Genomic DNA, 51,784 nt, shown 5'->3' with positions numbered 1-51,784 from the left:
CCAATTTCTGTTCTCATTCTGAAACAAAGTTCTTAACCCAAGGTAGTATTTATGGGTTAGCGGAGTCTGTAACCTGAAGCATCTGTAACCTGAAGCGTCTGTAACCCGAGGTACCACTGTACTTTTATAAACAGCATCATTCACTCAATGAGTGCAGTTCTTTCCTCTCCTAAGGCCAGTGCTTTTTTCTTTAAAAAATGCTTAGGGGTACTCTCATTTTCCTACTCATATTGAAATACTGCTCCTCAATGAAACCAAACTTAGATTCACAAAATGTTTAGGGGTATGCGTACCCCTGCGCCCCCCCCCAGAAAAAAGCACTGCCTAAGGCTGCAGTGTTTTTGGCATGCTGTATGGAGAGTATAGGTTCCCAGCTATAGCCATCTCAACGTAACCATAGGCTACATTACCCAAATGCCCTCAGTTTTAATACAACCACAGAATTGTAGAATTGGAAAAAACCCTAAGGGTCATCTAGTTCAACCTCCTGCAATGCAGGAATCTCAGTTGAAGCATCCATAACAGTCATCAAAGCTCTGCTTAAAAACCTCCAAGGAAGGAGGTATGTTTGGGGCAGGTAAAGAATTACAGACATTAATAAATCTTACAAACTGGATACCTTGGCCTATGATACACTGAAGGATGTGGTACAGGCACAGACTGGTTCGCCGGAATGATGGAGAGATATTTAGATATGATACTCTTGTATTACCCATATCCTTTTCCCAAGCTCCCATGAGAGGCATGTACAAATTAATGCCTGGTACTGTCAGTGACGAGGGACGCGGGTGGGGCTTTGGGTTAAACCACAGAGCCTAGGGCTTGCTGATCAGAAGGTCAGCGGTTCAAATCCCTGCAACGGGCTGAGCTCCCGTTGCTCGGTCCCTGCTCCTGCCAACCTAGCAGTTCAAAAGCACGTCAAAGTGCAAGTAGATAAATAGGTACCACTCTGGCGGGAAGGTAAACGGCATTTCCGTGCACTGTTCGCCAGAAACGGCTTAGTCATGCTGGCCACATGACCCAGAAGCTGTACGCCAGCTCCCTCGGCCAATAAAGCGAGATGAGCACTGCAGATGAGCGCTGCAACCCCAGAGTCGGTCATGACTGGACCTAATGGTCAGGGGTCCCTTTACCTTTTACTGTCAGTGACAGTGATTGAAGGATTTCCACAGATTTCCACATTAAACTGCAAACATAACAGCAAAATTTACAGATTATTTTACTAGGATTAAAACTTTATTGTTATCCAGTTCTGAGAAATTGTACATCTGAATTCTGAAATTAATTGTTAACTTTTTTGTATTACAGTTAAATTAGGTTTGTCTTTACATGTTTACAAAGTGTTCAGTGGAACAAACTACCACTTTGATTTTGAAACAATCAAAGCAGTAAGAGTTTTTTTTATGTAGATAAATTCCTTTATCATGGAATTTTAAGAGGCAGCATTTTTTAAATTACAGCTTTAAGAACTTGTATCAAATATGTTTGTTTGTTTGTTTGATTGATTGATTCATTGTTTACCATTTTAATTGTAATACTGTTAAAGATTTTGTTTAGAGTGAGCTGCCCAGGATCATGGATAGACAGCCTAGTTTATCAAGAAGATGGTGATTTTACATGGCATGAAATTGGTACAGAACAGATAAATACTTGCAGCTTGCTAGGAAGAAAGCAAATTGGTTCAATTTCACAATATCCTAAATAATAGATGGTGCACAGATTTTCAAGAGCTCCATAAGGAAAATAATAAGCCAGTCTAAAAAGCCTCTAATAAAAGGTTTATCGTTCCATTTAGCAACAGATGAAAAGATGTTTAAAGAAATAAAGAATTTCAATAATCTGCTTTATGGAAGGAAGCAAGAAGCAATAGAGAGCAGAATAAGGGCAGTTTAGAAATAGCTACTGCAAGGTAGACCAGAACTCCTTTAGGCAAACTTGAGTATACAGCTAGCAACTGAGGTCAAAGCACAGTGACCCACAAACTCTAGACACTACATATTTCCTTCTAGGAAAGAGCTACTTACAGCTCCAGGACATAAGAGTTATTAGGCAGCTAATTCGCTTGCTTGGTATGATGCATCTAAGTACAGCCATGCTACCTTCTACCACAGGCATAGGCAAACTCGGCCCTCCAGATGTTTTGGGACTACAACTCCCATCACCCCTAGCTAACAGGACCAGTGGTCAGGGATGATGGGAATTGTAGTCTCAAAACATCTGGAGAGCCGAGTTTGCCTACGCTTGTTCTACCACTACCAAACCACAATGAGAGTGTATGTACTTGAATCTCAATTAAAGCTCAATTAATTGATGACAATTACCAAACTGGATGAGGGCCCATCAACTGAAGCTACATCCAGAAAAAGACAGAAATGTTGGTGGGTGGCTCATCTGTCTGGATTAGTGGTGTTTACTCTGTATTGGACTGGGTTGCAGTCCCCTTGATGGAATAGACATACCACTTCAGGGTGCTCCTTAATCCATCTTTGTTTCCTACCAGTTTATGTTAGTGTGGTAGCTGCCACCCTGCCTGGACAGAGATGTAGCCTGAGTTGTCCTTATTAGCTATGCAAATATGTTATATGTTGGACTTCTTCTGAAGATGGTTCATAAACTACCGGTAACAATACCAAGGTGCAGTTTCCAATTGGTTGCAGGAGCTTCCTGCATTCAGGTGGAAGCTGTGTCAGACATTCAGTTTCTGAAAAATGATTGAAAACCGGAGGATTTACTTCCCGGTTTTCGATGTTCAGGAGCCGAAACATTCCAAAACAGAGGCGTTTGGGAACCAAGGTTTGACTGTATGTTGTTTTTACATTTCAGCTGTATTTATATATTCTTTTGTTCCGGAGGCTGTGAGCTTGCTTGAACTGTGGAATAGATATTTCTGCAATAAACAAGGTTGTTTGCATGGTTGAGCATTTGTGATTAATTTCATATTGGATGTGCTCAGATGCATATCCAAGCACCAAAGCCCAGATTTCCCATCTACATCAGGTTGTCATCCACATTTCATAGAAACAGTTTTCCCATCTTGGGCTTGGTCCTTCATGCTAGCTGAGCCCACTGCATGTTGTTGGAGGGTTGCTTCCTTCTTTCTTGAAAAGGGTAAAGTTTAGTGCCTTCCTATTTTACACTGGCAGTAACAGCCAAAGAAAGAGCATTGAGGTTCTCTGGAATCACTGGCAAAAACCAAAGTGTTACCTTGGAACAGTACTTTTGTAAAAAGAATGTAGTCAGCAAATACTTGTTTGCGTTCAAAAGGAACCTCATCAAATCATGAAATGACCCACTGAGACACATACTAATGAGAAACTAAGCATGTTCAGAGACAGGGTCGGCCCACACATGAGGCAAAGTGAGACAACCACCTCAGGCGGCAGAATCCAATGGGACAACAGATCCCAATGTTGACCTTTCTTCCCTCCCCTGCTCCTGGTGTAGATCTTCCCTCACTCCTCCTTCCCTGGATTTGCAGAAAACTTGTATCAAAATAAAATGGATTCTGTATGACTTCTTTTTGCAATTATACAGGTTGCCATTAAAGAGATTTGCATTTTGAGGATTCACACTGATTTCTTTGATCAAAATGTCCTACATCCAAAGCGGCTCTTTCCCTGAACTGCATGATACCCAACAGAAATGGTTCTGTTTCCAAAATATGTGTTTCCAGAGGAATGTGGTTATTAGGTTCATTATTTGGAGTAAAATTCTGGTGTTTCACTAAGTATAGGAAAACACAGAGTACATTTCCTTTTTGAAGACACAAAGATCTGTTTGTTTAGTAAATGGAAGAAAGGTTACCTCCATGATCAAATGTTTGCTAAATGGAACCATTTCCCATTTACCTGTGTATAGTTTATGCAGAGGCCTTTAAGGGCAAACATCCTGCAAACAAAGGTGTTAGCTGGTTCTTCAATAAATAAGCAGAGGACCTCCTGGAAAAGGACACTTTTTCCTGTAGTGACTGGGGCAAACTATTATTGTTATTTATTATTTATTATTATTTTATTATCATCATGCATGCATGCATGCTGTAACCCTGGCAACCTCCCCTTCCCAATTATTCTGTCTCTGTCCATTGCTCAGAGCAGGGCAAGGGGGGGGCAGTATTTGCATTGCCAATTGCTCTTAATGGCCTGGTCCTCTACTGCTCCCTTTGTTTCTTAATCAATGGCACCTTTATCAGCCAATTTCCTGAACAGGTATAATAATAATAAACCAGCATAGATTGCATTTTTACACTGCTAATTTTAATGTCAGTAAGCTCACCTTAGTCGTCTAAACACTGCTTGAACCTCGACACCTAGGAATCGAAGAGGAGGCAGGGAACCCTGAAACCTGGGCACCCACAAATCCATTACAATACTAAGCCAGCCACTGCTGCTGTATGAAGTCATATTCTCAGTGAAAAAGGATTTTAGACAGAATAGCAAAAATCAAGTCAAATTGCTTTCATATGAAACTACTCTCAGTAGCTCCATGCAGTCCATTTCCATACCTGCAAGTGAGTGCAAATGATCTTCTTGGAGAAACCAACGAATTACATTCAGGCCTCAAGTGTCCATTTTCTTTTTACTTTGGGATTCTCACCAACCCTTGCTTTTCTGACAAATGATATTGCATTCCTTGTGGCTAGGCAGAAAATCTGGAAGGAAACCAGGACTATGGTTCCATCTGCGCTATACGTTTAAAGCAGTATAGTACCACTTCTAACTGTCATGGCTTTTCATTCAGAATCCTGGGAACTGTAGTTTTTTTGTTTTGTTTTTAGAGTGCTGGGTGTTGTTGGGAAATCCCTATTCCCCGCACAGAGCTACGGTTCTCAAAAAGAGGGAGTGATCATTATAGAATCATAGAGTTGGAAGAGACCACAAGGGCCATCGAGTCCAACCCTCTGCCAAGCAGGAAACTATTATATCACTATAGGAATTGTAGCTCTGTAAAGGGAATAGTGTCTCCTATATGACATGGTGGGGAACTTAATTGGCAGGTAAACCCAGCTTCCAGGTGGTGCTTGTAGTGCCTTGGCTGGAAGCTTTTCTAAAGGATGGATCAGCTGAGTCTTGGATGATGGACTCAAGGGCATCCTGATCAAATTTGCAGATGACACCAAACTGGGAGGGGTGGCTAACACCCCAGAGGACAGGATCACACTTCAAAACGACCTTGACAGATTAGAGAACTGGGCCAAATCAAACAAGATGAATTTTAACAGGGAGAAATGTAAGGTATTTCACTTGGGCAAAAAAAATGAGAGGCACAAATACAAGATAGGTGACACCTGGCTTGAGAGCAGTACATGTGAAAAGGATCTAGGAGTCTTGGTTGACCACAAACTTGACATGAGCCAACAGTGTGACGCGGCAGCTAAAAAAGCCAATGCAATTCTGGGCTGCATCAATAGGAGTATAGCATCTAGATCAAGGGAAGTAATAGTGCCACTGTATTCTGCTCTGGTCAGACCTCACCTGGAGTACTGTGTCCACTTCTGGGCACCACAGTTCAAGAAGGACACTGACAACCTGGAACATGTCCAGAGGAGGGGAACCAAAATCGTCAAAGGCCTGGAAATGATGCCTTATGAGGAATGGCTAAGGGAGCTGGGCATGTTTAGCCTGGAGAAGAGAAGGTTAAGGGGTGATATGATAGCCACATTCAAATATATAAAAGGATGTCACATAGAGGAGGGAGAAAGGTTGTTTTCTGCTGCTCCAGAGAAGCGGACATGGAGCAATGGATCCAAACTACAAGAAAGAAGATTCCACCTAAACATTAGGAAGAACGTCCTGACAGTAAGAGCTGTTCGACAGTGGAATTTGCTGCCAAGGAGTGTGGTGGAGTCTCCTTCTTTGGAGGTCTTTAAGCAGAGGCTTGACAACCATGTGTCAGGAGTGCTCTAATGGTGTTTCCTGCTTGGCAGGGGGTTGAACTCGATGGCCCTTGTGGTCTCTTCCAACTCTATGATTCCCTACCATGGCAGCTGCTCAAGGATGCCAAAAGTGAACCCACTCCACAGCACTAATGCACCCATACAGCAGTTCTTATTAGTGCATGGAAAACTGTTCTGTCTAAAATACACTGTTTAATATAAAGGCAGCAACACTTGTACCACCTTGTTCCACGTTAAGAGGTTTCATTGACCAATGGTTTAAATATCTTTGCTAGCTAATAGGTCTACTCTGAGACATCAGTACTGAAGTCCTCATCCAGAGCCACGGGAAAAACATAAGGGACCCAGTCCTCATCAAAAAGTCTGCAACCCTATACCAAGGATTTATCATCATCAATTCAATTCTTTACATACTCACCTGTCACCTTAGTGTCCCAGAGTGGGTTAATTTAAAACTCAATATTGTTAAAGCCACAGGAATAGGGTAGGTCTGGGGGGGGGGTATCTGGTGACAAAGGCCTGAGTAAAGGTGGAAAAACCTGTGGTTCTCCATGTGTTGTTGCTTCCAGCTCTGGTCAGCCCCAGCCAGCGTGACCAATGGGCAGGGACGATGGGTCCTGTAGTGCAGAAACATTTGGTGGATGTGGATCCCCGATGCAGATCTTATTGAGCTGGAAGGACCAAGGCAGCTTTTGTGTTCAGTTCAATCCCAACTCTCATGGAGAGAAATGTTCCCATTCCAAAATGCTCCCCTACCCACAACAATGCTATCAGCCCTCTGAGAAAACAATATTAAGTACAGTCATACCTTGGTTGACAAACGGCTTAGTTGCCGAATGTTTTGGCTCCCGAACAATCGAAAACCGGAAGTGAGCGCTCCAGTTTCTGAACGATTTTCGGAAGCCAAACATCTGGCGAGGCTTACACAGCTTCTGATTGGCTGCAGGAAGCTCCTGCAGCCAATCAGAAGCCACGCCTTGGTTTTTGAACAGTTCTGGGAGTTGTTTCCGGAACACATTCTGTTTGTGAACCAAGGTACAACTGTATACTGTTCCTGTATTTCTCTACAACCAGCTATACATTTTTCCATTTTGTACCAGGAAAAATCCTAGGAATTGTAGTCCAGCAGCATATAGAGAAGTTGGATCTTACACACACACACACACACACACACACACACACACACTCACACAGTTTGAGCCACCCAAATGAGCCCTACAGCTGAGTTAACATTAAAAAATATAATTTTAATATTTTTATTACTTACATCCCGTCCATCTGAGATGCTTCCAGCACTCTCTCTCTCACTCTCTCCACACACATACACATATAATTTCCATTCTACCTACCCTTCCTCTGAAAGAAGGATCAGTCTGCACACATCCCATGGAAAGGCTTTATTGTGACTCAACAGCTGCCATAGATTTCAGGGATTTGTGTGTGTTTAATCCTTTCCTTCTTCGCTTTTCTGTTCAAAGCCAATGCCCTCGGAGGAAACAAAGCAGGCTGCCTTGTTTTGTTTTGCTATACAGCAGGCATGTCCAACTTTCAAGAGACTGAGATCTACTCCCACTATAAAATAACTGGCAGTGATCTACCAAAGTTGGTTTTTTTTTTAGGAAGCCAAAGTTGTTGAGATTTTCTTTTCTTTCCCCCCCAAAATTTTGGGGTGTGGGGGTGTGGTGTTCCACGATCTACCATGATCTACCACATACCCCCCACAATCTACCAGTAGATCATGATCTACCTGTTGGACATCCCTGCTATACAGTATCTCTCTCGAAGAAGAAAAGCAACTGGCTTGGATCCTAATATAACTCACCTCAAGGAAGTTCATGGAGGGGAAGCTTCCCCTCAGCTCCCCGAAGTGCCTCTCTTGGGCCTCCCAGAAGTCTCTGGGGTGGGTTGAGGGGCCTCCTAAACAACTGGGATAGGACACCAGGGCGGGGGTCATTGTTATTTTATTACTATTAATATCTATTTATTTGTCACGCTTTATATCAAAGTGCCTCAAAGCGTAATGAGAAGGGGGCGGGGAAGACCTTCCAAAAAGCACGTGAAACTAAATATGAAAACCAGGAAGGGCAGCAGGAGGAAAGGAGAACTTTCCTTCCACGAGCTTCCTGAGGTGAATTTACCTCAGGAGCCAAGCCAATGTTGTCATTTTTTAACCATTATTATCTGCCTATGAAAGAAACCGGGACGCGGGCGGCGCTGTGGGTTAAACCACAGAGCCTAGGACTTGCCAATAAGAAGGTCGGCGGTTCGAATCCCTGCAATGGGGTGAGCTCCTGTTGCTCAGTCCTTGCTCCTGCCAACCTAGCAGTTCGAAAGCACGTCAAAGTGCAAGTAGATAAATAGGTACCGCTCCAGTGGGAAGGTAAACGGCGTTTCCGTGCGCTGCTCTGGTTTGCCAGAAGCGGCTTAGTCATGCTGGCCACATGACCCGGAAGCTGTATGCCGGCTCCCTTGGCCAATAAAGTGAGATGAGTGCCGCAACCCCAGAGTTGGCCATGACTGGACCTAATGGTCAGGGGTCCCTTTACTTGTACTATGAAAGAAACCAGAACTATGGTGGTCCTTCTGAGCTGCCGTTTCCACCCCGTCCTAGAGATGGGAGAGCCATGCTTTACAGCAAACATCTCGATAGCATCCAGTAAAGTTTTGTCAAAATTGTATAAGGCATACAAAGGATGAAGAAGTTAAGTCGGATATGATTAAATGGGCTGAAGATCTTGGTCATAATATTGAATCTGATATGTGGAAAGATTATGGACAAAAATAATTAAATTTACTGCATATATGGCACTTAAGGAAAATTTAATGAAGATGATGTATATATGGTATTTGACGCCGACTAAACTTGCTAAAATGTATAGAACTCAAGATAAGGCATGTTGGAAATGTAAAAACAAAGCCTACTGGGATATGATATACAATGAATTGAAAAGGATTTTCAAAAATACATTTATTTAAAAAACTGGAGGCTTTCTTATTGGGTATTATAGGAGAGGAAATTCTAAAGGCAAATATAAACATATTTATGTATGCCACTACAGCTGCAAGGACACTTTTAGCCCAGAAATGGAAGCAGCAGGAACTTCCAACTTTGGAAGAATGGCAGACAAATAATTGAATATGGCAAAGCTGACAGGGAGAATCAGAAACCAGTGTGAAGAACTGTTTTGAGAAGGACTGGAGTAAATTTATACAATACATGAAAGAACATTGTAAACATTTGAAAATGTTTGTAGGTGTGACTTAAATATTTTGCAATGTTCATTTTGGAAACTGGTTTACAAATACTAAAGTAAATTTTACAAAATATAGAAAGACGGTAAACAGGGTGATATAGAAATGCTAAGATGGTTGTGATTACTTAAGAAAGCCAGGGAGGGCAGGGAGTCGATGCTTGGTAGGAGCAAAGTTGGGGACTTCCCTGGCTTTTTTCTGGCCCATATAGGACCAGTTTGGATAGTTGGCCTTGGTGAAGATTTGATGTTTTCATCCCCAAAAAGTTTTTGATTTGAGCTTCTACTGAAATGAGGCTGCATTTTAATGTTTTACTTAATCTTGTTTTTAAGTTGTATTTTAATCAATTGTTTTTACCTGGTGTCAGCTGCCCTGAGCCCAGTCTTGGCTGGGGAGGGTGGGGTATAAATAAAAATTATTATTATTATTAGTAGCAGTATTATTATTATGTGAGGATATGATTCGATATGAATGCGACAAAGGATAAAAATGAAAATTTAATTTTATATCTATCTATCATCCATCTATCATCTATCTATCTATCTATCATCTATCTATCTATCATCTATCTATCATCTATCTATCTATCATCTATCTATCATCTATCTATCATCTTTCTTTCTTTCTTTCTTTCTTTCTTTCTTTCTTTCTTTCTTTCTTTCTTTCTTTCTTTCTTTCTTTCTTTCTTTCTTTCTTTCTTTCTTTCTTTCTTTCTTTCTTTCTTTCTTTCTTTCTTTCTTTCTTTCTTTCTTTCTTTCTTTCTGATAGATCTCTCTCTCTATATATAAAACAGCACCCCACCATGCAAGGAAACGGGAGAACTTCGTCAGTCGGCTCTCCTCGTTTTGCTTGCCAATCATGCAAGGGGGTGGGAAGGGGGCAGATCCGCTCTTTGTGTAATACAGTACTAAGAGGTTTCTGCTTTGCACCCAGCGTCTCCTCCCCAACTTTCTGGGAGGAGCGAACTTGCAGCTGGCAGCCAGAAAAGATGCCCACCAGCGAGTTAAAAGACACGAAGAGCCCCGTCGCACCGTCTTGCTCGCTTCTCTGTGTTTCCCCTTCTTGAGGGCGGAATCCACTGGAGTTTCACAGGCTGGAAAGACAATCGGGGGAAATTGTGTAGAGAGCCGCCCTTGCTCTGCACGGCATGGGAAGGGGAGGAAAGGAGCGGATCGTGAAGGACGACAGCCAGGACAATAGCCGGATGGAAAACAACAGCCAGAGATAAAACACGGCCAAGCCCGGGGCAGCACGGACGAAGCAAGGAAGGGCCGCCCCTGCGCCCTCTGCTGGCTCGATTTCTCCCCTTGCCTCTCGTCCAGTTTAATCCATTTCCAGACGCATCTTTCAAAGCGGTCGTCAGGCGTCTAAAATTAGGACACCGGGGATTTGGGGCCCGCTTTAAGGCCCCTTCTTCCCAAGGTGGCCTGTGGGCAGTTGCTCAGTGATGAGGGAAGCGACCTCTCTTGCTTGCTCAAGGGCACGTCGATGTTGTCAGGGCTGATGGCCAAGAAGCTCTTGCCTGAGCATCTGCAGAAATTAATCCCTTCTGCACACACACCCAACTATTTGCTTACACTTCAACCACAGACCATGACAGTTATGGGAAGTTATTGCACATTTTTTCGGTGGTTTCCTGGAAGGATCTCAATGGTTAACCCCTGAGAATTTAAGAAAGACCTGCTGCATCCAGCCAAAGGCTCATCTAGTCCAGCATCTTGTTCTCGCAGTGGCCAGCCAAATGTCTATGGGAAGCCCACAAACAGGACACGACTCCTCAGAAACAGGGTACCAGATTTGATGGAATGTTGGTTTGATGATGCCAATTGGTGCTTCCTTAAAGGTCTGCACTTAATGTGTAAAGATGCCCAAAGTGATCAGCAGTAAAGTTCTGGTCCATCTGCTCAAGCCTAGAAAAGACCTGCCGAAATGCTTGATGTGTACAGTGATTACTTAAAAAAGAAGTACGAAGAGCCAGATTCCTTTTTATGCATCTTTATAATTTAATTTTTCACACATACATATAAAGGCATACACATTTTTTCTCCCCTTTCCTTTCGAAATTCAGGCAAAAGTACAACAGCATCATCTACTTCTGTGTGAGGTACAATCTGCAACCAATTGTTGCAGTATTGCGTGCTCCAGCCATATAGCTTTGCCTTCTGTCCGGATAATTCTTTCACTCCCCTCCCTACCCCAATACAGGCACTTGGCATTTTCTGACTAAGGAGCATAGTGCTTTTTAAAAAAAGAAATCAAATGGGGGGGGTTCCTCTTAGGGTATTTCCCCCCCCCCCATGATTTTTTCTTTATCGGCAAACCTTTAATATCTCCTTCTCTTCTCCTTTCGTAGCCCCTCTTTGGCTATATAGGCACCATAATATATCAAAAGTTTGTTTTTGGAAGGAGCTATTTGCTACCCCTAAAACATTGGACCACTTAATACGAGTTTCTTACACGCATTCTGATTGATATTCAACAACAGCCATAATGTAAGGTCAATGATTTTGCTGGGTCTGTTCCAAGTGTGACTTGGTTAAATAGCACCCTCTGATTGGTAAATGCATCTTTTCTTCACGTCCCCATTTCCCTCAGCAACACATGTTAGCAGCACTATATGTTATGATTGCTGAGTGAATGCTCTGGTGTTTTCTACAGCAAATATACAAGTTGTGGAAGCAAGGCATGCATTTAAGTTCCAGGCACTGATTTGTGGGTGCTGCATCTAAATTTCCAGATACAGGTTCATGAGTCCCAACGTTGGATTGGAGATTGTAGAAGCAATACATAAAATTTTTGCATTTGCACTGGGAACACCGAACAACAGCAGGGAAAACCCCAGGCACTTGGGAGGTATGGCATCAGCTCCTTAGTTACTAGGGAGGGGATGGAAACCCTCCAGATGTTGTGGATTCACAACTCCCAACAGCACCAGTCAGCATGACCAATGGTCAGGGATGATGGGAGTTGCAGTCCAGTATTCTTGGCTCAAAACAAAACAGAGGTTTAGCAGTATATTAGCCCTACATACAAAGAACAGATACGAATCCCTGCCTTAATTAATAGCCACAAGTTACAGATACTGCCCCTTTCCTCACACAAAATGCAGTTTACTCTCTGAGCACTGGCACAAGGAAGGATCTCGCACCAAAAGTATATATATTTATATATATCAAAAACGAAAAAAATAAAATCAGTATATATTTCAAGAATTGAGCAGCCTCTAATAAATGGGACTATTCCAACATAGGTGTGAAAGCTGCAATCACAATACAAAAATAAGTAGTTTTAATGTGTGTGTGTGTGTGTGTGTGTGTGTGTGGTGGGGGAATCCTTCAAAGCAGGCTTGACAATGATAGCGAGGCAAGACTAGAAGTGACATGAGGATGAGGGCTTTGTCAGAAGTATTTATAATCCAGAAATCTGCTCTGCTACCAGACCCCAGCTCGCTGCTGCCGATTTTGTCCAGTGTGTTCGAAAAACATGAAATCCTACAAAGGAGGGGGGGGAGGGGACAGAGACCAAACAAAACAGACAGCAGTTAGGCAACTGCAAACCAATATTCAGACACTTTTCTACTTATTCCATTTTACAGAAGTTTTTTGAAAATCAATGCCATTTTAATGAGGAAAGTCATTAGAAGGAATGGTTACTAATCAAGATAGACCTTTATTAGCTCCAAGATCAAAGAGATCCCAAATACTAGCCACTGGGGAATATAAGTGAGAGACAATGCTATTGCACTCATGTGCTGCTTATGGGCTTCACATAGGTGAGAACATAAATCTGGACAAGTTAGACCTTTGGTCTGATCCAGTTGGGCTCTTTTATGTTCATCCTGATTTGTTCACAGGGAGAAAAAAAATTTTTTGGGAGGGGGGAGCAGGTTTGTTGTGCAATAACTCCAAATCCACTTTAATTGTACAACCCAAATCTGCCAGTATGTGACTGAATCCCACCTGAAAAACACAACAACCTGGAAGGGACCTGAGTAGATTGAACAATCTGGTAGATTCCATCACCTTAAATATTTAATTTGATTTAGCATGGCTTTCCTTCCTCCATCTACCTCCTGGATGCATGCCACTCAGTGCTGCAGCAATGAAAGCAATGACTTGCGCCAAAGCCAAAATTGCCAATAATCATTCCAAGAAGTGCCAGCAAATCTCTGCAGCTCTTTAATTAACATAAGGCACTTGGGAAGTTTACATGACTGTCCTTATCAGCCAAAAGGAACCAGAAAGTCCTACAGGGCTCAAAGTGCCCTGTAAGGAGCATACATATAAAGTCCATTAAATTAGACCCCAAAATTCCCAATGGCACAACATTTGAGACTATCAGACTCACTATGAGGAAGCAAGCCCCAATCATGACTGCTTTCATTTTAACATCGAGGTCTTGTGGGAACTGGATTCCAAAGTTGTCTGCATCTGTAAAGGCCTCCCTCACAAAGCCTGTCCACTGCTTGGAAATTCTTCCGACGTTGTTTTTCTCATCTTTTGACTTTACCTAGTTGTTGTTTTTAAAAAAGAGATCATTATAATTGGAAATTCAAGACATTTTAAATCTTCACATTTGCAAAGTATTTAAAAGGCACGAGGCTAATGCCAGCATTTTATATAACTTGTTGAAGGGAGACAGAGTGTGCAGCCTCCCAGTGTTTTTGTTTTTTTGGTCTCCTGGCCCAATGGTGGAGGCCAGACCCCACTTCTCTACAGCCTCAGGGTAAAAAATACAGAAAACAAGTTAACACTACAGGTCAACTTGCTTCTCCATGAACTGGCAACACCAGATTACAGATTACTAGATTTCTCCCAATGCTAAACAACAAGTAGACAGGATGGCTTGTGCCATGATGCAGGCCCCTGGCCAACGTGATAAAATTTCACAGGACACGGTCCTATTGCTAACTTGCCTCAAAGTTAATATCTTCACAGCAGCTGCATACTATGCAGGGTCCGACGACTCTCAGTATTTCTTCTTGGGCTTCATTTTGGATAGCAAATTTAGGTAGACAGGGATCCCAGAGCTGTTTAATATAACCAACTGGTGTGCCTGGTGGGGCATGAACTTCCAGCTAAAAAAAACAAAGGAACAAACAGAGCTGAGTCAGAAGGAGGTGCTTCAGTTTTTTTAAGCCAAGTCGCAAAATCTATGAAAAAGACATGTTCAAGCAAAGCAACTGCACTGGCTACCAATTAATGTCTGGGCTCTGTTCAAAGAGCCGGCTTTAACGTACAAAGGCTTATGTTGCACAGAAACCCCAGTACCTCAAGGAACCCCTCTCCCCATAAAAACCACCCCAAACCCTGCAGCCTTCATTAGAGGCCCTTCTCTCTGGTGAGAGCCAGTGTGGTGCAGTGGTTAAGAGCGGTAGTCTCGTAATCTGGGAAACCGGGTTCGCGTCTCCGCTCCTCCACATGCAGCTGCTGGGTGACCTTGGGCTAGTCACACTTCTCTGAAATCTCTCAGCCCCACTCACCTCACTGAGTGTTTGTTGTGGGGGAGGAAGGGAAAGGGGAATGTTAGCCGCTTTGCGACTCCTGAAGGGGAGTGAAAGGCGGGATATCAAATCCAAACTCCTCCTCCTCTTCTTCTTCTTCTTCTTCTTCTTCTTCTTCTTCTTCTTCTTCATCCAAGGGTGGCTATAAGAGCATGGCCTTTTTCAGTAGTGTCTCCTCCCTCCCACCCCCAAACCCTGCCATATGTGGAATCCTCTCCCCAGGACAATATGTCTGGCTCCATAGTTTCCTGGTGCCAGGCAAAGACATTTTTTATTAACCCAAGTTTTTAGTGGTTAAGTTAGCCTCAAAGATACATGACTTTTTAAATTTTCTGGGTTTTGAGTTATTTCATCTGTTTATTTTATATTTGTTGTGTTACTTCCACACATATTTTTTTTGTACAAAGCAACTAACAAATGCAAGTAATAATAAGGGTGAGAACTTAAGAAAGCACTTCCTTCTCACAGTGCATCACTAACTACCAACTCTGAAGACATTAAAAGAGGACTGGACAAATTCATGGAGGAGAAGGGCTATCAGTGGCTACTAGTGGCAACGGCTGTCAGACGCCCTTTGCCTCTGAATTCCAGTTGCTGGGGATTTCAAATGTTGCCCTCAGGTCTTGGATTTGGGGCTTTCCATGGTCACCTGGCTGGCCACTGTGCGAGCAGGATGGGCTACTGGCCTGAACCAGCAGGGATCTTCTTCTCACCTGAGGAAACTAGAGCTGGACAGGAAGCCAGTGTAAGAATTTAAGGAGGGGCATCTCACATGGTCAGAGAAATGAGAAAGCACCCCAAGTAAATATCCACATCTTGGTGGTTTTAAAATGAGACAAGCCAAAGGACTCAAGGAGCAAGAAGCCATTTACCTCTTGCAAACAGCAAGGACAGCAACAACTGGAGCACCTGAGAGGTCGCCTGAGCTCAATGACTTCCTGACCCACGTTGTCAAGGATTTTCATTGTAAATGGCCGGGATGTTCCACAGCAGTTCAGCGTACAGCAGTCATTTTCCTCGGCTGCAAAGTACACCCTTTGCCCCATTGCATTTTTTATTTCATATTTGTTGGCCGTTTCAAAGCCTGTGAGTACTGAAAGAGAAGGGAGAGAAGTCCAGTTCTTTTGATCCGAATGCATTCCCCACTGAGCTACGGCCCCCTTCCCAATTCCAGCCCCATGTTGTGGGGCAGGAAAAACCTGAAGAACTTCATGACGTCACAACATTAGGCAAGTTCTACCAGGATTACAAAGATACCAGTTCTACTGGATGCAAAGCAGCCCTGTGTGATGACAGCTGCATGTCACCACTCTGGCCCTCAAGAAGATCCTGTGATTTTCCCACCCCTGAAGACACAAAAACTCAGTTTTCAAGACTAATTCAGATTCAGTGAATGCGGTACTGGGAAGAGGGAGCAGAGGTGCACCCACTGGCCCTGATATGGTCAGCCAGACCTGTGTAAACAGCTTCTCTAAGTGCAGCAGGATGCCACCCAGAGCCACAGAGGTTTCCTGGGCACTCCCCACTGCTCAATCTCCTATGTGGTAACTTCCTCGTTCTTGTAATGCATGAGGAGATCTTAAAACAATGAAATTTTTGTCCATTTGAACAAATCAAGTGTGAAACGTGTATTGGTGTGGACTTAAGTCTTTAACAGAAAGGGGCTGACATTAAAGCAATAATTATTCCCACCCCCACCCCCCCAAAACCACACTGTTGGCTATTTTTGTGTAGCATAAGCCAGGGATGGGGAACTTAGGGCTCTGCAGATGTTGCTGGACTGCAAGTCCCATAACTTACTGACGTTTCCGAGCACAATTCAAAGTGTTGGTGCTGACCTTTAAAGCCCTAAACAGCCTCGGTCCAGTATACCTGAAGGAGCGTCTCCACCCCCATCATTCAGCCCGGACACTGAGGTCCAGCGCCGAGGGCCTTCTGGTGGTTCCCTCACTATAAGAAGTGAGGTTACAGGGAACCAGGCAGAGGGCCTTCTTGGTAGTGGCGCCTGCCCTGTGGAATGCCCTCTCAGCAGATGTCAAGGCAATAAACAACTATTTTACTTTTAAATCACAACTGAAGGCAGTCCTGTTTAGGGAAGTTTTTAATGTCTGATGCTGTATTGTTTTTAATATTCGGTTGGAAACCACCCAGAGTGGCTGGGGAAACCGAGACGGATGGGCGGGGTATAAATGAATTATTATTATTACTGGTCATGCTGGGTTTGGTGGGAATTGGAATTCAACAACATCTTGCAGGAAGGGCACAGGTTAGCCAACCCTGCAGTAAACTGTTCCCTGTCAGAACTATACCTTGATACATATAACCACCAATGCAATCAGGGATTCTTTAGCTGTGATTCCTGCATTAGATTAGATGACCCTTGGGATCCCTTTTAACTCTACAATTCTATGACTCCTAATTGGCTATAAATTGCATTCTGTTTTATATACATGTATGTTTGGTTAATTACAAATTGAATTTCATAAGTCACATATTTTTAAAAACAGCTGTTTCTCCAGCAACACCGTAAAATAAAGTCCAACCATCCAATCCTCACCCTGTAGTAAACACACTGAGCATCAACTTCAATTGAGGCATAATTATCTGAAATATCTTTCAATGCATGAACAATATTAAGTAGCATAAGATACGTACCTTCCAGGAGCTCAATCTGCTGATGAACTAATATCTGATCAATCTATGACAGGGATTAAAAAAACCCAACATGTTAAAACTGGCAAATAATAATAAAATTACACAAGTAATTATCTTGCAACCTGTTTACATTATTCACAAAACCCGAGGGACTGCTCTTTTAGATATTCCTTGCATTTCGAAGCACATAAATTTAGAAGCCTCTTTAATGAAGAAAAGCAAAAACCAATCAATATAATTTGCTTCCTGGTAAATGTGTCAAAATTTGTATCTGGAAAGTAACTATAGTTGCTTATAGATATAGAGCAAATATAATGCTGCTAAGAAATTTCACAAATCAGCAAATGGAATTCATAAGCCCCTTCATGTAGTCAGGTATGGTGAAAAGTCTCTAAATCAGGGCTGGTGGTCCTTCTATTTTGGGGAACTTAATTTCTGAACAACTGATTTTTGTGGGTTTTTGCTGTTGTTTGTTTGGAAAGGGCTTCCTTCACCCGTGGAGGGGCTTTTCTGAATCTGTGGGAGCTGCTCGAGCATGCTCCATGCGTGTGCAATGGAGAAAAATGCATATGGGCAAGGAGGGAGGGACAGAGGGAGAGATATACCTGGGAAGAGAAGAAGGGGGTACATGTGCAAGCGAGAGTGTGGGGAGTTTTGCACGTGTGTGTGTGGTCTGTGTGAGAGAGAAATGTGGTGTGTACGTGAGGGGGAGAGATGTACACATGGCTGCACACATGTGAAGCACGTGTGCCTTTTGAGTCTCAAGTTTCATTTTTGCAAACTGCTGATTCTTCGGGTGACGAGCGATGGCAGTGGCAAATACCACCCCCAGTTAGGAAAAAATGCCCCTTTGTACCTCTTTGAATATATATTTCAACATTTAGGAGCAATTGCAATGGTTATTAAATGGATCCCGAATGCTTTCGCATCTCCCTATATGCGATTGGATACATGGGGGAGAAAAAACCGTGTAGCGTCACTGAAGCGTCATATGCTTTCCTGAAGAAGCTGAACATAAAGAGACGTACCTGGCTTAAATATTCCAATCCAGGAGGGCAATTGGGAATTGAAGGTGGCGCTGGCATCCACATAGCACCAGGAGGTCCATTGGGCTGGCCTGGAACTGGGGGAGCTCCATAAGCTTGCTGAACAGGCTGGAATCCGTAGGGTGGCTGTCCAGGAGCACCTTGGAAGGGGAATGCAAAGTGACAAATTTTAGCTTTCGTATTATAAAAAAACTTTTTAAAAAACAAACCCCTACACTAACAGATTTGGTGCAATAATTTAAATAGGTAAAGGTAAAGGTAAAGGTAAAGGGACCCCTGACCATTAGGTCCAGTCATGGCCGACTCTGGGGTTGCGGCGCTCATCTCTCTTTATTGGCCAAGGGAGCCGACATACAGCTTCTGGGTCATGTGGCCAGCATGACTAAGCTGCTTCTGGCGAACCAGAGCAGCGCACAGAAACGCTGTTTACCTTCCCACCAAAGCGGTACCTATTTATCTACTTGCACTTTGACATGCTTTCGAACTGCTAGGTTGGCAGGAGCTGGGACCAACCAATGGGAACTCACCCCGTCACAGGGATTCGAACCGCCGACCTTCTGTGGTTAAACCCACAGCGCCACCCGCGTCCCAATAATGTAATGTACATTAATTTACATTAAATTCCAACTATGACTTTTTTTAATGAAAACATAGGGTGTGAATATAACAAACAAGTCAAAGAAAATACTCTCCCTCTGCAGCAGTACACAGAAATCAGAAAACGTGTGCATGCGATTGCACCATTGGCAATGCAATGCATTTTTTTTTTCCTGGCAAGAGCCACGTGTCGGGGCATACTGGACTCTCACAGTTCTGTGAGTAGGTGTCTACTCAGAAGCAAGACTCAGAAGCAGTCTGGGAGCAGGTGGTCCTGCAATGCTCTGGTCCCGCCATCTGTGGCTGAAGGCACATTTGTGATATCTTATATTTTTACAACAGCTCTTTTGCGCAGAACCGCATTCACACAAGCCAGCTGTGCTTTATTATTTAAAAATTGAAATACAATTGGCCCTTGCTGGTACTGGAGGTGGGACAGAAAACAAAAGAGAGGAAAGGAAGCAGCAGCCTTTCATGAAAGTTATTCCAAATTAGGGGTCAGCAATTTTTTTCAGCAGGGGGCCGGTCCACTGTCCCTCAGAACTTGTGGGGACTATTTTTTTTGGGGGGGGGGGAGAGAACGAATTCCTATGCCCCACAAATAACCCAGAGATGCATTTTAAATAAAAGGACACATTCTGCTCATGTAAAAACATGTTGATTCCCAGACAGTCCACGGGCCGGATTGAGAAGGCGAATGGGCCGGATCTGGCCCCCAGGCCTTAGTTTGCCTGCCCATGCCCCAAATCCTTGCTGGGCTTGGAGTGATACAGCTTTTTAAGAAACAACCAAGCCCTGCACTTTTCTGCAAATCTGGTCTATAAAAAGAAACTTGTATTTCATACACACACAGAGGGAGGAAGGGAGGGAGGGAGGGTAAACAGATGCCTTCTTGCATGCCCCAAATGGATCTCAGGTTTCAGGAACATATGCTGGGCGGGAAGGTGTTAATGGAAGGGAGGGGACAGCAACACAGGCTGCAAATACATCCCTACTAGTGTGGATGGGAAACACCAAGGCATATTTATTATTACAATATTAATGTACCACTATTACATCAACATGGTTTACAACATTTAGAAGATAAGCCCCATAAAATAAAAGTGCAAAACAGGGTGGATAAAAATAAATGATTTTTTTAAAAAAAAAAAATCGGATTTCTTTTATTTAAATCAGATTTTTTTTAATTTAAATCAGATTGTTTTGATTTAAATTGCATTTTTTTAAAAAACAACACACACATTCTTTTGGAGGAAAAATCTTTCTAAAGATAGTTTTCTATTTAGGTTACATTACAGTCCAAAGGCTATTCATCAGGAAATAAGGATTTGTTTTAAGTTTTTCATGTGTGCTAAAACTCAGTCTGTTGTTGTTTTTTAAAGATTTAACCACATCAGTTAACAAACATGGATACATATGCTATAATGTTATTGCTTTAGTTAAATAAATTGTTTAAATTGTTATTAAGGAAATGACTATTTTTCTTCTTCCAATAAAGTACAGCAGAAAAGTTGCCCAAATATAAACTTATTAAACCTCACAATAATTTAATAATTATCTGTCTATGTATTTCTAATAGTATAACCAAATCAGTAATTTTTGATATAACTGTAAAAACTGCTTTGAAAATTTATTATTCCAAAAATGAAATCTTCATCTGGTTGTAAATATTATGATTATACCAGCAAGAACGAGTCTTTCTGTAAAAAAGAAAAAAAAAGATTTAAATCAAGTCTTACTGACTAGAGATTTAAATCGATTTGATTTAAATCAAATCCACCCTGGCACAAAACCTTTCTTAAAGTTTATAATGAAAATCAATCTAAAAGCAAAAAGTGCCTCGACTATGGACTTTGTGCAAGCAAAACATGCAATTGATGGCTGAACTATGGCCCTTACAACCCTGCCTAATCAGCAGTCTTTGCCCCATCCCATGCCCAACACACCGCACCCCACCAGCCTCATCCTTCGGTTTGCAAAAGGTGACCTTTCTGCAACTGCAATCAGGGAAGCAATTGTGTACTGCCTTCCCAGCATGGCTTCTCAAGTTCAAATGATCTAACGGATGCGTAAGCTGGATGCACAAATGTTCCAAGGGATAAACACATCCCTTTCATTGTTTTAATTTAAAGGCCTGCATCAGAAGGGACCATCATTCACATTAACGTCATCTTGCATTACGTACTGTGCCAGCGGAATTAATGGGATTCGGAAGAGCTATGTTAGAGGCAAAAGAGTACCTCTCCCACTGCTATTATTGCTGTTCTTACTTAAATAGCACTGCTACACAGGGCCTGAACTTTGCAACTTAGCCATGTGTCAGGGAACTGCCATCTAAAGCGCCGGGGGCGCAAAGGCTCACTGAGGTTGAGAGAGGAGTAGCAGCGGAAGAGGGAACCAGTAGAGGGCGAGCAAGAACTCCAAGGGAAAGTGAGTCGGAGGGATGGCTCAGAGACGCTTCCAGCGAAAACAGTGGGGAGGTCTCAGGACCTCCTATAGGGACACCCACACCTCGCCGGAAACTGTCACGCCGAGAGGCCAGACGACGTGTTTCCGTTAAAGAGCTTTTATGTTGGAAACGATTCCGAAAGCAGCCACTTTCGGATTCTACTAGTGATTGACGCAGCCATGCTGGAGGGGCTCCGTCACAGGCAGAGGTTTGAAAACCTGATCAAACTCTGAGGGACTTGCATTTTACGCACAAGCAGCTCATCGTCCCATCACAGCAATCCGAAAGTCACCGAAAGCCAGCTTGTGCAGGGAGAAGCATCATGAGCAACCCAGCCGGAACCGGAGGAGCAGGAGCAGCTGGAGGGGGTCCAAGCCTGGAAGAAAGGTACAGGGCGTTGGAGATCCAGTTGGCGCTGCAAACGGCGAGGCTTGAGGAGAGGAGGGCTCAGGATGCAGAAAAGGGAAAGGAGAAAACCACCCCGCTCGCCAGAAAGGTGCCAGGATTGGTGCAGAAATTCGGGGGGGATCCCAGGAACTATCATGCCTTTAGAACAGAGATGCAATACGCTCTAAACTTGCAGTTTGATGACTTCCCCGACGAGGAATCGCGAGTGGCTTTTGTGATTGGCCATCTCGAATCCGGGGCGAAGGATTGGGTTAGACCCCTGATGGCAGCGAATAATGAGATCCTAAAGGACACGAGGAAGTTTTTTCGTGCCATGGACCTGATGTTTTCCAGCGATATTGAGCAGGGGGTGGTGCGAAGGCAGTTAATGGCTTGCCAGCAAGGAAGCAGATCTGTCCGTGAGTACTGGACTGAGTTTACTATGCTGATTCATAAATTGGGGTGGGACCTATCGGCGGAGCCCATCCAAATGCTTTTCGAAGAGGGGCTTTCTTCAACCGTCAAAGATGAGCTTTCCCGGGGGCCCAGGGCGGAGTCTATGGATCAGTTAACCAAATCTGCGCTGTGCATAGGAGCGCGCCAGGAGGCGAGGGCTTTGGAAAAGCGGGAAGGGAAAGGAGACCGTTGGAGGGAGTTCCGCATTCCAGACATTCCAGAGCCACCTTTCCCGCCGGCAGAGCCGATGGAAGTTGGAACAGCGCGGGCGCGCGCAGTTTCAAATCCCAGTGAAGGGCGGAAGAAGGAGGGAAGGAGCGCCAAGAGATGTTATCTCTGCCAACAGCCAGGGCACTTTGCCAGAGTCTGCCCACAAAGAAAGGAATGGCAAGGGATGGCAGGAGCTGTTGGGGGAAAGGAAGAGGAAGGCAAGGAGCAAGTAAAAGCCAGCGCCTGGCTGCCACCGTCGGGGCACAGCAGCCAGGCCAAAGAGCAGTGAAAGTGCCCATGCCGGAACCTCCCAGACCCGCTTTAGTGATAGAGGTGTTACTAGAACTGCCAAACGGACACCCACTAAAGATCAAGGCGCTTTTGGATTCAGGCAGCTCCTGTAATTTCATGAGTAAGGAGTTTGCAGCTGAGCACCAGATACAGACCATCCCTTTAAGTAACCCCTTGCAGGTGACTACGATTGACGGCAGAGAGCTGTTGGGGGGAGAAGTTAGCCAACAGACTGTCCCGATGATAATGAGGGTGGCAAGGCACACCGAACAGATAGCGTTTAATGTGGCCATCCTGGGAGGAGCGCCCATCATTTTGGGGATGAGCTGGCTGGCGCTACACGATCCGCTAGTGGGCTGGCATCAGAGGGTGGTCTCCTTTGGGTCAGCGCATTGCCTAGAACACTGCAAGGAGGGGAAGGTTTCGGGAGGAGACAGAGTCACCCTAGCCGGGATGGAAGTAATGGACAAAGGGAAGGTGCCCCCGCAATACGCAGATCTGAGCAACGTATTCAGCGAAAGGGAAGCAGACAAACTGCCACCGCATAGACCCTTTGACTGTCAAATCAACCTACTCCCTGGGGCCCAACTCCCAGTAGGCAAGCTGTACGCCATGTCAGACAGGGAGATGCAGGAGCTGAGGGAGTTCATTGACAAAAACCTGAAGCGAGGTTTCATCAGAGAGTCCCGAGCGGTGGGGGGCAGCCCAGTGTTTTTTGTGGACAAAAAGAACACAGACAAACCGAGACTGGTGTGTGACTTTAGGGCCCTCAATGCAGTGTCGGAGCCCCTGGCTTTCCCTATGCCCCGAATTGATGACATTTTGACCAGAGTAAGGAAGGGAAAGATTTTTACAAAGCTGGACCTGCGGGGGGCGTACAATCTGATACGCATAAGGAAGGGAGATGAATGGAAGACCACCATGTTTACCCCTTTGGGAGCCTTTGAATACCTCGTTATGCCCTTCGGTCTACAAGGGGGCTCCGCGTGTTTTCAAGCTTTTATAAACCACGTTCTGGGACCTTTGCTCTACAAGAATTGTGTGGCCTTTTTAGACGACGTGTTGGTGTATTCGGAAGATGAGGAACAGCATGTGAGGGACGTTCGAGAAGTGTTGGGCAGGCTGCAAGCCAACCAGCTGTGGGTGAAACTGGAGAAGTGCCAGTTTCACACCAAGGAGGTGGAATTCCTGGGGTACCGCTTGTCAGACAAGGGATTGGCCATGGATCCAGGCAAGGTCCAAGCGGTACTGGAATGGAAGACACCGAAGACCAAGAAGGACGTGCAAAGATTCTTGGGGTTTGGGAACTTTTATCGGAAGTTCATCAAGAACTTTGCCCACTTGACGGCGCCCATCACCGACTGCCTCAGCAGCAAGAAGAAATTTGTTTGGACGGTAGAGGCGGATCGAGCCTTTGAAGAACTGAAAAGGGCTTTCGCCTCGGAAGAACAACTTCTGCATGTGGATTTACGAAAACCCATGAGAGTGGAAACCGATGCATCCGACCGGGCGGTAGGGGCGGTCCTTCTTCAACCGGGGAGGAGTGCGTCGGAGTGGAGACCGTGTGCCTTCTTCTCGCGGAAGCTGAATAAATCCGAGAGGAATTACACGGTGTATGACAGGGAACTACTTGCCATTCACGAAGCATTCCGGAGGTGGAGACATTTATTAATTGGGGCACAACACAAGGTGCAAGTGTGCACCGACCACAAGAATTTAGAGTATTGGAGAACAGCTCGAGTGCTCAACCAACGACAAGTGAGATGGGCACAGGAATTCTCCAAATTCAACTTTGAAATTTGTTATGTGCCAGGCCCAGAAAACGTCAGGGCGGACGCGCTCTCACGCAAACCAGAGTATTGGGAAGGGGAGGGGGTGATCGAAGAGAGACATGTCATCCCTGAGGACCGCTGGGTGTGTGGGGCGGCGCTGGTGGGGCAACGAGAACTGGTAGAGGAAACGGAAAATGATGAATATGCCCAGGATAAGCTCAGAGGTCTCAGGGGGGAGGGCGAGAGCCCCGGAGGTTTTGAGGAAAGAAATGGGGCATTGTATTACAAAGGGGCACTGTATATACCCGAAGGTGAATTGAGGGGGAGAGTACTCAAGCAGTTGCATGATAGCCCCACGGCGGGACATTTTGGACAACACAAGACCATGTGGTTGGTTACCAGGGAATTTTGGTGGCCTAAGGTGAGGGAAGATGTAAGGGAGTATGTAAGAGGGTGTGACCAATGTCAGCGAGCCAAAGGGGAAAGAAGGGCGCCGGCAGGGTTATTAGAACCATTACCCACACCAGAACGGCCTTGGGAAGCGATATCAATAGATTTTATGACGGATCTGCCAAAGTCCAAGGGGAAAACAGCCATCATGGTAGTAGTAGACCTGTTAACTAAGATGTGCCACTTTGTAGCATGCTCACATGCAGTCACAGCGGAAGAAACAGCGAAGTTGTTTGTAGAACACATCTTTAGGTTGCACGGGGCTCCCTTGAGGGTGATCTCAGATCGCGGCAAACAATTTACTTCCAGGTTCTGGAGGAAGCTCATGAGCTTGCTGCACGTGGAAGTCAATTTTTCAACTGCCCGGCACCCTGAAACCAACGGGCAGGCGGAAAGAGCAAATGGCATTCTTCAACAATATCTGAGGTGTTATGTCAATGACAGAGAGAACGATTGGGTCGAAAAGTTGGCGTTGGCAGAATTTGCCTACAATAATGCGGAGAATGTGTCCACAGGGATGAGTCCCTTTTTGGCTAATTACGGGTGTCACCCCAGGGCATTTCCAGGGGAAGGAGGGGAGAGATGGAGCGTCCCAGCGGCTGAACATTTTGTAGAAGAGATGGAAGCGATCCATCATCAGCTCCAGCTCAACTTAGAAAGGGCTAAGGCACAATATAAGAAGCAGGCAGACAAGAACAGAAGGGAAGGTGAAACCATAAGGGTGGGGGATCAAGTGTGGTTGTCAACCCAAGGGTTGCCGTTCAAAGGGGGTTGTAAGAAATTGAGGCCCAGAAGATTGGGACCCTTTGAGGTCATTCAGCAGGTTAACCCAGTAGCTTTCAAACTCCGATTACCCAACCACATGAAATTGCACCCAGTGTTCCACAGGTCGTTACTGTCACCATACAGGGGGGGACGTGAAGGGGAGTACGTCAGGGGACCAGCCTTGGAAGAGAGGGAACGCCGCAACCATGTAGCGGAAATCCTCGATTCCAGGTGGAAGGGAAATCAGGTGGAGTATTTGGTGGCGTGGGAAGGGGAACCGGAGTCAGAAAACACCTGGGTGAATGCAGAGGAAGTCAATGACGAGGTTTTAACAGAAACGTTCCACCAAAGGTTCCCGAGGAAACCTCAGCCGATAGCAAGGTTTAGGAGGGAGTATTTCGGCACCACCGATGAGGAAGAGGAAATGGAAGGGTTCGCGGAGTCGGAGTTGGAAGAGGGAGTGGACTCCGATGACGAAGATTACCGAGAGAGTAGGAACAGCAACAAGTGGAGGGAAGTGTTCGCGACGTCGGAAGACGAAGGAGGTTCTTTCAGGGGTTTTACCTCCTCACCGCCAGTAGGGGAGGAGACGGGAGGGGGTGAAGGGGGCCCTGGAGGGGAGGTGGATGTCAGGGAACTGCCATCTAAAGCGCCGGGGGCGCAAAGGCTCACTGAGGTTGAGAGAGGAGTAGCAGCGGAAGAGGGAACCAGTAGAGGGCGAGCAAGAACTCCAAGGGAAAGTGAGTCGGAGGGATGGCTCAGAGACGCTTCCAGCGAAAACAGTGGGGAGGTCTCAGGACCTCCTATAGGGACACCCACACCTCGCCGGAAACTGTCACGCCGAGAGGCCAGACGACGTGTTTCCGTTAAAGAGCTTTTATGTTGGAAACGATTCCGAAAGCAGCCACTTTCGGATTCTACTAGTGATTGACGCAGCCATGCTGGAGGGGCTCCGTCACAGGCAGAGGTTTGAAAACCTGATCAAACTCTGAGGGACTTGCATTTTACGCACAAGCAGCTCATCGTCCCATCACACCATGTGAACCCACCTGAAATATTCTGATGGAGGGTAGTATGTAAATCAAATCACACAAACAAACAAATAAGAAATATGTTCAGACAGCATTGAATGGATTAAAGCAGCTTTAGATTTATTAAATTAGGTTAGCAAACATAAAGTCCATGTAGTTGAGGCGAAGAAGAAGAGGAGGAGGAGGAAACTAGTCTGAAGATGAATTAAAAAATAGCCAGCCATGGTGTATGGACAGACTGAAAGACTTCAGGTGATAACATTACAACTCTATATGCCCAAGAACTGATTTTCTTATATGCTTCTGATTTTCCACTCTCTCTGTACAGTATTGGCAGAATATCTGAGAAGCCATGAGGTTCTACCATTCATTTGCATTCTCCTTTGTGGGCATTTTCGTTAGCAAGAAATGGACAAAGGCTACAGCACTGAAAGAGATGTCCTTTAATTCAATCATAGTTTCAAAATTAAAAACAAAAGTCTCTTCTCTGACAATATAGAACATCTAGAACAATCAGCAACACCCCACCCCACTTGCTTTGATGAGACTGATGTTAAAGAACTACAGAACCATACAGATTGTGTCCTATATTAATAAGTGCAATTTGTATTTTCAGCTTCAACCACCAAAATGTCTTGTGGTTACCCCAGAGAGGTAAATTCAATGGGAATAGTTATCAAGTGTGTCTACAGATTTTAGGATTAGCTTGAACACAAGGAAGCTAATGATCTACTACTAGAGCCTGCACAGAGCATTTGCAGGGCACATGCAAACTGGAAAAATAGATGAACAATCTCTTTCCTTTTTTTAAAAAAGCACCTGCTATTGCTTTGTATGCATGGCAAACATAAACCAACATACCCCTCACCAGTTTCCATTCAAAAGCGTAATGAGCCCATAATTTAGATTCATTTCAATATAGGAACATTTTGCTTCTGAGAAGAGGCTTCTTACAAATACAGGACTTGGGGCAGAATATATTTTCTGCTGGTGGAGAAATGCTTTCTGTTTCATTTTATGCATACATAGTAACACTGTAGGGAGACCTAGAACAGGAATCCTGAACTGAGACCAAAACATGAAGCTGAACAGAATATGGACCTTTCCTTAAATGGTCTACATTTCTATGGTCAAGTTTTGCTTCTCAGTTACATCTGCAGATGAGGCAGTGGTTGTGCTGGATCGTTGTTCTGCCTCAGTAATGACTTGCCGAGAGGTAAAGGTAAAAAGGTAAAGGACCCCTGGGTGGTTAAGTCCAGTCAAAGGCGACTATGGGGCTGTGGCGCTCATCTCGCTTTCAGGCCGAGAGATCCAGCGTTTGTCCACAGACAGCTTTCCACATCATGCTAGCATGACTAAACTGCTTCTGGAGCAACGAGACAATGGGACGGAAGCCAGAACGCATGGAAACACTGTTTACCTTCCCGCCACAGTGGTACCTATTTATCTACTTGCACTTTGATGTGCTTTTGAACTGCTAGGTTGGCAGGAGCTGGGACAGAGCAACGGGAGCTCACCCCATCATGGGGATTTGAACCGCCAACCTTCTGATTGGCGAGGCTCATGAGGCACTGTTACGTGGGTGGTTCCCTTAATCAATGGATGGAAGGTGGCCTGCTCTTGATAGGGTTATACTCCCTCTGAAAGAGCAGGTCCATAGCTTGCAGGTACTTCTGGATCCATTGCTGTCCACAGCGTTTCCGTGCCCTGCTCTGGTTCACCAGAAGCGGCTTAGTCATGCTGGCCACATGACCTGGAAGCTGTATGCCGGCTCCCTTGGCCAATAAAGTGAGATGAGTGCCGCAACGCCAGAATGAGTCACGACTGGACCTAATGGTCAGGGGTCCCTTTACCTTTATGGCCTTTTAAACTGGAGGATATTGTTTTGCCTGTTATGTCATGTACTTTTGATTGTGAACTGCCTTGTGGTCCTCATATGAAGGCTTGTATAAAAATTTATTCATTAGAATAAATATATAGATTTTTAAAAAAATGTATAGAATTTACATACAGTCCATCAGCGCATGTGATGTTGGGAAGTGTCACAACAATGTAAAATACAAGTTTACGTGCATAATAACTGCTTACCTGGAAAACCAGCAGGATATTGGCCAGGCCCTGGGGCATACTGACCAGGCCCAGGGGGGTACTGAGGGTATCCATAAGGTGGCTGTGCTCCAGGGTACCCAGGAGCAGAACCAGGGTAACCAGGAGCTGGTGGGACAGGTGCAGATTTATCTGTTGGAAGAATGGAAAGACATTTCAAAGCCTCACTTCTTTAACACTCGCAAATATATATATCATTTATATTTATGCAGAGAGCAGAAAACATAAAGGCAAAACATGGCATTGTACTGCTTGAGTTTCCCTCCTTATTTAGGGATCAATCCTGTCTGCAAGATCTTCCAGGATTTAGGGGGGTTAGGATTCAGATGAACTCTGGCTGAGATGGGAGGTTCTTGGCACCCTCAGTCTAAGATGGCTTAACTGCTTTATCTGCAGTTCAGCCAGATATGCCAATGTATCTCCCCCATCCTGGATCTTAAACCCATGTAAGTCCTGAAGAAAGGGTGTTCTGGGAGTGTGGTGGAAAGCAGGGGTGGGGGAGAGATTTAGGCCAGATCCCAAGTCCATTCAGCTTGACCACATGACCTGGAAACCTGGCAAAAGCTTTTTCAAAGGCTTGTTTCCCCCTTGCCAGGCTTAGACCAACTCAACCAGCAGTTGCCCTGCTCCTGAATGAAGTTTGGATCTGGTGAACTTTATGCCAGCTTAATTTATGCCAGGCTTGCTCTATGCCAGTTTCTAGTGTATGGGATTTGTCCCTTAATTCAGCTTTAGGTAAAGGTAAAGGGACCCCTGACCATTAGGTCCAGTCGTGACCGACTCTGGGGTTGCGGCGCTCATCTCGCTTTATTGGCCGATGGAGCCGGCATACAGCTTCCGGGTCATGTAGCCAGCATCACTAAGCCACTTCTGGCGAACCAAACAGTGCACGGAAATGCCGTTTACCTTCCTGCCAGAGTGGTACCTATTTATCTACTTGCACTTTGACGTGCTTTCGAACTGCTAGGTTGGCAGGAGCAGGGACCGAGCAACGGGAGCTCACCCTGTCATGGGATTCGAACCGCCGACCTTCTGATCGGCAAGTCCTAGGCTCTGTGGTTTAACCCACAGCGCCACCCGCGTCCCACTAATTCAGCTTTACTTTTAGGTAAATTCTATTTAAAAGACAAAACAAAATGGGCAACCACCAGATCATTTTACAGAAGGGTGGTACATGGATTGCAATAGCAGCCAACGTATCGGGGCGCAGCCACCCTCCTGATGTTGCTACATTGTGCTGGGTGGTAAAAACGGCATCAATGCATCAAGCCAATGTACCCGCCAGGTAAGTGGCAATATTCCTACACCAACATTTCCATAAACCCAATGAATACAACCTTACTCTCTTGATAAGAATTCTCAAGTGGAGAGTTTACCAGATTCCCTATTCTGAGATTTATCTCTTGAAAAGTATAGCACTTGCAGAATGTGACCAGAATATCTACTTGTATAAAATATGTGCAAACAGATTGGGCTGGGGAAGGCCCCTGTCTGAAATCATGGAGATCGGTCAGCAGTCAATGCTTTAGGTAGACCAATGGTCTAAATTGGTATAAGGCAGCTTCCTAGGTCTGAATCATATAAACTGTATAAAAGTAACACCCTTTGAAGTGCTATTTTCACTTACTAGGGATGGTGGTTTTTTCTCCTGCCAGAGGTTATGTGCTTTGGACACAGGGGCGGGGAACCTGTAGCTCCCATAATCCCTGAGCATTGGCCTCCAGAGTCTAAAAGCAGCTGGAGGGTCACAGGTCCCACACCCTCCAACAGCTGAAGTGCATGGAGAAGAAAACTAAATAGGCAAAACTTCTACCACCACAGCGATGCAGTGAGGGGAACAGTCCACCTTTTGAATTTCTGCCTGTCTTTCAGTTTCTACAGCCATGGAACTCTGGCAGGAAATATCTTTAAGAGCTTGGAATTCTGCATACACCTTATTGTTCAACAAGAACTATTATAATTTCAACACAATCCTAAAATGTATTTGGAATTTACATTTTCTTTTGTGAGTCTATAGGGCTATCCTGAATGTTTGCTTAATGGGCTGCTACTCTCGTTCCCAACTTTCCACGTATATTTCATGTTGCAAGATTCACTTTGTACATGATTTGGGGAAGGCAACCCAGTTTAGGAAAAATACTAAAGCAAAACAACAATATCTGAATAAAGCAAATATTTGAACAATAAAGCAAAAAGAAAATAAATGAATATTCAATTGATTTTTGCGGCATTTTTCTAGAACATTTGATGAAAACCTTGGTAATGTTCATTCCAAATTATTTAAACTCCCAATGGAATAGTTAACCCATGTTTGAAGAGCTGAGCATACAATGTCTGAGTGGACTTTGTTTTCTGCTTCCTGCAGCCACCAGGACACACCCACAATCTGCAACCCTTTGCAGCAAATGTTGAGGGCTCGTGGAGATGAAAGTGAAGTCTAGTTGTACTTCTACCTCACAAGAACATACCAGCCACAAAATTCCTGTTTCTGTAGGTACCCTATTTTACTACCTCTGGTGTCCAACAAAGAGCAGCCAAAATAGGTACACAGTAGGCAAATAGGCAAACAACGCTTTATTGATGGTCCGTGTCAAAAATGAACATTCGCAGAATTAAAGCAGAAAGATATTACTCACCCTGGGGTTCCATGAATCTTTGTATACTCGTTTCTGAGAAAACAAAATAGGATGGTTGCTGTTGTTTTCAAATAAAAAGCAACATTGCCATATCCTCCTCCCTCCCTCCTAATTTTGTATTATTCACTTTGGCATTACCAAAGTTACAAATCCCAGCTCCTCCCCATTCATGATTGGAGCCTGGCTCCTTAGCAAATATATTATTATAAATGTACTGAGTTTGCCCCAATGTGTCCACTTGTAAGAACAGTCACAGTAACCACTTCGTTTTTTGCCTGAACTAAAAGTCTCAAAATGATTTCACCAGTCCTGGTAGGAAGATGGTCTGACCTCACTGATTAAGAATATCAGAATAGGCCTGCTGGATCAGACCAGTGGCCCGTCTAGTCCAGTATCCTGTTCTCACAGTGGCCCATAAGATGTCTGAGGAAGCTCAATGCAGGGCCTGAGGGCAATCTGGTTTCTCTTTTCTGCATTACAAAATGCTTTTTGAGCAGCAAAGACAGGACTACCTATCATCATGTTCAAAATGTAGCTGTGCCATAGATTTATATGAAGGCAATACCATATTGTAATGGTTATAGGGGTTGCTCGTGCGTAAGTTGCCGCCACTCCGGGCTAGGTTACCTGGTTAAACCCTTTCTGTCTGGACAGCCCTTCACTTCGTGGCTGTTTCAGTCACTGGCAGAATCCGTCAGTGGGCATTTCTTGAACTTCTTCCAGCAAAGAAGTTCTTTGACACCAAGTCTCCGCCTACTCTCCCTGCGCGGAAGTCTTCTGCGCAGGGTGGGTGTGGGCAGCGGAGAACCCGTACTCTCCCCGCTGGTCTCCGGCGAGGAGTCCTGGAGCCCCCTCGCCGATTCCCCCATCTGCCCCCCTTCACCCCTGGTGTTACGCTGATTTCCTTCCCCAGCAGATGGGCTGCCTCTCTCCCTGCTGGGCCCCTCTCCAGCATCGCTCTGGAGCCTTGCCTCCGCCTCTGGCTGCGATGGCAGTTCCCTGACACATATTTATTACATTCAAAAAGCATTACACTTTTTGAAAACGAAATGGTTCTTTCCTAACACTTCCTAGCATGGAATTTGCCTTTTACATCATTACCGCACATCAAGTCGACATGTCCATTCAGCTATTTATCATGGTCTTTTCTCTGGGTACTCACAACCTAGCAAACACAGGCTTCCCCTTAGGACTTTTGTCTTGGAGGTGGGGAGGATGGAGGCACCAGGGATTGCCCCCCCTCCCCAGAACTGGAGGAGGAAAGAAAAGTGGTACTTCTTCCTCTACACACTCTTTGAACATATGAAGGGGCTCCTGTCAAAAACCTTTCTGGAAACAGTTAAATAATGGGTTGGATCCAAAGTTTCTGTGGGTAGAGCTCTACTCATTGGGAACTGCCACCAGAGAACAGGGAAGATATTCCAGTCCTTTTCTTGAATGGCAGGAGTTCTTCTGCAAATGGAAGGGCAAGTTGGGATCCAATCAAATATTTACTAAGCCTTTGGACCACAATACCACTCCTCTCCTCGTAGGAACAGACCCAGACCCTGAAATCATAATCCGAGGCCCTTCTTCAGGTACCTACCCCACAAGAGATATAGGGGGTGTCAACACAAAAACAGACCTTTTCTGTGGAGGCTTTCGGTTTGAGGAGTACTCTCATTACGCACGCACGCGCACACACACACACAGATATATACCGGTATATATATATATGCCAGGCGAAAATGTTTCTCTTCAACCAGGTGTTTGGCTGATTAACATTCTATGGCCTTTTAAATGTTTCTGTTGGATGAGATTTATTAAGTTGTTTTGCTTTTGCATTATTATGTATTTTGTGTTTTCATTTTGTGTTTTTATGTTGTGAACTGCCCTGCGATTTTTAGATGAAGGGCTGCATGCAAACTGATTAAAAAAGACAAAATAAAGAAATAAACCAAGCACATGAATAGGATTGCTTACACTCTCAATACCTCCAAAAGGTGGGCAAGGCAGAAACCACATGGATACTTTCTTGTTCTTAGTAAGTCTGTCTTTAATAATGCTTTACACCAATCTATCCAGAACAGATACTGGGCTATCTGGGTTCTAATATTGTACAAGCCCCTTTAAAAAAACCTGTATCATGTTGGCTTTTTTCCAGTCTCCATTAAGGAAGCTGATTTTAGTGATAAGTTATATATTTTGTATTTGATATTTGAGGTATTTAAAGACCTACAGATGAGCTACCTACCTCAGTAGCTTATTCAACTTAAATATGTTGATCAGCCCTAGAACTTCATATACTGTCCACTATTTGACTTCAACATTTAAAAAACAAACAAACACAAATCCACTTTAACCCTCCAAGAAATCACCACAGGAATCTTTATAATTTCTTTATTTTAAAGCACAGGCACTTTAAAATAAGCTCAGCCACTTCATCATTATGGACCCCACCAGCTTCAATATCCCAACTCCCCCAGGTTTTTCCAATACATGGCATAAAAAATGTCGAAAGTGCAAATGCATGAATTCAAATGAAAACCAAATACTTCTGTAGAAGAAAGAGCAGATTCAGATGTCAAAGTGGAAAGATGAAAATCATTGACAACAAAAATGCTCCTCCCTCTGGAGGATAGAAACAGAGAGAACTTGGACACCAGGAAGTGATATACAATATTAGTTCTATTGAATATTTGTTCTGATTCTTTTACCGTGCAACTCAATGCATGCCTACACAGAAGCGAGTCCCATCTTGTTCAATGGGTTTTACGCATTGTATTGGGTGATATAGGTTTACAACCAAACACATATCTACCAGGTCATTTTTCTCTTAATCAAAAGCTGCAGTGCAACAGCTGCCCACGAGCACACAAAAACTTTTATTTACTTTGGGAGGCCCTTTTGTAGTCCAGAGATTAATTAATCTTCCTGCTTTTGTGTTTGTTCAAGGCCAAGTTCTATATTGGCAAACTTTCCATCAAGATCTACTGTGGTTTCATGAAAACCAACTTTCAAGTGAATTTCATGGTATGGAAGGTTTTCCTCTTAGCCCACGAAGAAATTTCCTGTTTTAAAGCCTGCCTGGAACTCCCAAATCCACAATTGGGTCATACCTTTAATGTCACAAAATAGTTCTGGAGAACACAAATTTTGTTACATTTTGATTGGCCCTAATAAATGTTTAAGGATGCGGGTAGCGCTGTGCGTTAAACCACAGAGCCTCGGACTTGCCGATCAGAAGGTCGTGGTTCGAATCCCCGCGACGGGGTGAGCTCCCATTGCTCGGTCCCTGCTCCTGCCAACCTAGCAGTTCGAAAGCATGTCAAAGTGCAAGTAGATAAATAGGTACCACTCCTGCGGGAAGGTAAAAGGCATTTCCATGCACTGCTCTGGCTCGCCAGAAGCGGCTTAGTCATGCTGGCCACATGACCCGGAAGGTCAATAAAGTGAGATGAGCATTGCAACCCCAGAGTCGGCCACGACTGGACCTAATTGTCAGGGGTCCCTTTACCTTTTAATAAATGTTTGGACCAACTTTGAAGTGTTTTCTTATGGACAAACATGTCTACCTTTGCTTTTTAAGTGTGAGATTATGTTCAGCAGCAATTCTGAAAGAAGTAGAATTGCAGTCTTCATACTCCTTACTGAACATGTAGTTTCACCGAATGGTCTGCCATGAAATTATTGTGTTTAGTATATTCAAGTGCAGCTGATTCACACAATAATTACAAACTGAATTTACTTTATACAATGTTTAAATCTTTTGTTGCAAATGGAGATACATGCTGCTGAACTGGGAGGAAGGATAGATGTTGTTTGGCAGGTGTATGACCGAGGTACCTAGAGAGCCTTTGCAATACAGGGATAAACTGCACCCCCTCCCAGAAAAAGCCCACACAACACAAAAATGGTGGCTGGTACCATTAGGACTGTAGGGCAGAAGGCAAGGAGACAAGCAATCGATGGAGGCAGGGTCAGTGACAGGCAAACCTTACTGGTTGCAAGTAAGATGGTAGGCAGGTGAAGGCTTGCTTGAAGGCAGACTGAGGTGGGTGGGGCAGTGCCCCCATTTGCCCTAATGGACCAGCTTCCACTGCCCAACACACCTGCCAGCTTTTCCTCCCCCATAGCCAGAACGGCAGGCAGGCATGCTTGTATGCTGTGGCTGGAAGATGCACATCCAAGCACCAGTGCTCCATCCCATCACTCAACCTGGTGCTGCTGCAGGGCTGTGTTGATGGTCACTGATGGAAGGTGCTAGCAGCACCCAAGACAATGTGTGGTCTCCAAGGCAGAGAGCCTGGCATGGGGAGGAGGTATTTGAGAATGCTGAGGACTAAATAGTTTCAGCAAAGTATTCCGCAACGAGGTGTCACCTGCTCACAGAAACAGACTGAAAAGAAAAAGCCACAAATTTGTAGACCCCCCCCCCAAACCACAACAGCTTCCTCGCTCAACAAAATGCCAAAACAAATCCTAACGGGATCCACCTTAAAAAAAATAAGCTCCATGGATTCCAGTGGGAAAGGGTTAAGAATGTGCTTGGCATTCCTGCTGGTTTCCCATGGGCTTGAAATGTGCTTGCATTTACTTGGGTCCTGCCCAGACACTGTGGGAAGCAGCTGGCAGGATTGCAGTTACCCAATGTCCATCGGGAGATCTAAATGATGCAATATTAATTAGTACTGAATCGACTTGTAAACCCAGGACTCAATCAGTTCTTGTTTGTTACCATATTCTTCATTTCTTTGTTACTATGATGAACTCATTTTTTTTTTAATTTGTTGGCTGCCTTGTGCGCTCTGATTTTTAGCACAATCCCAAGTAAATTTATTATAATCATCTTTTAAAACGTTGGAAAACACACAAGTAAGTCTGCTATCCTGAGCCTGCTCTTACTGAGTAAGTACCACTGAAGTTAATGGGACTTTGCAACCTGATACCCAAAAGAGTTTTTTTTCCTGGCAGGGCTGGGCAGAGGCACCAAAGGGGGTTTGGAGTACAGACTTTGTTTTGAGCTTTCTTGAAAAAAGAAGTTCCCACTTGCACATGGATGCCTAAAACTGACTTTCAACGTTTCTCCAGGCTACAAAACACTGGGCAATTATTGATCATGCAATCTAAGATTATATATCAGTGAAGGGGGGGAGCGGGATCTACCTAATTTGTTCTGTTTTGCTCTAGAAAACCAAAACAGAGCAAAAGTGTGTTTCACACTAACATGATCTAGATTACACGAAGTTTAGAAATTGCGTCACCTTTTTCTTTGTACAATGTAGGAAATACTTTCTGCTAGTTTTCCTTCCTTTTACTTAAATGACAGAAAGCATTTCCTACATTGTACAATGAACCAAGGAACACTGATGCAAGATATAGGTCAAAAGGTGAAAGGGAGTATTTTTTCCCGTTCTTTTTTGAACTCTTCAGCCTTCCCCACGCTTTGCTGGCATCAATTACGTCAGTGCTACTAAGGCAACTCTCATCTAGACTGCATTTAGGGAGGGAGGGAGGGAGATTTCAAGCACAGCAACAAGGCTGACCACATCAGCCTGATTCTATGAACACAAGCTATCATGATGCTGATTTTGCTGTAGGGCTGTTGCAACTACAAAATCTGCAATATTCACCAACTAGAAAAACCCTACAACTGTGGTAATAGTAATAGTAATTTATTATTTGTACCCCGCCCTTCTGGCTGGGTTTCCCCAGCCACTCTTGGAGGCTTCCAACAAAGATTAAAAATACATTAAAATGTCACACATTAAAAACTTCCCTGAACAGGGCTGCCTTCAGAGGTCTTCTAAATATCAGGTAGTTGTTTATCTCTTTGACATTTGCTGGGAGGGCGTTCCACAGGGCGGGCACCACTACTGAGAAGGCCCTCTGCCTGGTTCCCTGTAGCTTAGCTTCTCGCATTGAGGGAACCACCAGAAGGTCCTCGGCACTGGACCTCAGTGTCTGGGCAGAAATCAGCAAGTAGGTGACTTAAATCCTAAGGTTAGTTAACTTTGCAAGTCCATAGCAGACAAGTTTCCTACTTTCCCAACTTCCCTGTGCCCTCGTGAACAGCTCAAAGGATAGGAGAACCCTCATGCACAAGACAGGGCTAATAAGCAGAGAATGTGCACTGATGAAGTGGTATGGAAAAATTATGAATACTGTCCAATTTGGAAGGCATCTCACAACCTCTTGTGACTTGTCAAGATTTCCCCCCCCGACTTCTTCATGTTCAGCGCAATGTCTGAAAGATATTTGTTCCTATCTGCATACAGGTGTCAAAGCTTCTCCAAAAAGCCCCCATGCAGGTTAGGAGTGGGATTGATGTGCACCACATGTGTCGCCACCACCCACCATTGGGGTGAACAGGTCAAGGGCAGAGCAGGATCGTACTCACTGCCCACCCCCTCCTTATCTTGGCAATTTCAAAAGAAGTTCTGAAAGCGGTTTCAATGAATTTGAAGGTGTAGAGCAGGGATCAGGAACCTGTAGCACTCCAGCTGTTGGTGGACTGCAACTCCCATTGGCCCCAACCAGCATGACCAGTGGTGAGGGGATAACACAAAGGTGGTGGTTAGACTTCAGACTTGGGTTCAAATCCACACAGCCACGAAGCTCCCTGGGTTACCTTGGGCCAATGACTGCTTCTTAGCCTAACCTACCTTGCAAGGTTGTTTTCTTTCTTTCTTTTAGCCAGAACTCAGTTTCAGCACCTCTCAGGTGGGCGCCATTGCCATTTTAAGAGAGCAAAGGAGGCGTTCATAATGAGCACTGACACCTCTTTTTCTAGAAAAATAGCACTGGTTGTTGTGATGATAAAATGGAGGGTGAACCATTTACATTTTGAACCATGAGATCTTTGGAAGAAAGGCGAAGGGATACATCAATACAGCTGCAGTTCAGAGGGTCACAGGTCACAGGTGGAGACTTGCAAAGGAAGCCAAAATGAAAGATGACAGCGGGAGGGGGAGTGTTACGTAAAATCATAGCATTGTAGTGTTGGAAGGTTACTTCCAACGGGAGTCATCTAGTCCAACATGAGGCTCGAACCCTCGACCCTGAAATTAAGATCCTCATAGCGGTGCTATCAGGGCAAAACGCTCCGCGCACGGTCAGAAACAGCGCTACCTAGCCGCACAGGAACAAACATCTTTACCGAGGGAAGGGAAGAAATACACATCCCTGTCGAACGAAGCAGGAAGAAAGAAGGACGACAGAAAGGACCATTAAGACCAGAGCTCCAAAACGACCTCCGCCAAGAACACGGAGAGCAACCCCGTCGGAAACGAAAGCGAAACCACAGTGGGAGCTACGCAGCTCTCGTCTCCCCGCAGTTTCCCCCTAGAACAATTCCCCGGGTTTAGCCGCAGCCGCACACCTGTGGGGCTGCCCGCCCACGAGTGAACAGCACCCGAGGATGGGTGGACGTCGCGTCTTTTCTTAAGCGGCAGTAATTCTCTCTGCCTCCTCCGCGCTCCTGTCTTTATTGAGCCCGCGTCTCTAACGCAGGAAACGCCTGACTTACCTGGATTAGCAGCCTCGCGTGCCGGACGCGTCCCTTCGCAGCTGATCGCCTCGCGCTGTTGCTTAACAAATCGCCTCCCAGCCGCTCTGGACAGGCAGGGCGGACCTGGGGGTGGGGATAAAAGCGAGAGCGGGGCTCCGGGAAGGGGCGGGGGTCGGCCGGGAGCGGCGACGTCAGCAGCGGCGAGGGCAAAGCGAGCAGCCTCTGGCGAGGAGGAAGTGGAACCGCAACCCCGGCCGACGCCCACAAGTGGGGGAAATCGTACCTGGGAGCGCCTCTGCTCAGAACACCTTCACTTGCCCGCCCGCCTGCGGGGGCTAAGCGGGGTTCAGATTTAAAGGAACTGAAAACTAGGTTGTGCCTTGCAAGGGCTATGGAGAAGGAGCCACGTGCCATGAGGTCTGGAGGGTTGCCTTTTATTTTCCATGCCAAATACGCGCCTTCGGAATGGAGATTTCCCCCAGCCGCTAGGTTTGTAAACAAAGAGTGATCTGTATAACTAGTTTGCTCCTACCTTTTTGAGGGGTGGGGTATTTTTATGTGATCTTCAGATGAAGAGCAGCAGTATGTAAGTGAAAAGTGAAGTGAACAGAACAAGAGAGGGAGAGAGAAACCAAAAAGAAAACAGTTGGCTAGAGAGATGGCTGTTGTTCCTATTATTCTAAAATAAATTATTTTTCAACAGAAAAGCTTATGTAAAATCATTTCCAGAATAATACTTGTACAGCTACAACACCAGTACAAAGACATAATGAAACACAGGCGTCAAGAAACAAATACTGTGGCATCCAACCATAATATATACTCAGTAAAGGTAAAGGGACCCCTGACCATTAGGTCCAGTCGTGGCCGACTCTGGGGTTGCGGCGCTCATCTCGCTTTATTGGCCGAGGGAGCCGGCGTACAGCTTCCGAGTCATGTGGCCAGCATGACTAAGCTGCTTCTGGCGAACCAGAGCAGCCCACAGAAACGCCGTTTACCTTCCCACCAGAGTGGTACCTATTTATCTACTTGCACTTTTGATGTGCTTTTGAACTGCTAGGCTGGCAGGAGCAGGGACCGAGCAACGGGTGTTCATCCTGCTGCGGGGATTCGAACCGCTGACCTTCTGATCGGCAAGCCCTAGATTCTGTGGTTTAACCCACAGCACCACCCACGTCCCTATATACTCAGTACAGATGTTAATTTAAACAGGGTTGGATCATCCATCACAATAAACTGTTTTCAAAAATGTTTACTTTCCTGATATTGTTTGTACAGATGTTGTATTATTATAGCTATGTAACTTGGTTTGCCAATTGCCAAAATAAGTGCAGTTCAGATATTGAGTGCTTAAGCAGGGTGTACTGTGTATATGATGATGACATAACCACAGTATTTGTATAATGCATCTATTATATTGAGTATTGTGTACCTTACTGCCAGCATTTATTACTTTGGCCAATGTGTTCCTTTTTCTTTGCATATGAACAAAATGTTCATTTTCTGTAGGAAGCTGCCAGCATAATTTACACTTGGGTAACTTACAGTATGTGTGGGGCTACCAGTATGTGTGACTTTCCCACCTTCTCCTCTCCCCAATCTGCTCTGGAGGGTTGGGGGAACAGACGGAGCAGGTTTCAGGGACAGGTGGGGAGAGGAGACAACAGGAAAATTGTCAGCATCGCCCTTGAGCCAGTGCCACCAACTGGACTCATGCACTTCAGCCCCGACTGGGCTAGGCGAGCTGGGTAGCACTTCCAGAGACCACCTTCTGCACAGGAACAGGTCAAAGTGCTGTGGACTCACAGCTTAGAGTTGTGAGCACCGGATTCACTTCCACAAGAAGACAGTCGTCGCACAGCAGAGTATAGCAGAGTCTAGCAGAGTATATAAATGACTCGGAGAGCAGCTCTGTAGAATATCTTCTTTATTCTATCTACAACTACTATACAAGTATATACAGAGCTTAATGAGTTCTCTAAGCATAAAGAATGCTACACTACGCTGAGTGTCTGCAGCTGCTCTTAGCAGCAACCTTATCTCTACACACGATCTGTAACACTCAGTCTCTCTCTCTCCAACACACTGACTGACTGACTGACTGACTGACTGACTGACTGACTTGGTGCTGGAGTAGAATAAGTAGAGAGCAGAACACTGCTCCTCCTCTCTGGAGAGTCAGTAGAGATCATCAGGAGATTCTTGGATATGGGAGGGGTGAAATCTCCTCAAAAATGACATTGTGCAGCTAAAGCACTAGCGTAACTTTAGTTGAATGCTGCCCTCAGTTTGCTGCCCCGATGCAAATTGCTGGTGGGCATCTTCAGGTTCCCCAAATTCCCTTAGGCTGCTTCATCCTTAATGTGGACTGGGACCAAGGCAGTCCTTCAAACAGAAGATTCTCCTCTGTAAAATAGGACATACGGTCATCCTATCTCAAGGCTCAGCTGCTCTTGAGAGGGACAATACACACCTCATTCACTGTTCCAGAACACTACAACATTCAGTGAATGGATACATGAATGCCTGTTTTCAGACTTTTGGATTTTGGAGTTGCATCATTGGGGCACAGGAACATCAGGGACAGGGCAGCCCTGTTTCTGTCTCTACACATTTGCTCTTCATGGAGGGGAATGTTGGAATGAGATTTTGTCTTTGTTCTGCTATCTGCTCAGGGAAGATGTGTACATCATTTGAATTCCTCAGTGAGAGTATGTAAAAAGGTCAGAGGCTATCCAGGTTGTTTCTAGTAACTAATGTCTGGAAAATTTGGCTGATGTGAGGTAACCTTGAAGTAAAATGTTTTCACCTAGCAGGCACTGCACACTGATGTTGTCAACTGACCAGAAATGCAACAAAACCAGCCTGCCCTCCTCCCCCTCTGGCTTTAACAATTTGCTATGCAAAACAAATAAACCAAAGCAGTAAGGAGAGGCTTTGCATGCGTGGAAATAGGAAGCATCATTTTCTACAAAGGAAGTATTATGATTTGCTGTTTAAAAGCACAGGAGGAGGAGCATTAAAAACAACAAAAAAGAGTGATCTGCAATAGAGATCTACCTACCAATACAGATTTGAGGCTATGCCCATGTTTACATAAGGGACCCGGGTGGAGCTGTGGTCTAAACCACTGAGCCTTGCTGATCGGAAGGTAGGCGGTTCGAATCCCCATGACAGAGTGAGCTCCCGTTGTTTGGTCCCAGCTCCTGCCAACCTAGCAGTTCGAAAGCAAGTGCAAGTAGATAAATAGGTAAACAGCGTTTCCATGTGCTGCTCTGGCTTCGCAAGAAGCGGCTTAGTCATGCTGGCCACATGACTCAGAAAAACTGTCTGCGGACAAATGTTAGCTCCTTCAGCCAGTAAAGCAAGATGAGCGCCACAACCCCAGAGTCGTTCGCGACTGGACTTAACGGTCAGGGGTCCTTTACCTTTATCATGTTTACATAGCGAAAACCACACCACCTATACATGAGAGAGGGAGATCAGCTGACTTGGGTACACAAAATCTGAAGGGGAAAAATAAATGCTAAGAGGTCCCATAAGTACAAAAAGTGCCCTACTTCAGGAATTTGGATAGCGGACGGAATAAATATGATGGACACAGCTGACTCACCCCTCCACACAATGTTCACACAAATATTGAATGCCTGAAGAGTACGGGAGAGGAGAAAGAATATTGACAGCTCAGTAGGAAAGAGGAATTGAACATATTTGTTGTAGTAGAGCAACAGCTAAATGCTTATAAAGGTGGAGAAATAGGCATCTCATTGCCTCCATAGGTCACTTCCTGGTTTCACAACATGAGTGTTCACACATAGCATTTAACAGTCTGTGCATCCATATACCTGTATATTCATACAGTTATTCACACGTAAAGTTCAACAAGTGTGCATCTGTGCACAATAGTTGTACAGATGAACATGTGCCACATTCTTTTGCACCAACACTTGTAGTTGTGTAGAGATAGCTTGTACTTGTATCCATGTCTGAAGAGCTACAGAGTATGTATATTTCAGTATACTCAGAGATGGAAGAGACAGCTGCCCATATACATCACTTTAGAAATTGAAGCATTTAATGTAGCTGTGGCTGACCCCAAGTTTATCCCCCTTCCATTCCCCAACACTCAAAAGTAAAAACAAAACAAGACAAAGAATGGGTGAAGGGGACAGAATGCTGTTCTGTGGTGCATGTGGTTGGTGGAGATGGTGAATGGAATGGAGCACTGGAATCCTGAACAAATAGTACTTTCATATTCAAATGGCTATCTCAGTTCTTCCAACTGGTTGTTGTCACTAGAGCCACTCATAGGCAAGAGGGAGGTATCAACAGGGCTTGGGGGAGGGAAGGAAGTCCACCATTAAAAGCCCACAAGTACCCCCCAAAATAGCCTAATAAAGACTGTGTGTACAGAATACTATCTGCTGGATGGGGGTGTGGGGTTGGACATGGAAAATTGCAAATTGGGGAAGAGAGAATGAAACAATGTGGCTGAATTCCTGAACTTCACATGGTAACATTTTGCTGCACGTTCCACCTGTCTGTATTTCTGCTTTCAGCTGCCATTTCCCTCTCCCACCTTCCCCATTTTTTTTCATGTTGGTTGCTGGATCAAATTCTTGGGCTGAAAAACACAAGGCTATTGCCAACTTCTGTTTGCATCAGTGTCCCTGTAACAAAGGACCACAACAACAATATTCTCAGAAAGTGAATCCTCCCCCTTTCTTTTCATCAAGTTTTCACCTGTTTGCATTGCACCTGCTGACACTCAGCTCTGTTTCACCTTGATGTCTGAACCAGGTGTGGCAGTGGAAGTGCTGAACAGGTGCCAGGAAGCTGTAACAGGCTGGGTAAAGGTGAAAAAACTAACATTCAAACAAGAATGCTATTGAAAGCTGTTTCAATAGAACAGTGACAGTAAACAACACCCTGCTCTGGACTAGGTTGTATTCTCCCTTAAAGAGTGGTTAGATTGGGGTTTTGCATTAGATACTCAGATCAGGGTGGTAACTGCTACACAAGGTAATGGTGTACTCAATGGTGTAACGTTGGAAAATGTTGATCACTTCTCCTACCTAGGCAGTTAACTTTCCACAAGGGCCAACACTGATGCCAAAATCCAGCACTGCCTGAGCTCTGCGAGTGCGGCTCTCTCCCAATTGAAGTGCAAAGTGTTTGAGGACCGGGACATTCGCAGGGAAACCAAAATGCTTGCTTACAAAGCTATTGTACTGCCAACCTTACTATATGCTTGTGAAACATGGACCACTTATAAACGCCATCTCCAGCGTCTCGAAAGACTCCATCAATGGTGTCTCCAAAAATTTTTACACATCACTTGGGAAGACAGGCGAATTAATATCAGTGTACTGGAAGAAGCAAAGATCACCAGTATTGAAGCAATGATTCTTTAACATCAACTTCGTTGGACTGGTCATGTTGTGCGGATGCCCGATGATCGTCTTCCAAAGCAACTACTCTATTCTGAACTTAAAAATGGAAAGCGTAATGCTGGTGGTCAACAAAAGAGGTTTAAAGACTGTCTCAAGGCAAATCTTAAAAAATGTAGTATACACACTGACAACTGGGAAACACTGGCCTGAGAGTGCTCCAGTTGGAGAACAGCCTTTACCAAAGGTGTCATGGGCTTTGAAGACACTCGAACTCAGGATGCAAGGGAGAAACATGCTAAGAGGAAGGCACGCTTGGCAAATCCACACCGTGATCAACTCCCACCTAGAAACCAATGTCCCCACTGCGGAAGGATGTGTGGAATTGGCCTCCACAGTCACTTACAGACTGACTGTTAAAACTGTGTTTATGGAAGGCAATCTTACTCAGCTATGAGTGATCACTGAAGACACCGCCCCCCATACAGAAATAGGGCAGAATTTTAGGGCAGAGATCCAGAGCCCCACTCAGCAGAATGCGTAAGAGGGCCTGAAAATGCAGCAAGTTTGGCTTACCACATTTTGAAGTAAGTGAAGTAACGCACATTAACATCATAAGACCATAAGCATAGCCCTGCCGGATCAGTCCATCCTGTTCTCACAAGGGACAACCAGGTGCCCATGGGAATCCTGCAAAGACCTTAGTGCAACAGGATTCTCCCTCCCTGCAATTTCTAGCAACTTGTCTATCCAGCAGCATCTAAAGAGGGACATTCTCATTCAAATAAGACACAGGATACAGCAGCGGCCAGAGTTTTGATAAGTCTATGCCATTTTGATATTGTCTCACAAGTTCAAAGAGATCTGCACTGGTTAACAGTTCATTTCATGTGAACGAAACCTACTACAGTTCCCACTTCTATTACACAACCACTGTCCTCAGGACCTGTCCTCTCTTTCACCCAGCCACCTTAGCTCCAGATCTAGTAAAGAATTCATTCTTAAATCCAAGTTAGTCCATTCAATCTGCTTCCCTAATCACAACTACTAGAGGGTAAGTCCCATTGAATGCTGTGGGGCTTACTTCTGAGGACAAATGCTTAGTTATGCCATAAAGCTGACTCACAGGATGTAATGGCAGTGTGCCCATTTGTGCTTAGGTAAATACCCACACCTGTAGAAGGAGGAAGATAAAAGAAGAAACTTAACTTGCATCATTGTGACTGGAAGTCAAGAACTTCATAAAAAACAGGATATTGCTAAAATTGAGCAATTGAAAACTTACCAAAGTCACTCTAGGTATTCTGTGTCTTTTTTAAAAAAAGAAAGGCTGACATTGAATCAGTGTAGCTATTATGCATATAGGTGTTTTTCATGCAGGCTTTGGGTAGGAGAAAACACCACCTGATATATTGTTGTTGTTTAGTCGTTTAGTCGTGTCCGACTCTTCGTGACCCCATGGACCAGAGCACGCCAGGCACTTCTGTCCTCCACTGCCTCCCGCAGTTTCCTCAAACTCATGCTGGTAGCACCCCGAACACTATCCAACCATCTTGTCCTCTGTCGTCCCCTTCTCCTTGTGCCCTCTATCTTTCCCAGCATCAGGGTCTTTGCCAGGGAGTCTTCTCTTCTCATGAGGTGGCCAAAGTACTGGAGCATCAGCTCCAGTACTTTGGAGTACTGGAGCCTGATATATTAATCACTACTAAAGGCAGGTATATATTAATCACTACTAAAGGCAGGTTGGGGAAGACAGCTGCTTTAGACCCAACCCTTTCAACCTTGGTTTTCACTCTTTCTCTTCCTGCATCATTCCTGTGAATAGTACACAGTGTTCCCTTTCTAAGCCCTCTGTGTGGTTTGGTTCTGATATCACATTGGTTCTTCTTTTCGACCAGCCAAAATGACAACATTCCATTGCCTCACAGAAGGTAAATTCCAAACTGAAAAGGATCATTCTAAGTACAAGCACAATAGACTGCAGAAACAAAACTGGGCCTTTAGTGAGAGGAAGATACAGAGTAAACCCAAATGTTGAACATATGTTGAACTCATATGCTTTGGTATTTTCCATTTTTGTCACAGTTTCCTCTTGCATGCACTTTTATAATCTGTTTGCCTCTCTAGAATGAAGCAACAAATTATGTGACAGCAGTGATAAAGCTGTGTCCTTGACATTGTGAGGCAATGCCATGTTTGCATTCTTACCAGGAAATGTGCTCCTCAATTTGGTGAGACATGTATTGAAGTAACAGCACTTAGGGCTAAGCTATAGATTTATACCTGCCTTGTTATAGAAAGATTGTGTTCAGTCTGTTTCACTTTCCTTCTGCAATGCAGTGTACACAGCACCTTATTAGTCCAACTCCCACCACCATCCCTGATCATCTCCTCCAGTATCCTGTTCTCACAGAGGCCAACCTGATGCCTTTGGGAAACGCAAGCACAAAGGCACTTACCCCTCCTGTGGTTTCCAGACATGGCTGTTCAGAAGCATTACTGCCTCTGACCTTGCTTTCATAGGTCTCACTTCCTTTCTGCAGTCAGTGTAAATGGAACCTGATTTGTTCAGCTCCCACCATTGCCCCATTCAAGCAAGTTTCTCAAGCTTTGTAAGCAATAGAAATGAGACTATAAGACCATATTAAAGGTGAAGGACCCCCTGACTCTGGGGTTGCGGTGCTCATCTCACTTTACTGGCTGAGGGAGCCAACGTTTGTCCTCAGACAGTTTTTCCAGGTCATGTGACCAGCATGACTAAGCCGCTTCTGGTGAAACCAGAGCAGTGCACGGAAACACCGTTTACCTTCCCACAGGAGTGGTACCTATTTATCTACTTGCACTTTGATGTGCTTTCAAACTGCTAGGTTGGCAGGAGCTGGGACCAAGCAACGGGAGCTCACCCCGTTGTGGGGATTCGAACCGCTGACCTTCTGATTGGCAAGCCCTAGGCTCAGTAGTTTAGACCACAGCGCCACCCGCGTCCCTATTACAAGAGGCCAAAGAGAGGTGAACATGCAACCCGCAAGCAACAACGCTTCTTTCAAGGGGCCTTCAGCTCTCTGAGGGTCTGTGGTTGCGTACACATTGCCATTTACTGTGGCTCTAGTGTGCTCCCACTGCTCGTGTTTGCAACTGTGTACACATGATGTTAGCCACAATCCATATGGACCCTGTAGGTTCTTGAGAAATACCGCTGTTTGATGCATGTTCTCTCAAATCAGCTTCTATCTGATTTGGAATTGTAAGCCACATTCACTTTGCAGTTAAGCTGAGGTGTGTACATTTAAGAAAGCCATTGCACATGTGCAGATAGTGAATGTGCAGACAACAGCTTCATGAATAGGAGTTTGGGGAGTTGCAGGCTTGCGGAAACCAAGCAGGTAATGCACATTGGGTGAAGACATCCATGCACCCTATCTGGAGTGGACAACATGGGCCTCTTCCATTTCAACCTAGCTGCAGAAAAGCAGCTTATCAGCTGTGCTCAAGGGCTCCAGCATGGAACCACACCCACAGCTGTCCCTGGAACATACAGCTCCCTTATCTTACAAGGTGCAACAAAAACACGCAAAGAACTGAGAGGAAAATATGGCGTCAGCAGCATCACGTTGAACTTTTATAGTGGCTATCAACCTATTAAGAGTAACGTGACCTTGATGCAGCTCTGAGTCATAATGAGCATTATTTATTCTTCTACCACAACTCATGTTTCATAGAATCATAGAACTGTAAAGTTGGAAGCGACCCAGAGGGATCTAGTCCAAGCCCCCCAGCCATGCAGGGATCTCAATTAGATCATACATGACAGATGGCCATCCAACCTCTTCCTAAAAACCTCCAAGGAAGGGGAGTTTCCGCTGTTGAACAGCTCTCACTGTCAGAAAGTTCTTCCTGGTGTTTAGTCAGCATCTCTGTTCTTGTAACTTCATGTCCTAGCCTCCAGAGGTCGCCAGCTGCAGGGACAGTGATGTTGTTGGGCCCTATGGCAGTGGCAGTCAGCTCAGCTGTTGCCCTAGTATACTGCATGGTGGCACCAGGCCTGAGATGGACCTTTGGTCTGAGCCAGTACAGCCCATGATACAACTTTACAATCTCTTCCATGTAGGCGTGTACTGATAAAAGAACATTTAGTCACAAGGGGAAGTCAAGTTCTTGAAGGCCCAAACTGATGAAATTCTTTTCTTCCTCAAAGTTCTTAACCGTGTGTGGGAGGGAAACTGTCCGTCCCATGGGGACCAAGGACAGTGGCCATTACTTGCGCAGCAACCCAGAGGGAAATATCACAGAAGACCTGCCAGGAGAGCCAGTGTGGTGTAGTGGTAAAGAGTGGTGGACTCGTAATCTGGTGAACTGGGTTCAATTCACCGCTCCTTCACATGCAGCTGCTGCGTGACCTTGGGCTAGTCACACTTCTTTGAAGTCTCTCAGCCCCACTCACCTCACAGAGTGTTTGTTGTGGGGGAGCAAGGGAAAGGAGATTGTTAGCCGCTTTGAGACTCCTTAGGGTAGTGATAAAGCGGGATATCAAATCCAAAACTCAGAAAATGAAATCAAAAGATGGCTGGGTCTCTGACAGCCATCACTTCCAGACCAACGCTGTTTGGGGTGGGATACCTTTAATGAATAATTATTTACCAGCAAATTCAGGATGCACAATTAAAGTTGACTTGCCGCTCTTGTGCAAGAAACCTACTTCCCCTGCAAAAATCAGACATTTGAGGGGTTCTCAAAGTTTTTATTGAATTTTAAATTATAAAGATAGAACAGGACTTACAGGAAAAAAGAATAAGGTGGGAGGAATCATATACAGCCCTGGTTGTTGGGAGAGAGACAGGATGTGTGACCCAGTAGATTATCCTCAGTCTCTCAGAAGCTTTTGACCCCCTTGATCATGTCTGGAATAACTCAAGAGGGATGGGAGCTGGAGGCATGTTAGGTTCCACTCCTAATGGGAGGGTTGTCACCAGAAAGTAGTAGATTGTTGCTGGGCCCTGTGGCTCTTAAGTTGTTGGGTCCTACAAGGGTCTATTCTATCTCCTATGCCATTGTCAGTGAAGCTCAAATGCTGACAGGAGGAGAAGAAGCAGGCACAGGGAGAGAACAGTTAACAGCAGAAAACAGAGAGGAGGTGGAGAGCAGCTGTAATCTGAGCTCTGTTGAAGGGGACAGACAGATGTTGAGAACTAGTGGGCAAGAAGTTGGAATGCAGGAAATACACTCTGCCAAATCTTGTAGGATTTCAAAAGTGGCAGAGACGATGAGTCGAGAAGCTCCGTCTTAGTTGGTTGTTTTAGCAATAAATCTGAAATAATTAACAGTCAGAGCCATCTCGCGTTTGTGGGAGATACCAAGCCGTAACAGCCATTCAACATGTTTATCTGAGCATTTATCCAGATTTGCTTGCCCACAGCTTATGTGAAAGCTGTATGGTTCCCATTCTTTAGTGAGCCTTCATTCTGATCTGTTTGTGGGGATGTGATACAACCAAGAGCATCCATCTGGATTTGCCTGTGCAGAGGTTGTACATCTTCCTGCCATTCAATTGTTTACCCCACACCTTTTTTTAGCTTGGGAAGTTTATGCCCTGCTGGGCAGATTAAGGGTGAGACAGGAGCACACCACCATGCATGGAAGCCTGACTGGGAAGAGATAGTTAACTTGGCTTTGCCAGAGACCCATCTATTAAAATGCCAGGATCCAAAGCCAGCAAAGGTACACAGACTATAAATTTCCCCACCTGCCCTATTTCTGTTCTTTATGCTGCAAATCAGGTTAGAAAAACAGCATGTACACAGCAACTAGTGGAAGTTCCAAGAAAATTACCAGCATATTCCAAAAGGATCAACCATCAATTATCATTGGTATCAGTATTATAATAAAAACAACTATTACAGAAAAACAGAGTGCCCTCTAGACCAGGCACAGGCAAACTCCTGCCCTCCAGATGTTTGGGACTACAGTTCCCATCATCCCCGACCACTGGTCCTGTTACCTAGGGATGATGGGAATTGTAGTCCCAAACATCTGGAGGGCCGTAGTTTGCCTATGCCTGCTGTAGACTAAACTTTGCCCACTCCCCCCCCCCGTGCCACTTCTGACAAAGAGCAATGAAACAGAAGGCAAAAGTTATGTCTTCTCTAGAGTCTTTTGCAAAATGCTCCATGACTGCCCCAAACACCTTTTTTGGGGTGGGGTTTGAGCAGCAGAGGAGCCCCACTTGTAAGGAAAGACTCCAACACAACCCAGGCTGGGTGGTTCACTCCAGGGAGAGTATGAGGAATGAGAAGGAGGGAGAGAGAGAGAGAGAGACGGAGAAGGAAAAGGAGAACTAGAAAGGGAAGAGATGAAGAAAGGAATGAGGGGAAAGTGCACACATAGGAAGGAGGAGAGTGGCTACAGTTGGAAGCAAACAAAACTTGCAAAATGTACTCATATAGCATTTCAACTGCTTCTCTGGTGGAAATTTTTGGAGCCATGCCCCTGCCATTCCCAGTGGAGAGAGGTTCTTCCATTTACTGGCTTTTAAGCCTGGTGATGGGGGTTTTCCCCTTCTTTTCTCTGCCGCCCCCCTCCCCGTCATGGGACTTTGTTCCCATGATTAGTCATCTGTTTGCTCTACAAACCACTTTTCCTTAGAGCATGGAAGAGGAACCTGTGGTCCCCCATAGGTTGCTGGATTACAACTCCTGTCATCCATGACCATTGCCTGGGGTGAGAGGAAGTGGTGTCCAATAAAATCTATGTTGGGCTCCCTCCTTTAAATAATACCACCCACTACTGGGTATATAATAAGTCTCCTTTCCAAGTTTTAATCTGGCAGTCCTAGAGGACACTACAATAATGGGAATTGGCTTCATGAGATGCATCCTCAGTAAACAAATATGCAGAAAGAATTGTTTGCAGTAGGGCCAGAAAACTTTTTCAGCCGTGAGCCGGTCCACTGTCCCTCAGACCTCGTGGGGGGCTGGACTATATTTTTTGGGGGGGTAATGAATGAATTCCTATGCCCCACAAATAACTCAGAGATGCAATTTAAATAAAAGCACACATTCTGCTCATGTAAAAACATTCTGATTCCCAGACAGTCCACGGGCCAGATTTAGAAGGAGATTGGGCTGGATCCAGCCCCCGGCCTTAGTTTGCCTACCCATGGCCCAGTAAATGAAGTCCCCAGAATTCCTTGTAAGCAAAGTAAGCAGCATTTCTTAGATCATTTATCTGAGTGAAAATACACAAACAATGCAAACCAATATAATATAAGGAGGCTCGAAAGTAGCACAGTGAAGGCCCTTTTGAATGGAAGGCAAAAGTATGAAAAATTGAGGTGGGGGAGTTTCCTTAAATTTAACATTATATTTTAAGCTCAGTGTGAAGCAGGAGAATGAGCTAAAACATCGTGTCTT

At 44.8% G+C, this 51,784-nt stretch overlaps 1 protein-coding gene across 1 annotated transcript; it reads right to left on the bottom strand.

Moving 5' to 3' along the window:
- Nucleotides 1-11,124: 11,124 nt before the first annotated feature.
- LOC309370074 (phospholipid scramblase 2-like) lies at nt 11,125-39,195 on the bottom strand. Its single transcript, XM_081911477.1, has 9 exons — nt 39,007-39,195; nt 31,500-31,532; nt 28,846-28,995; nt 18,332-18,489; nt 17,304-17,346; nt 15,521-15,741; nt 14,061-14,222; nt 13,493-13,654; nt 11,125-12,636 (listed from the first exon to the last, which is right to left on the bottom strand). Exons 2-9 carry the CDS (start codon nt 31,510-31,512, stop codon nt 12,577-12,579), a joined length of 969 nt encoding a protein of 322 aa, XP_081767603.1. The 5' UTR covers nt 31,513-31,532; nt 39,007-39,195; the 3' UTR covers nt 11,125-12,576.
- Nucleotides 39,196-51,784: the final 12,589 nt, after the last annotated feature.

Source organism: Podarcis melisellensis (genome assembly GCF_964234715.1).
Source record: "Podarcis melisellensis genome assembly, chromosome: 5".
Lineage (NCBI taxonomy): Eukaryota > Metazoa > Chordata > Lepidosauria > Squamata > Lacertidae > Podarcis > Podarcis melisellensis.
The sequence above is the reverse complement of the archived record's forward strand: the minus strand, read 5'-3'. Positions and strand labels throughout refer to the sequence as shown.

Bases quoted from the DNA above. Each gene is read 5' to 3' on its own strand.
- LOC309370074 (XM_081911477.1), bottom strand. The intron at 14,223-15,520 runs GTAAATGGCTTC...TGTTTTTTTTAG, and splicing joins GTCCTTGCTGTTTGCAAGAG to CTGGAAGTTCATGCCCCACC. The intron at 12,637-13,492 runs GTGAGTCTGATA...CCTCCTTTGTAG, and splicing joins TTGGGGCTTGCTTCCTCATA to GATTTCATGTTTTTCGAACA.